Below are 72,089 nucleotides of genomic sequence, written 5' to 3'. Positions count from 1 at the left end.
CCAAATCAACATGTAACCAATAACAAGTAGCAAACAATGCCCTACAATGCTATTCTCAACCAATATCAATTCATAACATTCTATTACAAAAAATCAAGTATCATGTAATCTTCGAAAATTCATTTTACACCCATCCTAATCATACCAAATGAATTATTAAAATTCATGGAAATCAATGTTAAATCATAAACATGTATACCACTATCCAATTTATGAAGAAATAAAACAAAAGTTTCCATACCGTGCTAAGCCCGATCTTTCGGGCTAAGCGCGATTGCTTCTCTTGTGAGAAACTCTGCTACGAACAAGAATTTTCCTCACACGAAATTCTCCAACCATAACTCATCCAAACAATAATTAATCATGGAATTAGTGTTTTCTACCATGTATCTAACTTATAGCTTCATATAGCAACATAAAAACATGGTTTCAAACATCAATTTCATCATTTCACCAAATCCTAACATGTGAAATCTATGAGATGAAGAACAGAATCTAATTTCATGTTACTCCCCATCATATATCATTATACAAACCCATAAATAAATAAATCTTACCCTTACCTTAGTGATTTCTCCTCCTAGGGTTAGCCTTCTTCTTCTCATCTCTTCTCTTCTATCATCTTCTTTCTCTCCTCTTTTCTTTCCCTCTTTTTCCTATTTTCTTACTATCTTTCTCTTTTCTCTTATTTTGTGAAAACCCTTACCAATCTTATTTCACTAATGGGCTTAACAAATGACACCTCCATATTTCTCATACTAACTCAACATAGGCTCAATTAGTTATTTTCTCATTTTCACACTTCTAACCCAAAACCACATATATTACAAATATATCACAAAACACAAATTTAATCAATTATCATACCATATAATAATAAATAAAATAAACAAATAATAATAAAATAATTAATAAATAATAAAAACTAAAAAAACGGGATGTTACAATCATCATCCACAACTACAGCCAGGTAGTGCTCATACAGATCCACGAAGAAGGAAAACCTAGCATGACATCCATTGATGTCATCTAACTCTTGGTGAGCTTTTCCCGATTCAACTCTCAAATAAGTAACCATCATGTCTAGTGCCCCAGGTCTGCTGGTCCCGGAGTAATTTAATAATTTTCCCTATGTAGGAAAATGAAGAAGGCACGAGACATCATTAAGTGTGATGGACATCTCACCCATCGGAAGATGAAATGACGATTACCCTACGCGCCATATGTCTACAAAAGTAGACAATAATTCATAGTTAATATAAACATGGCTAATCCTACATAAATCATGAAACCTAGATAGTTGCATGGCATCTTGGAACCATGTCTCATTAGGTTACGCCAACTTTTCAACCTTCCAACCATGGCTAATACACTTAAACTTAAACGTATCACGGTATTACAAAAATAAAATACACCGTCTAATATCCAGATTTTTTTAATATCTGTGAGATATTGGATCGAACTCTAGTATTGTCGAAGGGTAGCTTCTTGGTTCGACAGAGTTAAGCATGAGGTCGAAGGATTGTTCACATGCTGGTGTCGAAGTGTGCATGCTGTAGTCGAAGATGGGTCTAGCATGCAGATGTCGAAGATGCTAGGGTTGTTAGCATGTTAAATTAGGTTTTAGTGTTTAAACCCTAATTTGTTAAGTTAGCTTGTTTATTAAGTTGGCTTGTGTAATGGGCCTTGCTGAAAAAGCCCATTAGTTAGTATGTTAGGTTTTATTATAAATAGCATACTAGTCTCTCATTATTGCTAAGCTGCAAATCCTAATTTAGGGTGAGAGAGGTTATTTGTTATTCTTGTAAACTTGTAATCTTGTTTTAAGAGAAAGTAAAAGAATAGCAGTTATAACCAATTATTGTGTTCTTATTCTCTTTCCTAATTCCCTATTATACTTTGTTATTGGTATCATTTTTCACAACAAATTGGTGCGGTGAGCGTGGAGAAGATGCCTTCAACAAAGTATGAGATTGAAAAGTTCACCGGAGTGAATGATTTCGGTCTGTGGCGCTTGAAGATGAAAGCTCTACTGGTTCAGCAGGGTTGTTTGGAAGCATTGAAGGGAGAGGCAACCATGAATGCAGAATTGACGGCAGCGGAGAAGACGAATATGATCGAGAAAGCACACAGCGCAATTTTGTTGAGCCTTGGTGATAAGGTTCTCCGGCAGGTATCAAAGGAGACGACGGCATCAGGGTTATGGGTGAAACTTGAAAGTTTGTATATGACCAAATCGCTGGTAAATCGACTCTACCTGAAGCAAGCTTTGTATTCATTCAAGATGATTGAAGACAAAGTATTGGCTGAGCAGTTGGATATGTTCAACAAGCTGATTCTTGATCTTGAAAATATTGATGTGAAGATCGATGATGAAGATCAAGCGCTGTTACTATTGTGTTCTTTGCCTCGATCACATGCTCACTTCAAAGAAACTCTCTTGTATGGAAGGGAGTCCCTGACGTTTGAAGAAGTTCAATCAGCCTTGTACTCTAAGGACTTGAATGAACGAAAGGAGCATAAACCTTCGACTGTTGGCGAAGGTTTGGCCGTTAAAGGAAAACTCTTACGAAAGGATGGTAAGTTCGACAAGAAGAAAGGCAAAAGCCAGTCGAAGACTTACAGTGGCGAAGCATCTGGCATTCGATGCTACCATTGTAAGAAGGAGGGTCACACAAGAAAGGTGTGCCCTGAACGCTTGAAATATCATGGAGGTAAGGATAATGGCAACGCTGCCATTGTTCAAGATGATTTCGAATCATCTGATGTTCTTGTGGTTTCAAGCAGTGACTCTAAGAAGGAGTGGATTATGGATTCAGGTTGTACTTGGCACATGACTCCAAACAAAGACTTGTTCGAGGAATTATGTGATCAAGATGGTGGATCAGTATTGCTGGGAAACAACAAGGCTTGCAAGATTGCAGGTGTTGGATCTGTGAGATTCAAGCTCCATGATGAGTCAATAAGGTTGTTGACTGAAGTCAGGTATGTTCCTGATTTGAAGAGAAATCTGCTTTCTCTTGGTGAATTCGACAAGAAAGGATATGTTTTCCAAGGAGAGAAAAGTATCCTAAGAGTCATGAAGGGTTCGAAGGAAGTCTTGAGAGGCGTGAAGAAACAAGGCTTGTATACCCTTGAGGCTGAAGTTGTAAGTGGTTCGACAAATGTTGCATCCACGAAACCTTTGTCGAAAACAGAAATCTGGCACATGAGATTGGGCCATGTCAGTGAAAGGGGTCTGGTCGAATTAGGGAAACAAAATCTGCTTGGTGGAGACAAAGTCGAAAAGCTGAAGTTTTGTGAACCCTGTGTACTTGGAAAATCTTGCAGAGTGAAGTTCAACAAAGGCAAACAAAGAACACATGGATCCCTTGATTACATCCATGCTGATCTTTGGGGGCCTGCAAGGTGTCCATCACATTCAGGAGCAAGGTATTTTCTATCCATAGTAGATGATTATTCCAGAAAATTATGGGTATTCATCCAGAAGACTAAGGATGAAACTTTTGAGAATTTCAAAAGTTGGAAGACTCTGGTTGAAAATCAGACTGGCAGAAAGGTCAAGAGGTTGAGAACCGACAATGGCCTTGAATTTTGCAATGAGGCATTCGACAGTTTTTGTGCTGCCTCTGGTATTGCAAGGCATAGAACTACTGCAGGTACTCCACAGCAAAATGGTTTGGCTGAAAGGTTTAATCGAACTATTTTGGAGAGAGTCAGATGCATGTTGACTAGTGTGGGGTTAACAAAGGTGTTTTGGGCTGAGGCTGTTTCGACAGCAACATATCTGATAAACAGATGTCCTTCGACAGCGTTAGATATGAAGACACCTGAAGAAGTTTGGTCGGGACATCCACCAGATCTCGACAAACTGAGAGTATTTGGCTGCGTAGCCTATGCTCACATTAGGCAAGACAAGGTCGAACCTAGAGCTCTGAAATGCATGTTCATGGGATACCCTGAAGGAGTCAAAGCTTATAGGCTATGGTGCCTAGAGCCAGGTCACAGGAGGTGTATCACCAGTCGAGATGTAGTTTTCAATGAAGCTGAAATGGCTTTTAAGAAAACTAATGATGTTGGTCGAAGTACAGAAACATCTGACGAAGAGCTGGAACAGGTAGAGATTCCTGTTGAGGTGGAGCATGTTGATGCTGAATTGCATATCCCAGATGAAGTCGAAGAAGAAGCAGAAGATGCTGAAGTTGAGGAAACTGACGATGACTACCTATTGTCGAGAGATAGGTCGAGAAGAGTCATCAAGCCACCTCAGAGACTTGGATATGCAGATCTTATAGCTTATGCCTTAATCTCTGCAAGTGAGGTTCTAGACGAAGAACCTAGAGACTATAAGGAAGTTATGAGGAGTCGAAATAAGACTGAATGGCTGAAGGCCATGGATGATGAGATGAAATCTCTTCATGATAATCATACTTGGGAACTGATCAAGAAACCTGTTGGGGCAAGGTTAGTCAGCTGTAAATGGATTTTCAAAGTTAAGGAAGGAATTGAAGGAGTGACGTCAAAAAGATACAAGGCAAGGTTAGTTGCAAGGGGTTTCACTCAAAAAGAAGGTGTCGACTTCAATGATGTGTTTTCTCCTGTTGTGAAGCATAGGTCCATTCGAATGTTGCTTGCCATGGTGGCACAGTTTGATCTTGAACTGGAACAGATGGATGTGAAGACTGCGTTCTTGTATGGTGATCTAGATGAAACGATCCTGATGAGGCAACCTGAAGGGTATGTCGAAAAGGGGAAGGAAGATTATGTGTGCAAGTTAAAGAGATCTTTGTATGGGCTGAAACAATCTCCTCGACAGTGGAATAGGAGATTCGACAAGTTCATGGCACGCATAAGTTTCATTAGAAGTCAGTTCGACCACTGCGTTTACTTCAGAGTTCGACCTGGTAATTCATTTGTTATTTTGTTGCTTTATGTGGATGATATTCTCATAGCAAGCAACAATGTTGAAGATGTGATGAGGGTGAAGGCTGAACTCAATAAGGAGTTCGATATGAAGGATCTGGGAGCTGCTTCCAGGATTCTTGGAATTGACATTCGAAGAGATAGAAAGAAGTCGAAGTTATGTCTATCTCAAGAGGCATATCTACGGAAGATTCTTGAAAAGTTTGGTATGTCGAATTCGAAGCCAGTTGTGACTCCAACAAACCCTCAATTCAAGCTGATTATTGATCAGTGTCCCAGTACTGATGTCGAAAGAGCCTATATGAATAGCATCCCATATGCTAATATAGTTGGTTCTTTGATGTATGCTATAGTCTGTACTAGACCCGACATAGCATACGCAGTAAGTCTTGTAAGCAGGTGCATGGCGAATCCTGGAGAGGCTCACTGGCAAGCATTGAAGTGGATTCTAAGGTACATAAATGGATCTCTAAACAGAGTCTTAATTTATGGTGGAGCCTTGGGTGAAGATAGTAAAGCAGCAATAGAAGGATATGTCGACTCTGATTATGCAGGTTGTATGGATTCTAGAAAGTCTATTTCTGGATATGTTTTCACTATGTTTGGCACAACAATTAGTTGGAAAGCAACTCTTCAGAAGGTTGTTGCTCTATCAACCACTGAAGCGGAATATATTGCTCTCACTGAAGCTGTGAAAGAAGCATTGTGGCTTGAAGGTTTTGCGAAGGAGCTGAAACTTCAAGGTCGAGGTATCACTGTTAAATGTGATAGTCAAAGTGCAATACACCTGTCAAAGAATTCAGCCTATCATGAGCGAACTAAGCACATTGATGTGAGGCTGCATTTCGTCAGAGGAGTAATCGAGCGTGGAGAAGTCCAAGTGCTGAAGGTTTCGACTGAAGACAATGCTGCTGATATGATCACCAAGACATTGCCGAGTTGCAAGTTTTTCCACTGTATGCAGTTGATAAAGCTGCGTGAAGAAAGCTAGTCTGTTCCTTGACGTTGTAGAGTTAGGTCCAAGGTGGAGATTTGTGAGATATTGGATCGAACTCTAGTATTGTCGAAGGGTAGCTTCTTGGTTCGACAGTTCGACAGAGTTAAGCATGAGGTCGAAGGATTGTTCACATGCTGGTGTCGAAGTGTGCATGCTGTAGTCGAAGATGGGTCTAGCATGCAGATGTCGAAGATGCTAGGGTTGTTAGCATGTTAAATTAGGTTTTAGTGTTTAAACCCTAATTTGTTAAGTTAGCTTGTTTATTAAGTTGGCTTGTGTAATGGGCCTTGCTGAAAAAGCCCATTAGTTAGTATGTTAGGTTTTATTATAAATAGCATACTAGTCTCTCATTATTGCTAAGCTGCAAATCCTAATTTAGGGTGAGAGAGGTTATTTGTTATTCTTGTAAACTTGTAATCTTGTTTTAAGAGAAAGTAAAAGAATAGCAGTTATAACCAATTATTGTGTTCTTATTCTCTTCCCTAATTCCCTATTATACTTTGTTATTGGTATCGTTTTTCACAACAATATCTAAATTGCGTGGTCCTGATTCTAATCTAGGTGTGATATGTTATGCGCGTCCAGATTCCAATATCCAGAGTTTTTTAATATCTAACTTTAAGGGTTATATTCGACCTCCAAGGATAGTTTGTATTTTAAGTGCGTTCAGATTTTAAAATTTATAAATGAAAGTTATTTTTGGCATTTTGGTGCATGAGTAACACATGAGATTAGGGATGTCACTGGGGCGGGGCGGGGGACACTTCCCCATCTTTTTCCCCGCCATCAAATTCATTCCCCGTCCCCGTCCCTGATCCCCGTCACGGGAGAATTTCTATCCCATCCCCGTTTCCCGCGGGGATCCTCGTAGATCCTACATTTATTCATTAATATTTTATTTTTTTAAATGTTTATATTTTCTATAAAAATAAAAAGCACAACGAATTCACATATTTATTTTGTTATTAAAAAATACTAGTATTTGACATTTATTATTTTTTATTAAAAATACTAATGGGACACAAAATAATAATATATTTTTTTATAAATTTCTATAAAATGCTATAAAATTCAACATGAATTATAATACTTTTTAAAGTAACAATATGCCAACAACATAAATATGCTTAAAAAACTATACTTCATCAAAACTAATAAGGGATAATTGTAAAATTTAGCATCATGAGTATGCTTGAAAAGCTAAAAAAAACTTCATAATAAGTCAACTAAAAGCAAAAGTCAGCATATCTCTATTTGCTCAATTGATAACACACATAAAGTAGAAATATCAAAATACTTAAAACAAAGTTACATATAAATAAACTAAAATATTAAGCAAAATATCCAAACAATAATGATCAATCATGTCTCTCTTTCCAACTTCTCCTTGCAAGGTCTTCTTCCTCATTCCACAATTAGATATGGCTTTCTTTTTCCTACGAAAAGTAAACAATTAATAATTATATCTACTTAAAAAATACTTTAAAAACTAAAAGATAATCAACACTAATATGTAAATTACCTTATTATTATTATCATCATCATCATCCATATCTTCATCCACACATTTGAATTGAGTCAACGTTTTTGAGTAATCTAAGAAACAAATAGCTAAATTAAAATTTAAAAAAGCATTTCAATTAATCTTGTAAGAGATAAAAATATATTACCTTTTATATCTTTTCGGATCCAATCTTGAGTGCACATCAAAGCCTCTAAAGTGTCTTCCTTCAACCTACTACGTTGTTGACTTAAAACACGACCAATAGTACTAAAGGCGGACTCTGAAGCAACAGTAGAGATAGGAATTGCTAAAAAATCCCTTGCAATCTTTTGCAAAGTTGGAAATTTCAAACCATTTTGTTTCCACCATCCTAAGATGTCAAAATTTTCTTTTTTTTTGTTTATCAAGCAAGACACCATCTTTCAAGTAGGAAGTAAATTATGACTTGACATTTGTAGTTGAAGTATTTTCCATCACATATTCCGAATAAGCCTCCTCCCAATCTTGACTTGTGACATCAATGTCATCTACCAATGCGGCTTTTATTCTTTGCAAGTGTTTTCATTTGCTTTGACTTCTCACTTTCATACAACTTCATTATATCATTCTTCATGGTGTTGCGAGAAACTATCTTGAACAAAGGTTGAAGAGAATGACTATAATTTCTAAAACCAGTATTGTCGCACGCTCGCGAAAAATGAACAGAGTCGCCACCAATATATTTATCCCATAAGGGAAAGGAATATCAGAAAACCTAACAAAGGAAGGAACAGGGTCTTGCGACCAGAGAATCAAGGTACGGGAGTCGGTTACGCAAGGGGAAGGTACTAGCACCCCTCACGCCCATCGTACTCGATGGTATCCACCTATGTTTGTTTCTATCTAAAGGGTGTGTATCTATGTCTATGTCTAAATGCGAAATGAATGCAAAATGTAGGGAAAAGAAGAATTGTACTCGCACGGGCCCTACCCCGCTGCCTACGTATCCTTTTCAGGAATCAGAGTTACCGTAGCTCGGCTAACGATTTTTTGTTTGTTTTTGTGTTTTTTAATTGGGCGGAGTCAACGTTCACGTTCTTGCATAAGGGACGACCTACGATGCGTACGAACGGAAATGACATTGCCCTTAGGTGCCAACGAGGCAAAAGAAAAAGAAATGATTGGTTTGTGTCTTTTAGGATAGATGAGTGATGAACAGTTCCCAATACCGGGCCACTCACCACTTTCTCTACTTTGCTTTAGTCTGAACCATTGTTAGATGTTTTGAAGTGTTTTTGGTTGTGTATTTTTTAAGGGAATTTACTTCACGATTCGAATCGCATAAAACGTATAATGATCGAGAAGCAGATTAGGGAATGAATCCCACTCACTTCCATCCCATTATGTAATGTTTGAGAAACAGATTAGAGAATGAATCTCACTCATTTCTCTCCCATTAATTAATGTTTGAGAAACAGATTAGGGAATGAATCCCACTCGTTTCTCTCCCATTAAAGTAGTGACTGAGAAACAGATTAGGGAATGAATCCCACTCGTTTCTACGCCACTAAGCGATTGAGAAATAGATTAGGGAATGAATCCCACTCATTTCTCTATCACTTTCTTAACGTGATTCACATCTTCCTTTTATTAATGTTTTAAAGTTGAAAAAGAAAAAGAATGCAAAAGGGAACTACTCCTAAATTCTAGTCTAAGTTGTCTAATTCCTATTTAAGAGCTAAACTAAAATTTAAAGGAAAGCATACTAAGGTTATAACAACATAGGCCTAAAATATGGCCAAAAGCTAAGCAACAAAAGTCACACAACAATTATACAAAACGAACATGGAAATAGTGCAAAAACGATTCAAGCATTAGTACAAAAATGAAACTAAGAAAAACTACTATTTTTTATGAGTTTTTAGTGTTAAGGGAATTCTAATTCAAGTCTAAATTGCACCTAAAGAACCTACATTCTAATAAGCCTAAACTAGTATTTTTATTGTTTTTATGAAGGGGAAGTCAAAAGATTAATGTCACAATTAGCCTAAGATCTACTTATTTTTATGAGCTTTTTGTATCAACAATCACCTAAAAATCTAACAAATTTTAATGTCAACTATTTATTCTTTTATCAAAAACTAACAAAGAGAATTGATTTTTATATGTCATTTTTACTCCCTAAAATCTAACAAAAATTATGATTCTAACTATTGTTTTTTTTTGTTATCTAAAAAGTATAGTAAAAAGAAACTAAGTAACATTTAAAATCTATCAAATAAGTGAAACAGGGAGGTGTAAAAATCATAAATGATGGCGTGAAAAGCAGTCTGGGCGCATAGGCCCAACGGTTATGGCTCAGCAGCATGTTTTTTGTTCAGTTTCTTCATGGATATCAAAAATGGGGGTTGTGACGGGCTTCCGTGGGGTGAGAACACTGAACTTCGGTGGAGAAGCCCAATCATGATCTAAATTCTATTGTTCAGATTTTATTATAGGTTTTGTAATAAAAAAAGTGAGTTAAAACAAATAATGAAAAATAGAAGAGAAAGGGGATTAGGTTAAGATTTTTGTGACCTGACTTGTTCTTCTTCTCTCGCGAATTCAAAACGGCGCGGCGGCCTAAGCTCTTGCGACCTCCGTCGAACGCCTTGCCACGGCCGGAGAATGATCACTCTCCATCTCTTTTGGTCTCAAATCTCTCTCTAATGCGTCTCGCTCTTCTTCTTCATTTTCTTTGAGCTTGGCGTTTTTTCAGACTGTTGCATTTGCGTGATATTGTTGAATGAAGCGCGAGGATGATGATTGTTGCGTTGAAGTTGAATCCGACGAAGCTGCTCTTGGAGATTGCTTGGAATCGATGAACGAAGTTGTTGTTGAACAGAAATTGGAGATTGGATGATTGAATACTGATGAAGCTGAAGACTGAAGGAGCGTGGATGGAGGCGAAGTCGTTGTTTGAAGCAGGTTGAAGATGAAGGTACCGTGCAGTGAAGATCATGGAGATCCAAGATTGGCAGAGTGTTGATGTTGAAACTGATTAATGAAGATGAAGAATGCCGGGAGAAGCTGAATCGAGAGAAATTGAAGGTTGTGGAGGAGCTCAAGAATTCTGTTATGGTGAGTTTTCTTGTTGCCTTTTTGTGTTATACGATTCCTCTTCTCTCCTTCTTCTATCTCTTTTCATGGATTGAGTTGTGGTGTGGAGAAGACGAAGGTGAGGAAAAACGGAGAGAATGATGATATGTGAGTGAAGAATTTGCAGTGAGAATGAGAGTGGAGAAAGTGAATCGATGATGGAGGATTGAGAGGAAGATGAAGAAGATGAATCTGGTTGAGAGAGAACGAAGATGATGATAGGTTAGAGGTGAGAAAATGGTGGTGATGAAATGGTGAGGAATGGGCGTGTGTGTTGGTGAGGAGTGAAAAAATGGTTGAAGAAGTTGAATTGTGGAGGGAAAGAGAATATATAGATTGAGGTTCTGAGAATCAGTTAGAGAGTGAGGATTGAGGGCCGTTAGATTGTGTGAGGTAGTTATGAAACTGAGGGTGAGGATTTAGTCGGTTAGAAGTTTGTTAAAAGTTGTTATTTTCTGTTTAGAATCAGTTAGATCGTTAGTTATGAGAGTGAAATTTGAAAGAGGGTTTGGAGGGATTTTGTTGGAGAGAGTTAGGATTAGTTATTTCTATTATGGCTGTTAGTAAACAGTTAGCTGAGCTGGGTTTATGTTATGTTAGTTAGAGATTGACATTGGTGAAAGTTGGTTGTGATTGGGGTTTAGTTATAGGTTTTGAATGAGCTGGAAGTTAGTTTATGGTTAATAAAACTGTTAAGGGTTAGTTAAAGACAATTGTGGGGAAGGTTAGTATAGTTAGAGAAGTGAAATTGGTTAGAACAAAAGGTTATTGGACCGTTACGGGTTTGCTATATGTCAGTTTGGTAGTTTGAAATGGGTGCAGGGCTGATGTGGGGTTGTAGAGATTAGAACCTGTTGGAAAGTTCTTGCTGAGATGTTAATGAACCAAGTATGGATGTTAACTTTGTGCTTGCCCTGTAGGTGTTAAAACTGAATTTTATGCGAATTTGAGCTGAACCGGCCTCGTGTTGATGGCAATTGTATAGTAAGATGAATGTTTGGTTTTGAATGTGGATGTATGTGACTGTATTGTTGATAATGCTTGGCTGTGTATGCAGGATATGGCTCTGTGGCACTGAACTGAAGGTTAGCAAAAGGAGGTTAATTGAGAGCTTTGAATAGTGTCAAGGTGCTGCGGATTTTTGGCTGCTCTGAATATGTTATGTAAGTGAATTGCTACATTAGAAATGTTAGGAATTGGCTGGCTTTTGGTTTGGTTTAGTGTGGGACTGTCTTGTGTTAGGTAAAAATTAGATGCATGGTCATGAACTGATGTGAACTATGTATTTTTTGTGTTGGCTTACAGGTATGGCTTGGAAGAAGTTTGGTTCTAAGATGGGAGCTTGGACACAATTGACTATAGCAATGGTTCAGAACAAGTCAGTGGCGGAGGGTTGGATTTATTTCTGTTTTTGGTAGTTCTGTTAGGGACGTGTCGGTATTGTGAATTTGGAAATTAGTACTGGTTTTGTTCATGTAGTATTGGTTATGTGTGGCTGTATGAGTTGATGTGGGTGATTGAACTGAATGCAGTACATACTGATGTGGATGTGTGTGGTTTAAATGGTATAATGTTGAATGAAAGTTTCTGAAATTTGTACTGATATGAATGCTGATTTATTGTTGTATGTAAGCATGGTGATGTCCCTATTGAATTTTGAATAACATGTAGGTTAGCTTTGAATGACATGGGTCTGATTGTGTTCATATGTTTGCAGGGATAAAATAAAGCTTGCTGACACGGTGATTGGAATGTTAAGAAGTCCGTAATACCAAGCAATGCAATCCAACAATTAATTTCCTGCCAGAAGAATGTTGTCTTTGGGATTGCGAAAGTCAGCCTTGGATGGAACATCAAGGAAGGATCAAGTTGAGCCAGAATTACCAAGCTTGATTCGGGAAGTATTTTAATGATTTTTGTTGAATGCAAGTTTGACGTATGCTGGATGACTTTTAGTAGTGAAACTGAATTGTAGCCTGAATTGAGTCCTGAATTGTTGTTATGGTTATAATGTTGTAGGTGGTTTGGATTTTGTAGTATGCAGGGGACTTTCCTCCTTTCTTCTTTGTGGCTGAATGTGTGCAGGTTTGATTTTTTTATTCATACAGGTTTGTACCAACTTAGGCCACGGCAAGGATAGATGAAAAATGAGGCCCCCTTAGCACTGTGGTGAAGATGAGGTCACGGGAAGAATGGAACCAGAATGAAACGTGGGAGCGGTTTGCAGAACTGAAGAGAGACAGGTTCAGGGGTCTGGTCAATGTTCTAGTCAATGGTCAACTATTGACCAAAAGTCAGCTGTTGGTGAAAAGTCAACAAATAGGAAATGTATTTTTATTCCTTTTGTGTAATTTTCTGGATGTCAATGTATTGTAATGCGACCTTCGAAAGTGTAATGGTGGATTTGGATGTTGTAATGGATTGTAATCAGGTAGAACTTTGAAATGGAAACAGATCCTTTCCTTCGAAAACTGTAATTTGACTTTGTAACCTTTTAACCTTTTACCATCTCCCACATTCTTCAATTTATAGTGACTTCTCCTTAGATTGGAACTTGAAACATATACTTGAATTTGAATTCATTGGCGATATTTGGACATGACATGAATACGGTGAATCGTTCTAATCTTGTAACTTTAAGTACCATGAAATCTCGTACAAATGCTCGAGAACTTTATTTCACCTTGATTACTCTTGAAATTAAATCCGCCTCCAGTATAATGAACAAATTCCAATAAACTCACATCTTCAACGAAACTCTTTTAATTCAATTCGATCCATCAATTCAAACCAAACTTGCATATTATTAGCGCAAATAATGCCCTAAGTACAATGCAATCTTCAAGTCCATCCTCTTGCACCATGGTTCAACAATGATCTTAGAATCAAACCACAATTCTTCTGGTCAACCATAGGGAAATAAACCCTTAAACCCTGATTTCACACTTCGCTGCTGGAAACATCAGAAGAATTAGACTTTAATTTCAATACACGCCTCAAACTCAATATGACGCCCTGGGCTTTCGAAATCCTTAATCCCAGTGCCAGGTTATTTGATTAATGAATGCATGAATGTTAGATGCCCTAGTGGAAATGTGCATATGGATGCAAAAGCCTAAGCCAGTTAGTATTGAAAGGGTAGGACAAATTTGGGGTATGACAAGTATGATTAACCATCATGATGGGATATTCATGCAATATATCATCTTCGCGAGTTCATTCCTAGAAACATCTTGATTAAATGTATAATTTCCAACCACAAATGATTCATGTCTGTTTCCGGATTTTTTTCTGTCACTTTAAGCATGGCTTGTTTTGGACCTCTCTCTGTGCGTTTTGGACATATGCTAATATGATCAAATAAATGTTTAGTACCATTTTTTGTATCACCACCAATTTTCTTATCACAAGATTTGCATATAGCCTTCCAAAGGCCTCCTAATTTTTTGCCTTTTAAAATAGGGCCAAGCATCTGATTTTAATCCCCTTTTATTAGGACTTGTAGTGGGTTCAACAGGAGCTTCAGGATCTTGATTTTCTATATTTATTTCATTTGGAGTAGATTGAACTTCCTGTGTGAGTGAAACTCCAATACTTTCTATAGGAACTTCATTCCCTTCCAAAGCAACATTAGGACTATTAGACGATTGAAATTCACCAACCATTCTTTTACCAAAAACCTGGCACATACAAACACAAATTTTAAAAGACTACATGGAAGTAGAACAGAAATAATAAATATATGAAAAAATAATAAATAAATGAAATAGTAAATACATGAAATTCATACAAAAAATAATTAATAAGAAAAATCTTATATTTTTAAATATATAATGCATTACACATATTTCTAAATGTATGAAGTATATTTCTAAATATATTATGCCTTTTTTACTGTAACTTTTCAATTAGAAATAATAATATATATTAATTAATTATATACATTGATAATACATAATAATCCACTTTATGATTATTTACGTATATACAAACTTAATGGCTTTGGTCTTATAATTAGAAATATAAGATATTTGATTTTTTTTATGGGTGATAGCATGATATATTTATTCATTAAAAAAGTAATATTTTATTTTTTAATTTAAAAAATTAAATTATAGTGTGATATATTAATAAAAGATAGGAAAAGTATATTTTAATATTTTTTAAGAAAAAACTGATGACATTATTTTAATTACAATTTACAAATGCATAGTATAGTCAAAAAATGAACACAAAAATATTCAAAAGGAGATAAAAATGAGTAATTTTTTTATAATTTTATATATTTTTTTAATATGCAAATGATTTGATAACTCTAAAATTTTTAAACAATTTAATTTAACGTTAGTCAAAATAATCTACTTTTCCTATAAGCAATTACATGAACAACTTTATGAGAATCAAGGAGAAACAATCTACTTTTTTCTATAAACAATAATATGAACAAATTTATGAGAATCAAGGAGAAATAATCTATTTTTTTCTATAAATAATTACATGAATAAATTTATGAAAATCAAACCTTATTGATGAAATTGTAAGAGCTGTGAATAATGGAAGCACCCCAAACAGAGGAGATGATGGACGGTGGTGAGCCCTGACACTGGCAGAGAAGATGGAATTGGAAGAGGAAGATGAATGGAGATTTGACTGCAGAAGAAAAAAAGGAGTCTAACGTTGAGACTCTAAATGTCTGGCAGAAGAAAATGAAACGCTTGAACTTTTTTAGGGTCTAATATTTACATTTCTCTCTCTTAATAAATACATGAATATTTATTTATTTTTAAAAATAAACATAAAGGAAATGACTAAAAAACCTAATCTAAAATATATATTAAATTAACTATATTAAAATAATAGGCGGGGCGGGGGATGTATTCCCTGTCCCGTCCCCGAAATGCTCTCGGGGGAATTTTTCTCCCCATCTCCGCCCCCGCGGGGGGAAATTCCCCATCTTTGGGGCCCCGAACGGGGCTTTCCCCGCGGGGATCCCCATTAACATGTCCAAACTGACATCCCTACATGAGGTATGTGTAATGCCCTTCTTTGAAATTGTTTTCTCTCTTACCTTGCTCTTAGTAACTTATGGGCTTTGATATCACTTTCGTAGTGATAAAAATACCAACTTGTTCACCTTTAAAGGGTGGATTTAAGCCTTTAAGCTACTTGATAGAAATACCAAATCCTCTTATGGGACCAGGATCCGATGCAGTCAGTTAAGCCTAAATTCGCACAGTCAGGTTAATCTAGGCCATTGGAAACATATCCAATGGTTGTAAATTAAAATAAAGTTTCATGATAGTGTTAGCTGAAGATTTCGTTTTGTAGTATTTATCCTTCGAAGAAGTAGAAAATCGAAGGAAAGATGGTTACTGATGGCCATCCCTTAAAAATAAAAGAATGGCTACTGATGGTCATGCTTCGAGAGTAAAGATTTCTAAGTTCGCTATGAAGATAATGAATACTGAAAGCTAGTGAAAATGTTTGTTTAATACACTGCCACGCGTCGAAGACAGACTCAGGCGGGAAGATTTGAAATTCGAAGACGGTTTCGTAACTGTCCAAGTAACAGATGGCATCGCTAGAAGTTCTTATGAGAAACGTGGCAGCAGATTAGTATAAGACCGTTAAGGTCGAAACTAGTATAAATAGGAGTCTTAATGTTAGGATTCTGTGTGTTCATTTTGTACAAATCACTCACATATTTACTCAAGTATCAAGCGTTAAGAGAAAGAGTTCGCTGAGAAAATGTACGTATGACACCACCATTTTAATACATGTGTATTATCTTTTGTTTTTAAATATCTTCCAGAATTACTGCATTTCGTTTACTTCTTGCCATTTACATTTCTGTATCTTTACTTTAATGTCATTTACTTTCAAATTACTTTCATGTTATTTACTTTCAAAGTCTTTTACATTTCTGCAGTTTAAGATTCTTTACGTTTCAATAGTCCTTTTAATTTTCTATGTTATGTTACTTATCTTTTCGCTGAAGTCACATTTATATATAACAAAGTGATTGTCAAGACTATTTGTTCTTTAATCGAACAACGCTTATTGAAGAAGACAAATAATGAATATGGTTCGAATGAACGTTGATGACAATCTTCTTGACTATGTGTCCTAGGATCAATCTAGTCGATCCTGCGAGTAACCAAATCATATTTATTATAGTTTGGAAGACTAGCGGTTGTTTACCGGAAATCACCGTAAACAAATTGGCACGCCCAGTGGGACAATGTCAAGCAGATTGTTTTAATCAATTGCTTTATTTTTGTCTAGACAATATCAAGATCTTGTATGAACCTTAGGAACGGTAAATTAAAGAACAGTGCACAACCGATTCCCAAACGAAGGTACAACAGGAAAATGGTCGTTACGGCCAGTGCAAGGGGTGATCAAGATCCCCCACAAGGTTCAGGATCAGGAGCGGCAAATTCGACTTCTACTCAAGGAACACGAGATGCAACGGGTCCAAATGGAACGAGACCTGCAGATAATTCCCAGGCTTTGCCTGAAAATAATACAGGGCTTTCAGGGACTATTCCAGTTTCAGTGTCGACAACCGCACCCTCATCCACAAGCGCAGAGGACGTATTGTTTGCCTCGACAAATGCTGCAAATAATTTGCCTGGTCAAGGCACGAATTCTGCTTTCGAATGGAGACCAAATAGTTCATATGGAATGCCATACCCATATGGAACAGGCGTACGAGGGGCAGGATCTATATATGCCCCAACTAACAATGCGACATTTTCACCGAATGTTAGTTCAGTGGGTCGAAGTGCACATAACACTGGTTTTTCTACCCAGGTGCCTCACTTTACCACAAATAACCAAGCAGCATTTCGACAAGAAATGGATGCAAGCAACCATGATATGGTAGGGGTTTTGGCCAGAGAATTGACTTCAGTTTTAAGCCCACTAATGGCAAATGTTACTACTACAAATAGAGAAAACATGGAGACTTTCCAAAAGATATCATCTCAAATGAATCGAATGGCAGAATTCATGGGAATAACACCACCTAAAAGGAAAGACAAACAGCCTTCGAATCAAGAAGAGAGGCCCATTTTAGAACGTGTACAAGACATAGTTCCGTCATCTAGGACAGCCACTAGGGATGTAGGCCCCTCACGAAGAACAGAGATGTTCGAAGGAACTCCAATAATTAACTTAGAAGCTTCAAATCAAAGAACCGTCCCCGTTCGACAAGAAACGGAGGAGGAGCGACCCAGATTAAGGATTGTGGGTAGGAACGAACACCCAGATGAGGTTGTTCAAAGAGTCAGAAGAGAAAATCTGGCTACAGAAAATAACTTAACTGCCATGATAGAAAGGGTTATGGCCAATAATGGCCTTAGTACTGGACTTAGACGTCCAAACTATACATCCCCTATATCAGATTATATCATGCAGACAGAATTGCCTAGGGGCACTAAGGTACCCAAATTTACAAAATTTTCAGGCGAAACTAATGAGTCAACGGTGGAACATATTGCTAGATATTTGACAGAAGCAGGAGACTTAGCGGGAAACGAGGATTTAAGGATCAAATATTTCCCTAGTTCGCTGACAAAAAATGCCTTCATTTGGTTTACTACTTTGCCACCAAATTCGATAGATGCATGGGCATACTTGGAAAGGCTTTTCCATGAGCAATTCTACATGGGTCAAACTAAGATAAGTTTGAAAGAATTGGCCAGTGTTAAAAGAAAATTCACAGAAACAATTGATGATTATTAAATAGGTTCCGTTTGTTGAAATCAAGGTGTTTTACAACAGTCCCAGAGCATGAACTTGTTGAAATGGCTGCAGGTGGCCTAGATTATTCAATAAGAAAGAAACTAGATACCCAATACCTTAGGGACATGGCCCAATTAGCAGACAGGGTTCGACAAGTCGAACGACTGAAGGCAGAAAAAGTTAGGGCGAATAAAAGTTATAAGAAAGAGAGAGTAGCGTACGTCGAAGCCGAGGACGCTGATGATGAGTCTTTCAATGACTCGTATAGCCCTGAAGAAGTCGAAATAGACTTAGCTGAATTGAAAGAAGCGCCACCTTACGCCTGCAAATTGCTAAATCCTGCCAATGGAAAAAACCCAGTAGAAAACGATAAGAATGATAGGTTCCCTAAGAAAACTTATACATTCAACATTACCAAGTGTGATGAAATATTTGATTTATTGGTAAAAGATGGCCAAATGATACTACCTCCAAATTCAAAAATTCCTCCGTTGGAACAACGGAAGAAAAGAGGTTTTTGTAAATATCATGGGTTTTTAGGCCATAAAACTTCTCAATGTTTTCTTTTCAGGGATCTAATTCAAAATGCTCTCAATGATGGAAGGTTGAAGTTTGCTGACAAGACCAAGAGTCATATGAGGGTCGATACCAATCCCCTAAACATTGCTGACGCTAGCCTCTGCGAGGTAGAAGATATCAACATGGTGGAGGCCTCTGAAGTTGAAGTTGTGGAGACTAAAGCAATGTTCAATGGAAAGTAGGCTACTGAAAGCCTAAAAGGTGAAATAGTCTTCAACACTGTTGTTGAAGAATCTTCCAAGACAGAAATAACTGAAGCATCGAAGGAAGAAAACAGTGAGGCCACTGAAGACCTCAGGATGAAACTCCAGAAAATCCAGATCTCTGAAGTTCCTCCAGCAGCGGTTAACATGGTCAGCGCTAGACGACCAGTGTCTGAATTTGGCGAACTAGAGACATGGCTGACGAGGCAAAATGGGGGCATCGAAGTTCCTCCAAGAACCGAAAGCCTCAAAGAATATCTCTGGAATTGCCACGAGAGAAATGGTGGTAAGCAATGGATGTGTCCAAGGTGTTCGATCATGCTGAATCGAAGGGTCGAAGCCAACTTCGAAAGGGTTCGACGCGAAAGGTGGGAACACCCAGGAAGAGAGCCAAATCCCCTACTACAACTGTACCCAAAGATGGAGGAAAGCTTGGTAGGATTTTTGGTCAGATGCCACAAAGAAAACACTGAAGTTGCTCTCTGCCCAAGATGTGGGGCAGTCTATGACGAAATGCTAGCACGATCATTCGAACGTGTGTATTGCTACATGAGTCAAGAAACTCAGGGGTTGCGTCCTAACCTGTACGGTTTCGACATATGGACTCCAACAAAGAGGCCTGATAGCCCACACCCCAGAACTCGAAGGGTAACTTTCAGAATCCCTGCAGATGCGCCAAGGGATAGGTGGGTGCAAGCTGATGAAAGAACCAACAAATGGCGAAGTTGGGACCAAGGTGGTAGAACTGCAATGGCATATAGGAAACAATTTCAAAGACCAAATCGAGAGGCGTATCGATTAGAGAATTATAAAGGAAAAAATCCTATGTCTCGGTCCCAGTGGAGAAGGCATCAGAGAATAAAAAAGGCTCAGAAGGAATACAGGCCAAGAGAAGCTGGAGAATCTAGTAGCAACCAAGTCCCATACCAGGGGGCAAAGTCAAACAAACCTCCGGTGGAACGCAGATTATTCGAAGCTGAAAAACTCTTGGATGAAGAAGAAAAGATGCGTTCAAATTCTTGGAAAGAAGAGGATAGAATGAAAAATGATTTTGATTATGATGGAGTGTCATCTATAAACTTGAATTGCAATGTTGTTTCCGTACTCCCTCACGAGTTTAATCAGGAAACTGAAGTAGAAGACTGTGAAGAGGCTGATATCGAAGAAATGACAAAACACAAACCTGTGTGTTACTATGTGCTGAATAATGGTGCAGTAGAAGAACAGAATGCTTTCTTCGAAAGGCCTGATGAGGGTATGCGAAATCATTTGAAGCCACTCTATATCAGGGCTAAGATTGAGAACGTTGGCATTAATAAAGTCCTAGTTGATGGGGGAGCAGCAGTGAACCTAATGCCTCAATACATGCTAAAAAGAATTGGTATGTTCGATACGGATATAAGGCCACATAACATGGTTTTATCTAACTACGAAGGCAAAATAGGACAAACACTGGGAGTTGTTCAAGTCAATTTGACAGTAGGCTCAGTTACCAGGCCAACCATGTTCATGGTTATACCAGCAAAGGCAAACTACAATCTTTTGCTTGGTAGGGAATGGATTCATGGGGTAGCAGTTGTGCCCTCAACAATGCATCAGAGGGTGACAATTTGGAGAGAAGATGGTATAGTGGAGAATATCGAAGGTGATCAGAGTTACTACATGGCTGAGGTCAACCAGGTGAACAAAACCAACTTCGACAGGAACCTGGCAAACATAGGCCCTTGTCATGCTGCAGAAGAAATGTATACCCCAAATAAAAATGCATTGTACTATTTAACTTTACACCCAAATGGATTCCAATGGGATAGAGAGATCATGGATGGTCCACCAGATACAGCACCATTGGAGAATTATCCGACAGTACGGCCAACAGGCTGGGACGATGACATTAATCATGTCTGAGTCTTCGTTCTTCGAAAAGATTTCGGCCTATGTGGCCGAGAACAAAAGGAAGGCGGCTTTCGAAGCCAAACTATCAGATACAAAGATAGATGCAGTTTTAACCAAAGAAGGAATAACAGAATTGGAGATACGTGCGAGTTTCGAACTCCCTGAACACACGGCTCCAGACGAAGAGATCATAAGAGAAGAACCAAACCAAAGGTTGGATGCAATATACGACGAGGAACCTTTGGGGTTCGAAAAAGACCCAATGGCGCCGAATATAAAGATGTTGGCCCAAGATCCACTTGAAGAAGTAAATCTTGGAGACAATGATCAAAAAAGGATAACATATATCAGCGCGAAACTAGAACCAGAATTGAAAGCAACGGTCATCAAAATGCTGAAAGAAAACAGAGATTGTTTTGCTTGGGACTATGATGAGATGCCTGGTCTAGGAAGGGATTTAGTTGAACTAAAATTACCAATAAAAGAAGGGAAGAAGCCCATAAAGCAAACTCCCAGAAGATTCGCGCCAGAGACTCACTCGAAGATTAAAGCAGAGGTCGAAAGACTCTTACGGTGCAAATTTATCCAAACTACAAGGTATGTTGAGTGGATTGCTAATATAGTACCTGTAATTAAAAAGAATGGCTCATTAAGAGTATGCATAGACTTTCGTGACCTTAATGCAGCTACTCCTAAAGACGAGTATCCCATGCCTATAGCAGAAATGCTAGTAGACTCAGCCGCAGGTTTTGAGTATTTGAGCATGTTGGATGGATATTCGGGATACAATCAAATTTTTATAGCAGAAGATGATGTATCCAAGACAGCATTTCGTTGCCCAGGGGCAATAGGCACTTACGAATGGGTTGTGATGCCTTTTGGTTTGAAAAACGCTGGGGCAACTTATCAAAGAGCAATGAATTCTATATTTCATGACTTTATAGAAACATTCATGCAAGTGTATATAGATGACATTGTGGTAAAATCTACCTCGGGTATGAGTCATCTCGATCATCTGAGCCAATCATTCGAAAGAATGAGGAAATATGGCTTGAAGATGAACCCCCTTAAATGTGCTTTCTTTGTACAGGCAGGTGATTTCTTGGGGTTCGTAGTCCACAAAAAAGGCATAGAAATTAACCAGAACAAGACGAAAGCCATTAGGGAAACCAAGTCCCCATCCACGAAGAAAGAACTACAATCATTATTGGGCAAGATAAATTTCTTAAGGAGATTTATCTCTAACTTGAGTGGACGCACGCAAGCTTTCTCACCTCTACTTCGGCTTAAGCAAGGAAAATTCGAATGGCGTGCTGAACATCAAGAAGCTTTCGATCAGATAAAGCAATACTTGACTTGTCCACCAATTCTGTCTCCCCCAAATGGGAAGAAGCACATGCGCCTATACATTTCAGCATCAGATAAAACAATAGGCAGCATGCTTGCCCAGGAGGATGAGAATGGCATCGAGAGAGCCATTTATTACTTAAGTAGAGTACTCAATGATGCAGAGACTAGATATACTGATATAGAAAAACTCTGCCTTTGTTTGTATTTCTCCTGTATCAAACTTAAGTATTATATAAAGCCAGTTGATGTTTACGTTTCATCTCATTGTGATGTTATTAAACATATGTTATCTAAGCCAATACTACATAGTCGAATTGGCAAATGGGCTTTGGCCCTTACTGAATATTCATTAATATTTCAGCCTCTCAAGGCAATGAAAGGTCAGATTGTGTCAGACTTCATTGTCGACCATGCGGTGGTTGAGAATCATCAGCATTATGTGGACTTAAAACCTTGGAAGTTATACTTCGATGGTTCAACGCATAGAGAGGGTACTGGGGTTGGAATATTGATAATTTCTCCTGATGGAATTCCAACAAAGCTCAAGTTTAAAATCGAAGGTCCATTATGCTCCAACAATGAAGTTGAATACGAAGCATTAATTGCTGGACTTGAGGCTTTGTTAGAATTGGGGGCAACCAGAGTCGAAATTAAAGGAGACTCTGAATTGGTCATCAAACAATTGACAAAGGAGTACAAGTGTATCAAAGAGAGTTTGATCATGTATTTTGTCATCGCAAATAGGCTACTCAAGAAATTTGAATATGTGGAATTAAAACACGTATCAAGGGTGAATAACCAGGAAGCAAACGACTTGACACAATTAGCTTCAGGATATAAAGTATCAAAAGAAAAGTTGGAGGAATTGATTGAAGTAAGAGGAAGAGCAATGTTTACTAAACTTTCGCCAAGTGATCTAGAGAACTCACAATTGGGTTATGCCAACAAAGAACAATTCGAAGTACTAAATATAGACTCGTTGGCAGACACAGATTGGAGGAGTCCAATTATTAGCTACCTAAAAAACCCTTCGACGGATACAGACAGGAGAATCAAGTATAGAGCATTGTCATATTTTTTGATGGGAAATGAATTATTCAAGAAAACTCCTGAAGGGGTATTGTTGAAATGCTTGGGTGAAGCAGAAGCATATTTGGCTCTGTCGAACGTACATAGTGGGGCATGTGGTGCACATCAAGCAGGGCACAAAATGAAATGGCTCTTGTTTCGTTATGGGATGTATTGGCCTTCGATGTTAAAGGATTGCATAGAGTTTGCGAAAGGGTGCCAAGAGTGCCAAGAACATGTAGGTATCCAACACGCTCCAGCAAACGAATTAAGTACGATAGTAAAACCATGGCCTTTCAGGGGATGGGCATTAGATTTAATTGGAGAAATTCACCCCAAGTCATCTAAAGGTCAAAGGTACATTTTGGTAGGAATAGACTATTTCACAAAATGGGTCGAAGCAATACCACTGGCAAATGTGGATCAAGAGGCTGTGATTGAGTTTATTCAGAAACACATTATATATAGGTTTGGTATCCCAGAAAGTATAACAACTGATCAGGGATCAGTCTTTACTGGACGAAAAATGCAAGACTTTGCCAGAGAAATAGGTTTCAAGTTATTTACTTCTACACCTTATTACGCCCAAGCAAATGGACAGGTTGAAGCAGCAAACAAAATAATAATTGGCCTTATTAAGAAACATGTGGGAAAGAAACCTAAGAATTGGCATAAGACTTTAGATCAAGCGCTCTGGGCTTGTCGGACATCTCCAAAAGAAGCCACAAATACAACTCCTTTCCAGTTGACGTTTGGACATGATGCAGTACTCCCAATTGAGATATGTTTGCAATCGGTAAGAATACAAAGACAAGCAGACATTCCTCCCAACGTATACTGGGAGTTAATGATGAATGAGTTAGTAGATTTGGACGAAGACAGACTTCGGGCACTGGAAATGATAAAAAGGCAAAAGGAAAGAGTGTCCAGAGCATATAATAAAAAGGTGAAAGGTAAAACTTTTGTTAATAATGACTTAGTTTGGAAAGTTATTTTACCTATAGATCGAAAGAATCAGGCACTTGGTAAATGGTCCCCACATTGGGAAGGACCCTTCCGAATCTTGAAAGTATTCTCGAACAATGCTTACGAAATTGAAGAATTAGCAGAAGATCGTAGGATCTTAAGAGTAAACGGGAAATATTTGAAGAGATATAAACCAAGTATGTACGAAGTAAGGATTGCAAAAACGTAGATACTCAGGGTACTACGAAAAGCCAAAATGGTCAGGCATGTGTCAAAACATATACGCTACGTTGATCAAAATGGCTTTGCGATCAGAATAAATTTTAAATGGAAGGAAAAGAGTCTAAGGAGACACCAAAAGTGTTTTTCATTTAAAAGCATGGAAGTACATGCATTACAAGGGATCCAAAGAACAGGATCCAAGATTACAAAAAAAAAAAAAAAAAAAAAAAGAAAAAAAGGGGCATATAAATAAAGAAAAAAAACCCTAAGGAAAAAACTAGCTAGTTGATCCTTTGGTCCAAGCCTTCCAAGGACAGCACAGGCGAAGGTTCAGCTTCGAACATATCCCTGGCTCCAGAGCCACGCATCCGCCTCACTACACCTTTCTTCAGGAAAATGTAACTGAGGAGTCTCCCGTAGGGAAGACAAGTCACACTCCCTCGACGGTCAACACCGATAGAGACAGCTTTAACAAGTCCTTTAAAGATCATTAAAGGAATGTTAATTTTCCTCCCTCGAAGACCACAGAGGATGAACTCCAAGTCTTCAACCATGATGTTGTTTTCATCGATCCGCCGAGGTTGGAAGTTCCCCACGAGCATCTGGTGCCAGATCCTGATGACTTTGGCACTGAAGCGATCATTGTCCATAAGAGTTCTCAACATGAGATGAGTAGTCATGCTGAAACTGTTGTCATCAAAAGTTTCACCAGAGTTATTGCATCTTATTAGGTTGGAAATAGTGGTGGGAGTGATGCTGAGACGAGCGTGTCGAATTTCAGAATCAATGGTGGTCCTACCTTTAGGATCTATGCGTAAAGACGCATTCATCTAGAATTCTGCCACCATGTTGGGGTAAATAGCACCCTCCAAGACTTCTTCAAAATAGAAGTCCAGTTCTTGGTTGACAAAGAGGTTTTCGATGTTGATAAAATGACGAACAAGTTCATCCTCAGAGAGTCTGAACTCGCCTCTGATGAGGGCTTTGATGTCGTTAAAGAAGAGAGTTTCAGCCATTGCAAGATAAGAAAGGTGTTCTGAGAGAGAAGTTGTGTGTTTTCTTTTTCTGTGTTTGGTTTGGAGAGAAAGCGCATGAATGAAGAAATGAAGACAATATTTGACCCTTTATATAGACTGGGAATACTGAAGGGTGGTTTTTAATTGTTAATGAGTGATTGGACTGCGGTTGGTTTTCCAAAGAAAGAAGTTATGGCTTCCGCCGTTTCCCGCCCTTGGAAGTTGAGAAGTAATCATGAAACTGATGCACGCACGTCTTAAACCGACGTTTTGGAGAAAGTGACGTCATTGTTTAATAATGATTATGGCTAGAGAAGGGGAAACGTCAAGTCTAAAGGCAAGGATGCTGCGAAAGATGTTCAGGTTCTACACGTTGCATTAAATAAAAAGCACTGTAGAGAATATAAAGATATATTTTGGCAGAAATGTTTAGATTCGCTAAAAGTAATGCTGGCAAACATTATAGATATAAATGGGAGTCAAGCATACAAATATTATGAGTCTACAGTAGTTTCGATTACAAAACAAAGGTGCAACAAGTAACAGGACTGAAAACATCTAGTTAAAATCCTTAGGGAGATCCGTTTTGATCTTCAAGTATTGAGTCTCCCACGAAGACATACGAAGCTCAATTAGTGCCCGTTGTTTCTTCAATCTTTCGATTTCTGGCACTAATTTCTGTGCAGTCTCGAAATGTCTAATTCCCGATTGCACCACTTCGAGCAAATCTTGTTGGTTAGATTTTTGTATGGCTGCCTGACAACGTTCAGCTTCTTTTATCTTGTCCTCGAGTGCCTTTATCTCTTGTTTCCAGGAGTTGATGTTCTTCTCATAATCATCAAAGGCCTTCTGATTTTCTGAATGTTTAAGCTTGAGGGCCTCACCTTGTTTCGTTGCGTCCACAGCAGAGTTCCATGAAGAGTCATGAGAGGCCATTGTCTCAGATAGCTCTTTTTCGACATTTTGCTTTCGAAGAATGTTGGCCTGGAGTTGCTCGAGTAGAGAGCCTAACAGAACAATTACCTCTGAAACTTCTGTGGAAACTTGAAGCAAATCTACCTTCTTTAGAAGTTGATTTAAGTTGTGACTCTTAATAGGTTCCCGGTTGAGGACGTCTACAAGATTGACCCCAAAGAATCTCTCTTTTATTTGTCGGAGGAGGCTAGGAATATCTTCTTTATCACTAGATTCTACAGTTGCAGCTGGAGAGACATTAAGTTCCGAAGGCGAAGAAGTATTCGCATCCATGATGGCCTTTAAGAAACTAAGAGGATCAGTTTGCTTAAGTTGTTCCAGCTCCAAAGGAGTAGGCTTCACGGGGGCAAGCGTCGGAGTTGTCTCAGGAATGGTTTTCGTATCAAGAGTCGAAGTCCCTTGAGGATCTTGTTTTTCTGGTTGAGAAATTTCTTCCATAGCATCTTGCTCCGACGCAGTATCTTCACTGTCATGTGTTTGGGGGTTCACATTGTCGCTGCCTGAGAATGGGTGATCTTCTTCCAAATTTTTGTCTTGATGAGTAGGTGGGGATTCGTCAGTGGAGTGACTTTCTTCGACTGGTTCATTAGGCAATATGGTAGCAATTGGCCTAACGTCTTCAAAGACTGGCGAGAGAACATGAGTTTGATTTTGAGAGGTACCTATGTTAAACAGAGCAAAGTTAGTCATAAAGATAAGCCTTTGAGGGGTTTAGTTGACGAAAGTTAAAGTTTGACAATTACCGTAAAGTTTGTCAACATTAATGGTAAAGCCATGGTCCTTGAAACCTGAAGTGGCAGTGCCAGCGTCTTCCTGCAATAACAAGGTAAATGTCAGTTTAATTATTTGGTTAAGATCACAAGATAATATGTGGGGTGGAACCCAAATACCTTGGTTGGGATATTGTCTGGACTTGAATTATGACTTTCCACAATGAAAGCATTACTAGCAGTTTTCAAAGGAGACTCTTCAGAGGACGCCTTATCACCAGGAGAAACAGTTTTAGAGGGGCGTATCCTTTTCCCTTTTCTTGAAGGGGTAACAGCTTTTTGTCTCTTCTTGTGTCCTTGTCTAGTTTGGGGAGGGGATTTATCTTCGCCATCTGAGGCAGCTGTCGAGGAAGCTTTCCGCTTCGAACCTGTTGGGGGTTTCGAGCTCTGGCAAATAGACGATAAGTAAGATGGATACTACTCACAGATTGTACAAAATCAAGAATATGAGATGAGTATGTACCGTGGGCTTCTTGCCAGTAACGATGGAATCACTTTCACTTGGTTTGTTGCTCTTAGATGTCCCAGAATCTTTTTGGGCAGAAGCTTCCTTGATCTTCCTCCTTCGTGCAACAGCTGTAGTTGAAACTGAAATCAGTATATCAGCAAAGAAAAGAAAAGTCAGTCGAAAAGATTGTCTTAATCCAAACCTTCAAGTATTGGGGTCAGGACACGAACATGTTTAAGATCTATATGAAGATGTCCTTTGAAAGTATCCAAGGTATGCTTAGTCGGAACCACTCGTTCAGCGCGTTTTTTGGTACTCTCTCGAAGAATTTTGAGAGCATTCCCACACACGAACCAGTCTGGGAAAGGAGGACTTAGAGCCACACCAAAATCAGCACTTGGTAGTGGAGGGAATTTTGGAGGATTAAGTTTGAAAGCCACTTCATAACGTAGTTCTGGTCGAACATACGAGGGCAACTTCAACTTATCCAGTTTGGCGGAAAACTTTTCGCGCAAAATGACTGCAGCCTCACGAACGGTCCGACTAAGATCATCAGGCCTGTAGATAGTTTCAAAGAATTTTTGAAAAGCTTGGATTTCTTTAATATGAGTTGAAGTACCTTTTTGAAAATTCTCCTGCACATCAGTAAAAGCTGCAGTTAGTTCTTGAGCAAGGCTATCAGCATCAAAGATTTGGGAGCTATAATAATCCGTCCACCATTGATGAAAGTCTGGTGTAAAATAAAAAGCAGGTTCGAAAGAGACAGGAGGAAGATTGGTGGTGTCAACGTATTTGTTGATTTTTGTTTTACATTCTTCTTCAGTCAAGTACAAGGGGGCCATAGAAGGATCGAACTGGTTACGCCAGGCAAACATCATTGAATACGCCAAGAAGTGTTCACGAAGCTTTCCAAATTCTTCTTTTGGAGTTAGGTAAGCTAACCTGGTCCCTTCTATAGTTCGATTCTTGATTTTGCTATCCTCCTCATTGACGTTTCCTCGAAAGGGAAGATGAGTTTCGAACGTAGCATTAAGCCACAGTTGTAATAGCCAGAAAGGGCCAGCATAAAGTAAACTACCGGATTTGAAATTCTTGGTGAGGGTTGCAGCTTCGCTGAGGTTTTCATAAAGAGACCCTAAAAGCAGTTGGCTGAGGTTGAGCTTTTTTCCAGCATGCAACTGATTAGCCATGCAAAGGTATCTCTTTGCAACTTGAATAGATCTTGAGCAGAAGACACATCGTGAAAGCCATAGCGCTAGAAAAGCAATATGTTCTTCATCGGATACTGCCGTTTCGGTGGTAATATGATGCTTCTGGATGAATGCAGTATAAGTGACTTGTGAGTCATTAAAACCAATAGTATCATTATCCATTTCGTTAGGATCGAAGGTTTCGCCAGTTGGTCGAAGTCCTGTAATCGCAGCCACATCAAAAAGAGTAGGGGTAACCATTCCACAGGGGAGATGGAAAGTGTTGTGAGAAGCATCCCAAAAGTGAACCGCTGCTACTAACATGGGTTGGTTGTATTCTAAACCTGTCTTTGACAGTTGAATCAAATCGTATATTCCTAACGATTTCCAGAAGGATTCTTTCTGTTTCTCTACTTTTTCTAACCAGGCATAGTACAAATCAGGATCTTTGGCCAAAGGAATTGACCTAAACACTTTTACAGAGTTGGTCATATAGTTTAACCTAATTTTCGCTAAAGCTAAAGGAGTTACAGTTGGAGTTTCTTCCATGTTAGCGGATTTTCCTGAGGGAGAACAGCCATCTTCATCTATCCTAATTTTGCTAACTAATGGTCTAGTCTTGTAATAAGCAGGGAAGAATTTATTCAGAGATGGGATATTTTCACCTGGTAATGGACCCATAAAAGCGAGAGATTTTCCAGAAAGTTCAAAGGGAATGATTACCTGGGAAGCGTAAATAGCGCGTATTTCTTCGGTGTTAGGGTTTTGAACGTGCTCTTGTTCCCCAGACCGTGTTGTTGATTGGAGCTTCAGAGCAGGTTGAAGAACATTTGAATATGAAGCCATAGAGAAATTTCTGATTAAGAGAACGAGATTTTGAAGAGATTGAAGATGTTTGGTTTTTTGAAGAAGATGAAGAAATAGGAATGAAAGGTTGTGTAGAAGTGCAAGACCAAGTATTTAAAGGTTTAACGGAAACCCTTTTTAAATCTTTTGGGTAAAATCCAAAGAATACGTGGCGGCTGGTGATTTAATCCAACGGCGGTCGAATAAAGTTAGCTTCACTCCTAGTATGTAGGAGTAATGATCAAGAAGTAAGGTTAAAACGTGGGAATGTAAGTTATGAGAAGACATCTTTGAAAATGACAAGACGTTTCGGAAACAGGGTCATCAATGATTATGACGTTAGTCTGCAGTCTTGAAACTCTCAAAGATCAATAAAGAACGAAATCTTATAATGACAAGAAACGCCTATTTCTGTTGACTCTCGAAACAGGCATTTATTGGGGGCAATTTGTTAGCTGAAGATTTCGTTTTGTAGTATTTATCCTTCGAAGAAGTAGAAAATCGAAGGAAAGATGGTTACTGATGGCCATCCCTTAAAAATAAAAGAATGGCTACTGATGGTCATGCTTCGAGAGTAAAGATTTCTAAGTTCGCTATGAAGATAATGAATACTGAAAGCTAGTGAAAATGTTTGTTTAATACACTGCCACGCGTCGAAGACAGACTCAGGCGGGAAGATTTGAAATTCGAAGACGGTTTCGTAACTGTCCAAGTAACAGATGGCATCGCTAGAAGTTCTTATGAGAAACGTGGCAGCAGATTAGTATAAGACCGTTAAGGTCGAAACTAGTATAAATAGGAGTCTTAATGTTAGGATTCTGTGTGTTCATTTTGTACAAATCACTCACATATTTACTCAAGTATCAAGCGTTAAGAGAAAGAGTTCGCTAAGAAAATGTACGTATGACACCACCATTTTAATACATGTGTATTATCTTTTGTTTTTAAATATCTTCCAGAATTACTGCATTTCGTTTACTTCTTGCCATTTACATTTCTGTATCTTTACTTTAATGTCATTTACTTTCGAATTACTTTCATGTTATTTACTTTCAAAGTCTTTTACATTTCTGCAGTTTAAGATTCTTTACGTTTCAATAGTCCTTTTAATTTTCTATGTTATGTTACTTATCTTTTCGCTGAAGTCACATTTATATATAACAAAGTGATTGTCAAGACTATTTGTTCTTTAATCGAACAACGCTTATTGAAGAAGACAAATAATAAATATGGTTCGAATGAACGTTGATGACAATCTTCTTGACTATGTGTCCTAGGATCAATCTAGTCGATCCTGCGAGTAACCAAATCATATTTATTATAGTTTAGAAGACTAGCGGTTGTTTACCGGAAATCACCGTAAACAGATAGAAACTTATCATTTTTTATGGGCTGAGTCCATTCCAAGAGTTATTTCTAACGGTAGGAAATTTGTTTCCCTTCATACGATGTTTTGTTTTTTGTGAAAAATATGTTCTTCATCTATCTTAGCATAGTTTTGAGGAAGATAAAAGATTATCATAGAAGAATGATCAAAGAAAAAAGAGATTTGAATCAAGCATTTAAAGTTGTATAAGCTTTAGAATTCAAAAGATTGAATGATCTTTAAATGCTCAAGAAACTTCATCTCATCTTCTCTAAAGATTTTCCAATCATTGATATTGCATGCTCATTCAAAAAATTACTTTTGTTAAAAAAATCAAGATATGTATTGAATTATAACTTATATTATTTTTTATTTTCTTTTTAGCTTACCATAAATAATACAGTGGTTACTTTGTAACAAACCCTTGCTATATTTAAGTCATTCATAAGCTATTTATAGGTACCCCTTTATTGTTGTAACCAAGTAATTAGTTTAATGCGTGACTAGTTCTTCAATAATATTATTTTTTTAATAATTCTTAGCCAGAAAGTTAATAATATGCAATAGTGTAATTGATTTGAATATTAGTGTAATCGATTGACATTTGATTATGTTTCAATACTTTTATTGTTGGACACAGTGTAAACGATTTGCATAATTGTGTAATAGTGTGATTTTTTTTTTTTTTGAAAAATGTGAATCAATATGAAACCCTTTTATTCCATATATTTATGAAACCTTTTCCAAATCATTGTAATTTATCATGAACATTTTTAAATCATTCTCACTGATTCTAGTGCATATTGCAATGTATTTAAAGGAAGAAAAATTCATATTTAAGATTACCTCTTTCACTCAAATAAAAATTACAATTCAAAATCTGTTTTTTTTCTATCCAAAATCTTGAAACTTTTTCGAAATAAATTATTATATCATTGCAAAAAGTTTTTGAATATTTAAGATTATTATATTATACATTGAACGAGAAGATCAAATTTCTATATTGGAATTGATTCAAGAACAACTTCATATTCATATTTGTTCATGACTTGTATCTAATCACCAAACGTGGGGTGACTTGTTTTGTAATACAGAATAGTGTGCTTTCTAGTTTACGTGAGAATCATCATAACAATTGATGGTTTGTTTAAAGGTCATTTGAATCGGGATGATTCAAAGTCCATCATACTTAGAGCTGTCAAAATGGGCTCGGCCCATTGGACCGACCCATAAGCCCTACAATTTAGCGCGGGCCGAGCCGCAAAAGACCTTAAAAAAACACGACCCTGTCTTTTTGGGCCAGCCCACTGGGCCTATGTTTTTTATGGGCTGGGACGGGCTGGGCCAAGCGGGCTTCGGGCTGACCCATTAAAAAAAGATTTTGGTAAATTTTGAAGAAAAAAGATTGAAATAAGATATGATTTCATATATGTGTTATCAAGTTATAAAGAAAATTTAAAGAGGATTAAGATATATTTTCAAAATGATGTGATCAAGGAAATGATTGTGAGATGTAGAGAAAATTTGATAAGTATTGGTGATAATATTAAGTTACTTTATACTTTTACATGGATGATTTTGTGGTATTAATATATATTTATGGATAAATATTGTAAACATCACTTATATACGTTTATGATGACTCTCTACTTATGTTGTATTGCATTTATCCATTACATCCTTTTTATAAAATTGAAATTATAATATTGGAAGAATCACATATATTTTATTTTCGCAGATGTATCTACGAAATGATATGGCACTAAATCATTTCTTAGATGCATCTACAGAACAATCTCTAAATTGAATTTATGCGTATTTTATTCCAATTTGTACTAGCTTATTATACTTTCGTATATATACCTACGAAATATGACACAACTTAAATTTTTTTTTTTTTGAACGTACATCTTAAAAACAGAAATCATAATTAAAATTTCACACAACGTGTAAGAAAATCAAGAAGGTAGTGTTCACCTTTTTTTTTTTCACCAAATGGAAGATAAAAAAACTACACACAAAACAAGAATAAAAGCACAAACACCCAAAAGAAAAACGCTACTTTGACCCCAAAAAAAGCGGCAACAGCGAGCATGAAGTATGTAACTATATTTGCGTTTATCTGTGCGATTTCCGTCGCCGCAGCATCCACCGCCTATCCATCCGTCCCCGGCCTCGAATCCGGCGACTGCTCCCTCACCGGCGACGAAACGAATCTCGTTCCTCCTCGGCGAGAAGTGTACGATGACGGACGAATATTCGATATCACACACAGGTTAGTCCCTGAGATGCCGGCTTGGGACTCTAAGGAAGGGTTAGGGCACTTTCTTTGGCTGGAGGGTAGCATGAAGAATGGCTCACGCGCTAATGGCTCGGCTATGAAGTTTGGTGTTCACACCGGAACTCATGTTGACGCGCCGGGCCATTTCTATGATAATTACTACGACGCCGGATTCGATGTTGATACTCTTGATATAGCACTCCTCAATGGTATAATCCTTGTAACATTTATCATTTCTCTATGCATTTTCTTTTACAAGAAATCTAAAATAATAATTATTCTTACTCAAAACAATAGCGTTAACCATAATCATTAGTACTGATAGAAGTATTCAATATTCCTAATACAAGTATTCATTATTAGTATATTTATTATCATTAGTTTTAGTACTAATAATAGAAGGGCTTTGTATTCATATTACTAATAGAAGTGTTCATTATTAGTATTTATAATCATTAGCAGTAGTACTAATAAAAGTATTAATTATTACCCCCTCTGTTTAATTGTTGTTTTGGGTAAGAAAACTACTCCGTCGCACATATTAGTCCTCTCAGCACAATTATCGTCGCATTTTTCCATTTCTTACCAATTAATAAAAGATATAAATGAATGAAAGTGAATGATGAGGATCCATTCTGTTTTCTATTATTATTGATATTTATAGTATTAGTTAGAGGGTACAATTTAGCAACAAAATTTAACTATGAATTCTAAACTAGAGGGGACAATTTTTTGAACATTTTTTTTTTCAAATGTGTCGATTATTGTGGGATAGATGATTATTTTTGTTTTCCTATACATTTCTCATTTTTGGAGTGCCTTAATTGTTGGTTATAAATCAGACAGTTAGATTCTGACAATAGACAATTGATACACCAATTGTTATGTTTATAGGTCTTGTCCTTTTGGTTGATGTTCCAAGGGATAGCAACATTACTGGTATGTGATGCTTTTATTTAAATCATTTAGTTCTTGAGTTGCTGCACATTTCAGTTTCTCAATGTCTCAGCCTTGTAAATGCAATGTTCTGTTTGGCAAGACTGGTTTTTGAGCTTATAGCTGATGGCTTACAAATAATAAACTAATATGACTAAAATAAACTTATGTGACATCAATTTTTTCTCATGTATTTTTACTAGTATATAGCGTTTTTTTATAAACTACTTTTAAGTAGAACTTGAGCTTACAAATTTTTTATCTTATCTTAATTGAAAAAAAATTAAATATTAATTAAAAATGTCTTTTTGTGCTATTTCAAAACAGAATTTTAATTAAAGATATCTTTTAATTGTGTTCTTCTGATGAGTGAGTTCAACCGCTAATTTTGTCCAACGGTACAAGTTCAATCCCTAGCTTCTTTGTTATCAACTGATAACTAGCTCAATCCCAATACTTTTTTACAAACAAACCTGAATCTTCCGGAAGAATCAATGCGACTGAAAATTTTATATTTCGTAGCAGTTTGTAGTGCTGAATCTGAATCATGAAATTTGGTAGATGCTCTGCTTTCCCATTTACAAACTGTTTTCCGAGCCGTTTCATTTTGAATGTCTGATATGAAAATGCAAACTTATTCCTGTTACTGGTGTTTATATATAATTTAAATATTAAAAGATTTATCCTTTTCCAGCTGAAGTTATGAAGTCCTTGTATATCCCTAAAGGTGTAAAACGCGTGCTCTTCAGAACATTAAATACCGACAGGTAATAACTGATAAGTTACATTTGTCCAGACTGCTGTAGGAGCATCTTATTTTTTGTTTCTCCAGAATAGAGTTGAATTTTATAATGGTTTTTCTTACTTGTTCTGAAAGTGTTTCTCTAAAGCAGCTTCATAGTTCCTGCATATACACAAAATGCTTTTTGTTTAACTTTCATATGCATCTATCTTTTGGAAACTTTTTGTCCCCCAGTTTCAATTTTTGGGTTGAACCTTCTGAGTCATTATATATAATGTGGATGTGGACTTAGCTTGCATATAAGCAATAGTAGCTTCTTCACTTTATCTGTATGGTTAAAGATGGATATGCCATTGGACGATGGGGAGGGGGTGGACAGTAGGCAGAGGTTATATTTAAGAACACAATTTGCTAATTAGTAATTACCAATGGTATATTACTCTCAAGGGGTGCTTGGGAATGAGAACTTAGCTTATACCTATTAGTTTCAAATTTCAATACAAATTTTATAAGACAAATAATTATATTTATTTGTGAACACATTTACCAAACTTTAAGGTATGTCTTGAAGGTGGAGATTGGAGGATATGAGAGGGAGGCAAAGGTTTTAAATGACAATATTTCCCCTTCATTTTACTCGAACATAAACATACAGCGTGTTTGATTTGATTTTGCTAATTTTAATTATTAACCTCAATGACTCATATGGCAGTATATAATTTTAAAATGCAATTTTAACATTTAGCTTAGTACTATGCATTTGTTTATTAGAAGTTACATGTGACTTGTAGGAATTTTTTTGTTGAAATGTTAGGAAGCTTATGTTTAAGAAGGAATTTGACACAAGCTATGTTGGATTCATGGAGGATGGTGCAAAATGGCTGGCGGAGAACACCGACATCAAACTTGTAGGTGAGATAGAAATCATTATGCATGATTTGGGTTGCTTCCTAATTTTTTTCTCCTCTGTTTTTTACTCAAATAACTGTTATTCATCCATAGTTTGCAGTCTTAATTTATTTGAGTCATATCTGTCTTTTATCTAATGACACGAGGTCATTAACTTAAATTGATTTCATTGCACACTTCAAATTCTGGCCATTTCTTCTGTCTTGAATCGGTCTATCTTAGAAATTTGTTCAGCTCAATATTTTTTGGATGAAATGGAAGGGTTAAAGCCACCTCTCTGAAATTAAATTAGGTCCATGAAAGACTAAACCGGAGTACACATCTTCCAAGTGGAACTTCCAAACAAAGGAAGGCATTAATTATCATCTAATGATAGCCCATGTTTTGCTTAAAGATCTGCAGCTCTACGTGCTGATCTTGAGATATAGTTGAAGTGAACAACATCTACATTGGCCATTTGAAGAGTTTTCGCTGCCAAAACAGAGCACGAATGAAACACAGGACATTTTGTTGTTAATAGTTATAAGCGAGCCCGATTCCATCATCATTGCATGTACTTTTTATTTTGAGCTATCAAAATAGGGCCCCTAGCTCAGATAGAAGAACCACATTACAATTCCTTAATTTTCCAGCAAAGGTCCAAAATAAGGAGCCATCATTGATGTACGCTAGACCCCCAGCAGCAGCTTTGGCTTAGCGTACTTGGTTATATTCTTTGTGGGCCTTTGGGGTTTTCCAACAAAAAGAAGAATAGATTCTTCTCTAGAATTCCTAATATCATTTACTAGATATTGGGCTGTCTTTGAAAACTAAATCATTCCTGGCACAACAAATCTACCAGCAAAATATGTGTTCCAATTACACTAGAGAAACTAGAACTTGAAAAGTTAACTAGATTATAGTCGGGCAATTTCTTAATGTCGGTTACAGTGGAGTTTGAATCATTATTAATTTGCCTGAAAAGCCTCCAAATTTGGAAAACTTTGCCACAGTCCCTAAAAGCACGCTAAACTGTTTCCGAAGCCAATTTGCCTGAAAAGCCTCCAAATCAGCAAAACATGGCTGTGACTGCAGTCCCTAGTAGCATGTGAATTGGTTTCGAAGCCAATTTGCTGCATGGGCAAAGATCCCTATCCTTCTTCCCACGATGCTTTCTAGTTCCTAGTCACATTCGGCAGGAGGATACCTCTACAAATCTCCCACAGGAACAATCTGATTCGCAGGAGGATACCTCTACAAATCTCCCACAGGAACAATCTGATTCTCTCCGGGCCCTTCCAAAATGGCAACTGGGAGAAGAGAGGTATATGTTTTTGCAATGAAAAAGAGCCATCAGATGAGCCTCTCCAGGCAAATGTCAAGCAGAGGTTGGCAGTTTCGAATAGTGTCAATCAAATATGGAAGTAAACAAGTATTAAATTTGGAAAGATTTCATTCACGTTGGTCAAAGAAGAGAAAAAGGGGAGAAATAAAAGAAGGAAAAATAGTAAATAGAAATGTGGTTATTAAATCATTAAAGAGTAATTAAAGTAAAACTTTATTTCTAGTTGATTATAAAAGTCGTGTTTTCTTAGTTTCTCACAACAAGGGCAAAAATCACAATCAGTGAAAAGTGCAACTAATAAGTTTCATCCAATAAACATAGAAAAGAAAATTCCAGTGAAGGAATTTTGTGAGAAATATTTAAAGGGAACTATTTCTTTGGGTGTAACTGGGTTCTGAGTTTTGTGAGAGTAATTGTTATTAATGATCTAGAGAGGAGAAGTCATATTTGAGTGGGAGTATTAGAGTATTCAGTAGAATAGGATTGTGTAAACAAGCCAGTCAGCTTTAGACTGACACCTGGCAGTTGTATCTAGAGTTACCTACTATTGCAGGTCACAACTTGACTCTATATAAAGCAAGCTGTGCACATTTCTGTAACTAACTTTCCAGAAATACAACAAACAGTTGTAACTGAAATGCAAAGTTCATCTATCTTCTCTCTTTCTAATATGGTATCAGTTTAGCTTCTCGATCCATGAAATCGCCGCCAGGATCACCGTCTTCCGCTCACGTTACCTCATCCACCGCGCTGACAACGGCGGTGCTAGACGAATCTCGTCGTCTTCAGTTCGCGCTGAAGATCGCCTACAAACTAGATGAAAAGAACTTCCATCTATGGCGTCAACAAGTTGAGCCATACATCAACGCGCATAATCTCACGGATCTCGTCGTATGTCCTCGAATCCCTTCCAAATTTCTCTCCGATGAGGATCGTCGCTCCGGTTCCGTCAATCCGGTGTATGCGTCGTGGCTTCAGAAGGATCAGTTGTTGTTGTCATGGCTTCAATCAACATTATCGAGTGAAATCATGTCCAGAGTTCTTGGTTGCGTTCACTCACATCAACTTTGGGATCGCTTGTTCAATTACTTCCAGAAACAGACGCGCGCGCGTGCAAGGCAACTTCGCGTTGAACTACGTGCTGCGGCACTTGATTCACAACCGATCTCCAATTATCTGTTGAAGATTCGCACGATCGTTGATGCTCTGGCTTCGATTGGAGATCCTGTTCCGGTCACGCATCACATTGATGTGATCCTTGAAGGTCTACCAAGTGAGTATGCCTCTGTTGTTTCTGTTGTTGAAAGTAAATTTGGAGATATGGACTTGGATGAAGTTGAGTTTCTGCTTATTGCACATGAGTTGAGGTTGAATAAGTTCAAGAAACAACCTCCTCCTGATCTAGCTTCACTGAATCTTACTCATGCTCCTTCTCAAACTTCATCACCTTCACCTGATGTGTCCAAGTCTGGTACCTCTGACACTCCCTCTGCAGTTACTCTTGCACCTTCACCTTCACCTGATTACTCTTCCTTTAGAGGAGGGAGATCCAATAGAGGTGGTAGAGGTGGCAGAGGTAGAGGTGGCAGAATCTCTGGAGTTCAATGTCAAGTTTGCTCTAAGGTTGGGCACTCTGCTTTGAACTGTTGGCACAGGTTCAACCAACAGTTTCAGCCTCAAGTTGCCTATGCTAGCAGTCCTTATGCTCCTGCTCCTTGGTCCACTCCTCAGGTTGCTTTTGCTCAAATCCCTGCTAATGTGTGGACAAGACCAACTGCCACTGCTCAGGCTAGGCCAACTGCCATTACCTTGACTCCTAGCACTTTTATTGCTAATGTTGCTCCAGTTCAAGCTGCTGCCACTTGGTATCCTGACTCAGGTGCATCCTTCCATGTCACCAATGATGCTGCCAATCTTCAGCAACAAACTCCTTGTGAGGGACATGACCAAATCTTTATAGGAAATGGTCAAGGTCTGCCAATTACTTCTACTGGTTCTAGTAATTTTTTCTCTACTTGTCAACCTCACACATCTCTTTCTCTTAAAAATCTCTTACATGTGCCTTCCATCACTAAAAACTTGATTAGTGTTAGTCAATTCTGCAAAGATAACCATGTTTACTTTCTCTTCACTGCTGACACTTGTCTTGTCAAATCTCAGGTGTCTAATGCTGTCCTTCTTGTTGGAAAAGTTGGCTCAGATGGTTTATATGAGTTTCCTCCTCTTGCTGTCTCCAAGTCTGCCAAGTCTTTAGTTAGTTCTAATAATATTGTACCTAGCATTAATGCTACTGCTATGTCTCCTTCTTTGTCCAATGTATGGCACCTAAGACTAGGCCATCCCAATGTCAATACTCTTAAACTTGTAATGCAGAATTGTAATCTTCCCTTTCATAATAAAATGCATGATTCTTTTTGTACTGCTTGTTGTGTTGGCAAAGCTCACAAGTTATATTCTCCTCTTTCACACACTGTCTACAAGTCACCTCTTGAACTTTTGTATTGTGATCTTTGGGGTCCTTCCCCACAGCTTTCCACTCAAGGTTTTGAATACTATATATCCTTTGTAGATGCTTTTTCCAAATTCACTTGGCTCTACTTGCTTAAGTCCAAAGCTGAAGCCCTAAATGTGTTTAAACAGTTTAAAGCACTTGTTGAATTGCAACTTGGCTTTCCCATCAAGGTTGTGCAGTCAGATTGGGGTGGAGAATTTAGACCTTTCTCTAAATACCATGCTGATCTGGGCATTCAGCACAGAATTATCTGTCCTCATACACACCATCAGAATGGAGTGGTGGAGAGGAAGCATAAACATGTTGTTGACATGGGTCTAACCCTCCTAAGTCATGCTTCCTTGCCTATATCTTACTAGGATTTTGCATTCTGTACAGCTGTGTATCTCATTAACAGGCTTCCATCTTCATCTGTTAATTTTCAGGTGCCATTCACTATCTTGTTCAAGACTGTCCCTGATTACAAGTTCCTAAAAGTGTTTGGCTGTGCCTGTTTTCCTCTACTAAGGCCATACAATGCTCACAAGCTGGAGTTCATATCTCATGAGTGTATTTTCTTGGGCTATTCTGCTTCTCACAAGGGTTATAAATGCTTGTCTCCTACTGGCAGATTGTACATCTCTAAAGATGTACTATTCAATGAGTCCAGATTCCCATTCCTTGAGCTATTCTCTACACCTAACACTTCTAATCCATCCTCTACACATAAATCCTCCTCTATTTCTCCTTTACAACCCCTGTTATCTTCTTCTCCTACCTCTTCTTTACCTATGCCTATTCCTCTTACAGCAGTGCCCTTTTCACCTTCTGCTCCACCAAATTCCTCCAACACCATGGATACATCCATACCTTCACCTCAGCACAATTCCTCCACTCCTACTACTAGCCTGACATCACCTCAAAGTCCTGCTTCATCCCCTACTGCAGCTACAGAAACTCTGCCTTCTTTATCTTCTTCTCAAACATCCTCTACTTCTACTACCTCTTCTGTGTCTACAGAAGCTAGCCCTTCATCTTCTATCCCTTCCAATGCTGTCCCTGTTATGCAGAAGCCCATTAGTCAACATCAAATGATTACTCGAGCCAAGTCAGGTTTTGTCCAACCAAGGCTTCAGCCTACACTGTTGCTGACACAGTCTGAGCCCAAAACTGTTAAGCAGGCTCTTGCTGATGACAAGTGGAAGAGTGCAATGCAAGCTGAATATGATGCCCTGTGCAAGAATCAGACCTGGTCCCTGGTACCTCTTCCCCCTAATAGACAACCTATTGGTTGTAAGTGGGTTTTTAGGGTTAAAGAGAACCCTGATGGATCTGTCAACAGGTATAAGGCACGCCTTGTGGCCAAGGGGTTTCACCAAAAGCAAGGCTTTGACTACAATGAGACCTTCTCCCCTGTGGTCAAACCAATTACCATCAGACTTATCTTAACTGTGGCTTTATCAAGGCATTGGTCCATCCAGCAGTTGGATGTCAATAATGCCTTTCTGAATGGCCTTCTCACTGAGGAAGTTTACATGGAACAGCCCTCTGGCTTTGTTCAGTCTAATCCTTCACTGGTTTGCAAGCTGCACAAGGCTCTCTATGGCCTCAAACAGGCTCCTAGACAATGGTTTGAAAGGCTGCAACAAACTCTGCTTCAACTGCACTTCAAACCTAGCAAGTGTGATCCATCTCTTTTTGATTTCACTTCTAACAAAGATACCATCTATCTCTTGGTATATGTTGATGATATTATCATCACTGGCAGCAACTCCAAATTGTTACAGGAGGTTATCACCAAGCTTAACAGTTCCTTCTCTCTCAAACATCTTGGTGCCTTGGATTATTTTCTAGGTATAGAGGTCAAATCTGCCTCTAATGGTTCTATGCTACTCACACAGGCTAAATATGTTAGGGATCTGTTGCATAAAATCAAAATGACTGACTGCAGTCCTGTTAATTCTCCTATGCAATCTTCCTGCAAACTCACCAAGACTGGCTCCCCTGCTCTTCAGGATCCATTCATGTACAGGTCTGTTGATGGGGCTCTTCAGTATGCCACCATTACCAGATCTGACATAGCCTACTCAGTCAACAAAGTCTGCCAATTTATGTCTCATCCTCTTGAGACTCATTGGGTTGCAGTAAAAAGGATTCTCAGATATCTCAAGAGGACTATCAATTTTGGCTTGCATCTGTCTCCTCTCTCTTCCACTCAGCTGCCTACCATCAAAGTGTTTTGTGATGCTGACTGGGCTTCAGATCCAGATGATAGGAGGAGCACCTCAGGTGCTGCTATTTACTTTGGTGCCAACCTGATTTCATGGTGGTCTAAGAAACAGCCAGTTGTTGCCAGATCCAACACTGAGGCAGAGTACAGAAGTCTTGCACAGGCTACTGCTGATTTACTCTGGCTGCAAACCTTATTCACAAAACTTGGCATTTCTACTCAACAACCTGTTGTGTTGTGTGATAATCAATCAACTATTTTGTTAGCTCACAATCCTATTATGCACACTCGTACCAAGCACATGGAGATTGACCTTTTCTTTGTGTAAACAAGCCAGTCAGCTTTAGAGTATTCAGTAGAATAGGATTGTGTAAACAAGCCAGTCAACTTTAGACTGACACCTCGCAGTTGTATCTAGAGTTACCTACTATTGCAGGTCACAGCTTGACTCTATATAAAGCAAGCTGTGCACCTTTCTGTAACTAACTTTCTAGAAATACAATAAACAGTTGTAACTGAAATGCAAAGTTCATCTATCTTCTCTCTTTCTAATAGGGAGTGATGGCTTTAGGCGAAGGAAAAGTGAAAATAGAACAGTTCCATGGTGCTGACTTTAGCTTTTGGAAGATGCACATTGCAAATTATCTGTATCAGAAAAAGCTACATCAATGTCTCAAGGAAAAGAAGCCAGATTCGATGAAGGAAGATGAGTGAAACATTCTCGATAGGCAAGTACTTGGTGTTATTTGATTCTCTTTCTAGCATGTATGAAAAGCCTTCTGCATCAAATGAAGTCTATTTGATGAGGAAAATGTTGTACAATTGATGTGTCTTTTGTCATGCGAAGATCAAACAACCTCCTCATCAAATGAACTTTATTTGATGTTGAAGGCTTTTCATGCATGCTAGAAAAAACCTTCATAAGACCAGCGGTTGTCTTCTCGTTTGCAATGTGAAAAACAACATTTTGAGATAGCGACAATTGGATAACACCAAGTGCTTGCCTATCGAGAAGGTTCTACCCATCTTCCTTCATCGAATCTGGCTTCTTTCTATAAAAGGTTGATGTAAGCACGGACACCTCTAAGAGTAGACGTGTCGCGGTGTCCGACACTTATGACACTCGTACGACACGTGTCGAAAAAGTCAGACAAGTGTTGGAAAAATCAGACAAATGTCACCTAAAAAATATATTTTTTCATTGTTTCGACACTCTTTAAATCGGTGTCAGACACTCATATTACACTCAAACAACACTTGTAGAACAATTCAGACAAATTATTCTAAAAATAATAGTTTTTAACATACCTTACACATCTTTTGGACATGTATTGAAACAATATAATCAATTAAAAATTAAAGATATTAATTTTCATTAGAATATTTTTAACACTTTTAATAATAGATAGATAAATTAAACTTAAATACTATCGTATATGTATTGGTGTCGGTGTCTTATATTTTTTATATTATTGGTGTCGGAGTGTATGTGTCGTATTGTGTTGCAGTGTCCGTGCTTCATAGTGTAGCTTTTTCTGATACTAAATAATCTTCAATTTGCATATCTTTCAAAAGCTAAAGTCCACACCATCGAGTTTTTCTATTTTCACTTTTCTTCATCTGCAGCCATCACTCCCACCTAAATTTGACTTCCCGAGGATCGTCTCCGAAAATTTCTGCGAATCGCTGTGCTTTGAAACAACTTTGTGAAAAATTGGTAACGCCGACCAAATCTTGAAAATTTAGAAAAACAACCAACTGGCTGTGATACTAGTTGTTATTGGGAAGTTATGTAAAATTTCCCTATATTATCAGATTTATGGAAGAGCAAAATAACACGGAAGCGCACTAAGAATAATAATAATGAAATAAACAAAGTGTTTACGTAAACTACTCTCACAAAATCCACAACACGGTTACACCTTAAAATATTTCTATCTAAATATATCTCACAAAATCCACTCACTAGAATTCTCTTTTCTTTCTTTGTTGGATGAAACTAGCTGGTTGTTGTTACACTTATTGTGATTTTTGCACTTGTTATTAGAAACTAAGGAAACATGGCTTTTATAGCCAACTAGAAATAAAAGATAAATAGTTTTACTTTAATCACTCCTTATCTGTGGCATCTGAGTTAGAGTCTAGTTCGAGTGAAGGACCAACTTCCTTGTATCGAAAGTCAGGCATGTCCCGTTGAAAAAGTGTCAATAACGGTACAAGTGTATCTGGATGAAAGATCTTCCGTTTGAAGGGGAATAATGTGGATAGACTCACACTTGAGGGGGAATGTGTGAGTTGGAAGTGTTGAGAAAAAAGTGTGGGAAAGTCCTACATTGATTAAAAAAAGTAGAGATTTGAACACTTACAAGTGAGATAGCTCATACACCTAGCACCTTATCGTTTTGGGTGAATATGTGGTGCGTCTCTCACAAAGTGTGTTGCTCATAAAGAAAGACCCCAATGTAAAAAATGCTCCCTCATGATGAACCCCCAAAATTGATGACCCAACAATTCACTGTAGTCGTAGTAAAACTTCTCATCGATGCCACCAAGTCAACAAATGACATGCTCCTAATCAAAGTTGTCAAGATCAAAATTTTGCATAAAATCAGAAAGGGATAGTAAGATCGTAACTAAGATCAGAAGATTCTACCTAATTGTTTTACCTAATTGTTTTTGTAAGATTGAGAGGGGTTACATAATCAGCCATGTTCTGCCACTGGCCAGAACCTATTTAAAATTCATGTTTTAATATCTTTTACAATAAAACAACCTTAGTGGAAACCTTTTGCTGTTTCAATTTATGATGGTACTATTTCTGCTTTTTTGCCCCTATTGAATGCCATTTATACACTAATGTAATTTCCGGTGTAATTGGTAGGAGTTGATTACTTATCCGTTGCAGCATATGTTCACTCGGTTCAGTCTCATCTTGTTTTTCTGGAAAGCAGGGTAAGAAAATTGTCTTCTGGTTGTAATTTATGCATATTTTACTCCGTAGTTGCTTTATGTTAATTATTCCTAGTTTCTGAATTGAAAGAACTAAAAAATTAAAATAGGAGTACAAATGAGGTCTCGTGTGATTAAGTATATTAATGATGCTGAAAGTATGGACTATTCTCTCTTGAATTTTCAAACTTTTAATATTGATAATGGTCGGTTCATATAACATTTGGTGTTTTCAACAAGAGTGATGGTAGTATCAATTTATATGTTCTCTATAGTTTGATGTTTTGTTTGGGAAAATAACATTTTATTGGACCGCTTCGTACTTCCAGTCGTCAAACTGATGTACTATTTAAGTCTTACCAGTGACCACACAGACCTAGATTCTTGAAAATTTATGAAGTTTATGAAACTTAGGTATAATTATCGGCACTGCTAATTTTCTGTATTCATCATTCGTAATAGAATTCTATACTCTGTCTCAAGGTTTTATTAGCAATTCCAAAGCTCTGCCCAAACTATTTTATATTCGAAATAATTATTTCACTTGATACATCATTACTCATCGCTCCCTTAATTCACTCATCTGTGTTCAGTTGATATTAGTCGTATATTTGCATTCTATTCTTGAAGGCTGTTTTCATCGTATGAGTAGATACTTTCAGTTTTAGTAGAAAGAGAGAGGTTGCTAGAATGCATCCATTGAGTTCCTTGTATGAAAATTCATCAATGAGCAATGCACTAACAAAAGTAAATGCACCAGGAAATCATTCTTGTGGAAGGCCTTAAGCTAGACGGTGTCCCAGCAGGAATATATTCCCTCAACTGCTTGCCTCTCAGGTTGGTTGGTTCTGAGGCATCACCAATACGGTGCATTCTGATCCGATGAAGTCCGTGAGTTGCATGGTATGATCAATTTATGGTATCAACCTCCAACTCTTTGCATTATCCTGATCCTTATCAAGTCAAATGTTAGATATAGTGGTATGGCCGCAGGTAGCAACATATCCCGAAGGTAGTCAGCGGTATCAACTAGGAGCATTTTGATGCAAACCAAACCGATAGTATAGTAATATCTCAAATGGTCATATTTTATGAACTTAGGTTGGAAATGCTACTGGGCGCTGATCTAGTTTCTGTAGTAATCTATTACTGTTGTGCCAAGAATTGAGGACTTGCTGGTGCACTTATAATAAACTTGTGTTTTCAATTTTTACCTCACATGTAGTCCTTATGCACCATTTGAACTTGTAGACCTATGGCCATTAATTCTTAATAATTATATTAAGTCTTTGTATCTTATCAATATCTCTAAGTGAGATTCGATGAAACAGGGTATCTGTTGGATCATTAGAGATAGCATTACTACTAGATTCTGGTAAGATGATTAGATTTCTGGTATTAGACTTCTTAAATTAATTGTCGGGTTTTGGTTATTTCTATTAACCAATGTCATTTTGCAGCAAGTTCTTACGCCACATCTTTCAAGAAACACAAAATATATCATAGTGAATTATTTATTGATCTTCTCCACCGTTTTTGACAGCAATCAATGTTACTATATTCACAGTTAATTAGTTAGTATTTTCCGTAGGGGAGAATCTAATTTGAAACGATTCTTATCATTCTACTCTTAACTCTTTCCATCATATTTGTATTTCTTGACATTGAAATTTATATATTCTGATCTCATTGACAATTTTCTGATGAATCATCTTTTCAAACCACTCTACCTTTCTCATTTTCTTTAATGTTAATCCTCTTCAACTCCTCAACAAGTTTTTTCAGTTGAAACATCTCTCCACCAGCTCAACACAAGCATTCAATTAATCCCACTTACCCACTCCTTTATTACCTTTTTTTTTCTTGTTTTAATAATCATTTACTTTTATTTATGTGTTTTATGGATAATTTATAAGAATTTATGAGTTTTATTGTTTGTAGTTAAATTAAACATTGGTTATAAAAAAATATTTATAATTTTAGTATACTATTTTTGAATTTATGAGTTTTTAATTTTAGTATAATTAAATTAATTAATGTTTTGCTATTATAAATTTTTTAGTTTTAATTTTTATTAATGTTTTGCTTTTGTGGTCTTTTGATTGCTCCGGAAATTATTATTTTTACTATAATTTTAATTAATGTTTTGCTATTGTTCATTTCAATTTTTGTCAAATATAGTTTTGATGCTATTGTTCAACTTGTAATCTCTATTTCCTTCTTTGATGTTACAGGATTTGAAACTGAAGAAATTGTTGGATTTTGACATTGAAGGAATTTATTATTTGTACTATTTGTTATGTTATTGTAATGTTGTATTATATTTTATTTAATTTGTGATTTATGAGTTTATTTCATCTTAAATAATTTTGTATTTGAAAACTTAGTATCCAATTTTAGATCGATTTTAAATGATTAAACTGATCTAAATAATTTATTTTTTAAATAATACTGTTAAAAATTAAAAAACAAAAACTGATTGTGTTTTGGACATTATATATTTATGGTCCAATAACAAAATAATATATTTTGGGCTTTATTGTCAATTTATCGAACAATTAAATAAAAAATCTTATTGGTTTTTCAATTTGGCTTAAATTTTCCATTGACCCAACTATTCGAAAAAAATCGAGTTTATTAACCGTACCCAATTTGGACTGAACCTGAAAAAACCAAAAATAAATCGGTCGGAATTTGGGCCTGGATTTATCACCCGAGGTTAAGAACGGTTTTGGGTTATGGCCCTGACCCGACCCGAACCGATGTCCAGCCCTAGTAACAATACTGCTCTTCATCTTTCATGGCATATGTTTCCATTACATTTGTTAAAAACATCAAATATAGATAAACATTCCTATATAACCATGTTTGCATTTGTAGTTTCCTACAAAAAGTTTTGCAAATTCAGTTGGTGCCTTGAATATCACAAGTTTCCGTTGTGAACTGAAATGCAAACAAACCCCGTGTTACCGTGTATGTTTGGTTTGGTGGCAAGATTGTAAAATTACGATGGCACTGTATGTGACGTGATTTGAACGTGAAACCAAACTTATACTGTACTTGTCATTTTGAGAAAAAGAGATATATGTCAATTATTTTCCTACAGTTTTATAAACCACCTTTATTAATTATTTAGAGCATCTCCAATGGTGTAACCCATTTTTTGGTTTTTTATGGGTCCCACTAGCCACATCATCTAAAATAATTTTTATAATTTTTATTTTAATTGTATAATTCTAAAAAGTTATTATTGGGCCCACAACTTTACCTCATAAACTAATTTGATTGGGTACCACAATTTTTTCATAGTTGCATTGCAATGCAATGGTATTATGATGTGGCATGTCTAGGTGGAGAACTCAAAAGAAAATACCACTATTGAAGATGCTCTTAGAATTGGAAAAGGTAAAGGTATTGCACTGGCAGGTTAAGATGCCCAGTACTACAAATGGCAACAAAGGCTGCAACACAATGTCTTTGAATTCACGTGAATTCAAGCACTGCAAGGTGCCTGATTGCTTGAACAATTGTTGCTGTAATTGGTGCATGCATGCTATTTATTTTTGCTATGCGTTTGAATGCCTAAAGTTACTCTCTCATGCATGCATTGATTGATGCTTGCACCTTATTGTTTTAAGATTCCAATATCTATGCTTCCCATGTAAAGTTGAAATTAATTATAAATCAGTTCATGATCAGTGATGAATTGATGTCAGAAGCTTTGACTAAACAACACAGACTATCAAGGAAATAAGCACACACAACACAAATATGAAACACCTACCTCTTGATATAGCTTCTTTACGCTATATTGTTGTACTACTTAGCAAAGTGCAGTTTTTGATAGAATTTTGGTGACCAATGGAATAGGCCCGAGCCTAAGTTGACTCTGGTCAAGTATGACTTTTTTTTTGAAATAAAAAATGCCTAGACTTTTTTATTTTTTTTAATTTTATAAAAATTTCTGTTTAGTTAAAAAGGCATAATCACATATCATAAAAAAAAACTATTTAAAGCTATCACATTAGTTTATTTAAATAAATATGAATAGTTTTACTATACACACATTATAGAGAGCTTGCCATAATAGTTTACCAACTAAGGAAAGACTTCACAGGTTTGGCATGCTCGACACTGATGAGTGTATTTTCTGCAAGGAGAGTGATGCTCTATATCACATTCTGTTTGGCTGACCAGGTACGAGAATGGTGTGGGAGGGAGTTCTGATTTGGTTACAACTCGCTCACATCCCTCAATAGTGGGAAGAGGAATTAATTTGGTTAATCAATATGTGTAAGAAAAAAGGTTGGAGACAGAGAATTAGTTTGGTTAATCAATATGTTTAAGAAAAAAAGTTGGAGACAGAGAATTATTCAATGTGCCTTTACCAAAACTGTTCACGAGTGTTGGAGATATAGGAACACCATTTGCTTTGGAGAAAGTATGAGCCCGCAATAATGCACTTTCAACATTATAGATGTTGTAGTGTATCGATGTTGGGACAATAGAAAAAATAGGCATCACTTCGGTAGACTAATGTTACCTTGATAAAGGTTTTAGTATTGGTCTGTTAGTAACTCTTGCTTAGTTGGATTAGTTTATGACCACTTGCGCTGTAATGTCTTTTGAATCTCAATAAAAGTTATTGTTTTGATTGAAAAAAATAAATATGAATAGTTTGAATTAAAATGTAACTAAATCTTAGTCATACTATGTAAATTCATATAAGTCACTGCAAATAAACTTTTATTATTATTGAATTTTTAATATGTTAGTCTATTAAATATTAGTTGAATTGCTTATGTATGTATATACAAATAAAATAAGTTTTTTAAGTAGACTATGAAACTAATTAGATATTCAAGGTCACAACACAATGAGGTCTAAAAACAAGTTAATGACAAACTACATAGAAACTTAGGCGGCTTTAGTTTTTTGGTAATTTCGATTTAGGTTTGATAAAATTTAACTAGGTGTCAGACTTAAAATAAACCAGTGACAAGCTAAAAATCAGATTTAGAATTTCATTATTTTAGTGGACCATATTTGACAAAACTTATCTCGGCCTATCTTATTTCTACCCTAAATATGACACTAGTGATTATGTCAATCCAAACATGCATATATAAATGAATTTGAAAGATTTAAGTAACATGTTTGTCATTTCTAAGATTTTAGTTTGTTTAATTATTTACTTTTTCATTTTTTTATAGGTGTTCAGAGGATCATTACATGTGAGCCTCGTGCATGCATTTATAACTTGTTATTGATGTTGTGGTTGAATGATAACCCACCTTTGATTCTTGATCATGGAAATGTATGTTTAGTTCTTTTGTTCGTTTATGTTGTTTCTTCATTTGCAAGCTTGTTTGCTCTTGTATCTTCATACCTATGCTAGTTTTGACTTGTTTTCTTTATGTTTTCACTTATTCTTCTACATTTCATTTTCAGTTTAGGTTATAGTATATAATAACGCAATTCTGATTGCGATGTTTTGTTATCTCTAACTTGTGTGCTAGTGTGCAAGGCATTTGGAAAGGCAATTACTGATCGACGCTTATCTCATTTGTGTTTCGCTTTATTTGCGGGACACAATCTCATTCTCTCGTGTCGTGCTCTCATTTTGGAGACACGTCTTTTACTTTATACCTGTTTGCCTAGATTGCTTGTTCCTCTCGCAGGTGTATTGTGATTGTGGTCGAAGCACACATCGACGCATGATTCATTTTCACGACGTCGATCCTTGTTTGCCTATGCGGCTAATCGGTGTGCTGACTATTTGTTATTGCTTTTGCTAGCTCGCTCGCGGGATCTCTGGTTTTCTTTCTCATTTTGCTGCAGTTTATGGATCATAATCTGTTTGGTATTGATCTCGTTTCATTTTACCTTTCTCGTATTTTATCGTTTTCCGCATCATCCTATAACATAAGTAGTAGGACTTAGACATTCATCTGGTCAAGCACTCGAAAGAGACTCTATTTTTGTTGGTGTATTTATATTTTTGCTTTGCGGAAGGGAGTCACGGTGCGATAAGACCTTTAAAGGCACACTGTTAAGTCCTCAAGAAGGCATGCAGAAAGGGTTAGCAATCAACCCCCACCCAGTCTCATTGAGTCTGTTCTGTTAAGCGCACACCACGCGTTGCTCGGTCTTGAACTAGCACAAGATCTTGTTATCGAGTTTGTCAGGTAGAGAATTCATACAATCGAATCCCCGCATTTCTTATAGCTCACGTTGGCCGACGTTGATGCTTGGTGTACGCATGCACCATCCCCCAGATGTTTCCCACACTATGACAACTTGGTTGTTGAGAGGAAATCGCTCCTCTTGTCTATGGCCTGATCCCCTTATTGCGTTTGGTCTAATGTTTGGTTGACTCGGGTGATCTGCTCCCCGTGGCTATGGCGGGACCATTTTTCTACTATTTGGCCTGCGCCAGTAGTTTGTTTGCTTTACGAGATGAGCTCGTTTGTGTGATATTCTTGTTTGCATTCGCTTTTCCCCATAGGTTATTAATTTAGTGTTGTACCCTTTGTATGACAACATAGGTAGCAAGCTTTCCTCCATTATCTTAGGCTTTCCTCATTCATTCTTTAAAACACAAACCATACTCTTTGATTTTCTTTTCTTAAGAGCTTGTTATTTCCGCTCTATTTCCTAGCATAAGTCTCCAAAGGTCAAGCAGCGGAGTGCGAATGTAACTCGTTCATCTAAAAAACACAAAACAAACAGAAACTAGTTAGCGAGCTACGCTACCTCTGACTCCTCAAAAAGGATACATAGGCAGTGGGGTAGGGCCCGTGCGATCATAACTCTTTCTTTTCCCTCCATTTGGCATGCATTTTAGTTCTGATTAGGCGTATATTTGTTACACACCCATAGTTTTAGACACAAACGTGGATGCCATCGAGTACGATGGGCGCGAGGGGTGCTAATACCTTCCCCCCGCGCAACCGACTCCCTTACCCTTTTCTCTGGTCGTGAGACCATTGTTTTGTTTTATGGTTTACTGGTTGTCCCTTCCTTTTCCAGATAAATATGTTAGTGGTGACTCTATTAATTTTCGCGGTAGCGACCCTCTGGATGCCACCTCTCTGCAAATGCCATCAACATTCCATTATGAATCGTCTGGAAGTCGACCGTGCAGAGGTCCCTCAGACGAGAAGCTACGACTGCATCACGGAAGCACGACTCGTCAAGATGCATGAAAGAAGCAATCTTCCTGGCGTGGTTGTAGAACTTCTAGGGATTCCTCTCGTAAAATTAAAAAAAAAACACTGTTATCTTCAAGCAAAGTCATAAAATGAATAAAAAATTATAAGTAATAAACAAATAAAATTTACCTCCATCTCCCAAATATGCCTAGCTTAATGATCTGCATACCGTGTTTATATGGACGCATCTATAGGATCCTCCGGGTCCCAGGCAGGCCCCAACACTGGATCATCCTCGCGTAGCTCAGTAGATGGCACCGAAGATCCTGCAAAATCCGTCGTTGTCACGGGCACAAATATAGAGGAACTGCCTAGTCGATGTCTGCGGGAGGCTGGCAACTGTGAGGACCCCTCCGCATCATCCTGAGGCTTCTGTGATGCAGTAAGAGATGGAGTATGCCTCTCAACTAGAACGGATGGAGAAGGTCCGTCAATTGGAACTGATGGAGACTGCCCGACTGGAACAGGTGTAGTAGGTACATCGGGTGTAAAGGGTACATTAGATGAAACGACATCTCCATCCGCCACCTGTGATACTATACACATCCGTTCACGCCGCATGGATGCATGTTGTGCAGTCCTCCCATGTATAATGTGATCTAGATGGTCGGCCATGATTTTTGCATTGTGATTTAATAAAATCGAGTAACTTACTAGGTAGTTATAACAAGAAAAAGAAATAAAGAAAAAAAATCAGCACATAACCTACTGTAGATGCATCTACGGAAGTGTCTTACATTTGAAAAAATGGATTTCTTCCGTAGGTGCATCTACGTAATGACCCAACTTTCCACTCTTCTAAATATGCATCTACGGGAGGTTCTGAAACCTCTAAAACGCAACAATGACGTCTGATCACTATTGCAGAAGGTTCAAAACCCCTTTTTAATGAATTGCTCCCCATTATCGCTAAAACTTATTTCTTGCGCTACTCAATCATTCCTACACATAAAAATCGAATTCAATCTCTATTTTTAAAAACTCTAAAATAACTCGAAACATGGAAAACTTACCATTTAAATGTAGTTTGGAACTTGTTGGAATGTGTTGCTAGTTGATCTTGACGATCTTGGTCGAAATCGAGAGGAAGAAATGAACTTGTTTGGAAGTTTGATTTTTGAAGTTGAAAGAAAGTGAGAGTTTTGAAATGAGAAAGTAAAAAATAGGGAGAAGAAGAGTCTGACGCGAATATAATATCAAATGCTTCAATAGATGCATATACGGAAACTTCCATATGTATATTTACGAAATAAAACAACATTAAACAAAAAATAAGTGCTTTCGAAAATACATCTATGGAAGCAGAATGACAAATTTGTCAAATCAGTGGTGGTGAGAGGTCAACGGGGGTGGAGTAAGAAATTTTTATTTTTTGCACCAAATGAAAGATAAAAAAATTACGCAAAAAAAAAAAAGAAGAAAATTTTACTTTGTACCTTTACAATTGTCCATATACCCCTACAGTCAAAAAATTTGGACGAAATTACCCTCATATAAATAAGTAAATTTTTCTCATTTTTAACTTTTCACTATTTGTAAACTCAAATGCTCTGCATTTTCTACAAAACACATACCGGAACGCTTTTGTCAATTCATCTGGTTCGCAAATCAAACAAACCGGAACACTTTTGGTAAGTCATTCGGTTTACAAAATTTACCCCAGAACACTTTCAGATTCTGTTCCGGTTCATTAGCTTTCACTCAGGAACTCTTTCCAAAACTGTTCCGGTTCATTTACCTTCAATCCGGAACACTTTTGTTAACTGTTCCGGTTCAGAAGCTTGCAAACCGAAAATCTTTTGTTAACTGTTCCGGTTCATCATTGAAAAACACCTGAAAACTTATTTGAACTGTTCCGGTTTTGATTTTATTTTTAAATTTTAGATCAGCGACATGCGTACATTAGGACCAGACAGAAGGCCTTCTAGCCGACGCCGCGATGCATATGGTCCCTCTAAGCCACCATAGGAGCCACCACAGCCAGCTGGATATCCTAGAGGGCCTTCAGATCGATCATTACTTGTTCGATACCAGGACCATGTTGCTTGCCGTTTATGGTACAGGGAGGTAAGAAAAATAAATTTATTTATTTTATTTGCTTTTATTAATTTAAAATTAATTTATTATTATATTTTATAATGTGATTTTTTTTTATTTTCAGGAAAGAGGTCGTAAAAAGGAGCTCAAAGTGGCAGAACATGGGACGAAGCTTCAGGATAGAGTTCCTGATATGCTCCCACCATGGATGGAGGCTTTGGTATCTACATCAGGTCTGACTTGTCTCCAGATAACTAGCCTGACCAGGATAGACGTTAATCTTGTCCCAGCATTTGTAGAGAGGTGGCATATAGAGACATTGTCATTTCACATGCCATTTGGTGAAATGACGATTAAATTAGATGATGTTGCCAGTCTGCTGCATTTGCCTATAGGGGGTTTGTTCTAGTATCCCGAGGAGCATGTCACCGAGGAGGGGTGTTGAGCTTGGCATCTAGTACTTGGGAGTGGATAGGGGTGAGATGGCTCAACTTGTGCATGACTGCAGGGGAGCTTATTATTCACTGCAGTGGTTATATGATAGATTTGTGGAGCATCGTGCTGCTAGTAGGTGGGCTTTTGCGACCAGAGCATATCTTATGATGTTGGTAGGGAGTATTATTTTAGAGGACAAGACTTTTACTCTTGTCAAGGCCCGATATTTGCTGTTATTTAGAGACTTAGAGAGACTTAGTGCTTACAGTTGGGCATCTGCTGCACTGGTCACTCTTTATCGACATCTTAGAGATGCATCTATGTTTAGTTGCAAGTAGCTAGGTGGATATCCTACTCTTTTACAGGTATTTATGTATATATGATATAACTTTTATCCTTTAATTAATTGTATGTTAATTCATATATTTTAAATTATATTCTTTAATATATGTATATTAATTTATATGATATAATTTATTTGGTAACAGTGTTGGATTCATGAGTACTTTCCCACACTTGGAAGGAAAGGAGAGAACTGACGTCCATCTATAAATCAAGGGCTTCCTCGGGCGATGAGATGATCGTACAAGCAAGGAGTCATGAAGGTGGATGAGTTGAGACCGGTTTTGGATCAGCTGACACCTACGGACGTCATATGGCGCCCATTCGAGGATCACAGACGTCACATTCCTTTTGACGAGCTATCTCTGTATAGAGGTTTTCTTCTTTGGGGTGACATACATGTGCCATACTTACCTGATAGGTGTCTCCGTCAGTTTGGTCTTCGTCAGTCCGGTTCTTTGATTGTGATTGCTTCTTTGAGTGTGATTGCTTCCTGGAAGTATGTGATGCTTGCGATTGTATTTGTGAAGATTGAGACGTCTGATCAGCATACTCAAGACCCGAAGGATCCCTATAAACATCATACCCAGCTGATTGGTTTCCTTTCCTCTTCACTCCTCCTTTAGTTTTTATTTTCTCAGGTGGTGGACACAATGAAGTTGTCGTGGGATATGCAACTTCACAAACCCTACTTTTGAATGCCCTTTTTCCAACAACATCTAGTGATTAAAACCTTCTCCACAATTCATCAATTGCATTACTCATATCCACCTATGAACCAACTTCCTCATCTAAAGACAACTCACCTTCCATAGATAGTATCCTCCATTGAAGATGAACACTTTCTATTCGTAATGGGATTCCAACAACAACTAATTTTCCCATCTCACAAGCACAAGGTAACCCATAACTTGTTCTCATAGTACCACCACATTTCCCTACTATTTAACACATAGTCGAGCCTCAATAACTCTTCAGTAATGCGTCTCAAAGCAGATCTCGATACTGACCCATGCTAATTATCATAAAAACTTAAGCTCAACCTCATAAAAACTTTTTGAAACGAAGCTCGAATGTAACCTATTTGTATTTTTAGGTTAGCATTCATAGCTTCCCAAACTTTGACCATGTCACCAAGACTGTTCCCTATCATATGCTTTAGCTTCCAATGTGCAGACTCAACCCTAAAATAAACAAACTAAGTATAAAAAAAATAACACTAAAAATTAATACATATTAAAAAGACTAAGAATTATGACATACCGATTAGTCGTGGTGTTACCAAAATGAAGCAATCGATCAATCAATGCGCCTACAAATCTTTGCCTATGTGGGATCAACCAAGTGTTCTTCACGTAATCGAGGAAGTCACTACAAGCAAAGCATGCTTGCTCAAGATATTGCAACCGTACACCATACTCAACCTTATTACTAACCCATACAACATCTTTCCACAATGTGCCTATCGTCTCTTGCATGTCTTTCATCACATATTCCTTGCATTTCATCCCAACATTTTTGTTAATGTGAAAACGACATAGCAAGTTATGCGTCGTAGGAAAAACAACTTCAACTGCTTTCATCAAAGCAAGATCTCTATCCGTCAAAATCACTTGTGGACCCACATCTTTCTTCACAAACAATTGCATCAGCTTATCCAAGACCCAACAATAACTATATGTCTGCTCACACTCCATATAAGCAAACACAACCGCAAATGTCAACTCAATAGATGTCATGCCAACTATTTTAAACAGAGGTTGTCTATATTTGTTGGTCTTATATGTGGCGTCCATAATCAAGATAGTTGGAAAAAGATTCAGCAACTTTATCGAATCTGGATGAGCTTAAAAAATATCTCTCACAACTTTCGAATCATCCATTTTCCTACTCCAATAAACATAGTTCGTCTCCTCTGTAAGCTTAAGCAAATGTTGTATCTCACTTCACCTCTTATCTCCGCTTCTATCACACTCTTATGCTTGTATATTTGCGTGATTCGGGTGACGTTTTCAGGATCCCGCTCTTGCAAGGAAATCAATAAGTGTCTAGGCGAAACATGCCTCTTTGTCAAATCAGCAACATGCTACTTCTCGTCTGTTGTCAACCTACCAACAAATGAATGACCTTCTAATCTATCTGGTAAACCATGATTATGAACTCCATATTTTACATCAACCTTCCATCCAGACCCATCTTTTGTTGGAGTCGACCTAATTTTGAATGGACATCCACATCTCTTAGTAGCACTTTGAGTCTCACTTTTATCCTTATATTTCCCCCTTTTTATCGCACCCAAATATCACTTTGTTGCTTCTTCCTCTTTTGCCTATTTCGGTGTTCGAACGAGCGATGATACAGTCACTTTATTGTTGATTCTGGTCTCTTTAACCCATCGGATAACTTCTTCTCATGTGACAAATCTTTGTGAAGTTGTCAAAGCATCAGTGATATCTACAATTGTCTCGTTTTTTTGACAAATCTGGAGTGGAATTTCCATACCTGAAAAAACATAAAAAAATGAAAAAAAAATGAAAAATGCATTCTAGAAGACATATGAAAAGAGTTCCGGAAATGCACTCCGGAAGATATTTCACAACTCTTCCGGTTTGTGAAAATGTGTACCGGAACACTTTTTCAAAGTTTTCCGGTTTGGTTTTCGTTTTTCCGGAACAGTTTCCAAACGACTTCCAGATATATATTTTTGTGAACAGGAAGAGTTGAAGAATCTGTTCAGGTTTGATACTTTATACACCAGAAGACTTACATAAGTGTTCCGAAATTACAACGTGTAGGGGTGCAGTTTTTCAGATTTTGAGAGTAAAATTGCCATTTTAAAATTGCCATATTAACTTTTGAGAGTAAAATTGCCATTTTAAAAAAATAATAGGGGTACAAAGGCAAGTAGAGGGGTAAAAAGTAAAATTTTCAAAAAAGAATAAAAGCGCGGCACAGTTAGAAACACCCAAAAGAAAAAGGCAATTTTGACCAGAAAAGCAACAGCGAGCATGAAGTCTGTATTTATATTTGCGTTTATCTGTGCGATTTCCGTCGCCGGCGCCTCCACCGCCTATCCATCCGGCGAATGTTCCCTCACCGGTGACGAAACGAATATCGTTCCTCTACGGCGAGAAGTGTACGATGACGGACGGATATTCGATATCACCCACAGGTTAGTCCCTGAGATGCCGGTTTGGGACTCTAAGGAAGGGTTAGGGAACTTCCTGTGGCTTGCTAGTAGCATGAAGAATGGCTCAGTCGCTAATAACTCGGCTATGAAGATTGGGGTTCACATCGGAACTCATATTGACACGCCGGGCCATTTCTATGATAATTACTACGACGCTGGATTTGATGCTGATGCTCTTGATATAGCACTCCTCAATGGTATCATCCTTATTCTATTATTCAATTCACTGTAATCTATGTACCATTTATCATTTCTCGTAATGTAGAATAATTATTATTCTTACCCAAAACAATAATGTTAACCACCATCATTAGTTATAGTACTATAGAAGTATTCATTATTAGTATCATTATCATTAGTAGTAGTACTAATAGAAGTGTTATTATTAGTATTTACAATCATGAGTATTAGTACTATTAGAATTTAGAAGTGTTCATTGTTAATCGCGGCTGATGCGGCCGATATAGCGGCGCGAAGCAGAAAAATTCACCAGGACGCTTCAGGTTGTACTGGTTCGGTGCAACAGGAAGAAGCGGCCGCGATCGCGGGTTGCATGCAGCCAAAGCGACCGATTTTTCTGATGTCGCAGATTTGGGAAAAGAAGAAGAAGACTTTCGTTCCTTGTTTTGATTTTTTTAATGCTCTGTTTCTTTATTTTGGCGTTTTCTGTCAGGTGATTAAGTAGAAGTGTTCAGAACTTTACTTTTGTAATCTCTTTCTTTCCTTGTTTTGATTTTTTTAATGTTCTGTTTCTTTATTTTGGCGTTTTCTGTCAAGTCAGAACTTTACTTTTGTAATCTCTTTCGTTCCTTGTTTTGATTTTTTTAATGTTCTGCTTCTTTATTTTGGCGTTTTCTGTCACGTGATTAAGTAGAAGTGTTCAAAACTTTACTTTTGTAAAAGCATGTGAGTAAATCTCACAAACCATCATCATTTTTATTATTTTATTATTACTTTATTAGCTGTTTCATTAGGCATTAGCTATTTCAGTAGGCATTAGCTGTTTCATTAGGCATCAGCTATTTCAGTAGGCATTAGCTGTTTCGTAGACAACTGATACACCAATTGTTCTATTTATAGGTCTTGTCCTTTTGGTTGATGTTCCACGGGATAACAACATTACTGGTATGTGATGCTCTTAAACTTAGTAGTTCTTGAATTGCTGCACAGTTCAGTTTCTCAATTTCTTTGCCATGGGTCCTGACAATTTAGAGGCTCAGTTCAATGTGAATCTGAATCATGAAATTTGGTAGATGCTCTGCTTTCCCATTTACAAACTGTTTTCCGAGCCGTTTCATTTTGAATGTCTGATATGAAAATGCAAACTTATTCCTGTTACTGGTGTTTATATATAATTTAAATATTAAAAGATTTATCTTTTTTCAGCTGAAGTTATGAAGTCCTTGTCTATCCCTAAAGGTGTAAAACGTGTGCTCTTCAGAACATTAAATACTGACAGGTAATAACTTATAAGTTACATTTGCCCAGACTGCTGTAGGAGCATCTTATTTTTTGTTTTTCCAGATGGTTTTTCTTGCTTGTTCTGAAAGTGCTTCTCTAAAGCAGCTTCATAGTTCCTGCATATACACGAAATGCTTTTTGTTTAACATTCATATGCTTTCTATCTTTTGGAAGTTTCAATTTTTGGGTTGAACCTTCTGAGTCATTATAATATGGATGTGGACTTAGCTTGCATATAAGCAATAGTTGCTTCTTCACTTTATCAGTAACAGTTAGCCTTCTGAGAGGGAGGCAAAGGTTTTAAATGAAAATATTTCCCCTTCATTTTATTCAAACATAAACATACAGCGTAGCGTGTTTGATTTGATTTTGTTAATATTAATTGTTAACCTCAATGACTCATATGGCAGTATATAATTTTAAAATGCAATTTTAACATTTAGCTTAGTGCTATGCATTTGTTTATTAGAAGTTACATGTGACTTGTAGGAAGCTTATGTTTAAGAAGGAATTTGACACAAGCTATGTTGGATTCATGGAGGATGGTGCAAAATGGCTGGTGGAGAACACCGACATCAAACTTGTAGGTGAGATAGAAATCATTATGCATGATGATTCGAGTTGTTTCCTAAGTTTTTTCTCCTCTCTGTTTTTTACTCAAATAACTGTTATCCATCCATAGTTTGCATTCTTAATTTATTTCACTCATATCTCTCTTTTATCTAATAATAACATGGGGTCATTAACTTAAGTTGATTTCATTGCACACTTCAAATTCTGGCCATTTCTTCTCTCTTGAATCGGTCTATCTTAGAAATTTGTTCACCTCAATATTTTTTGGATGAAATGGAAGGGGTAAAGCCGCCTCTCTGAAATTCAATTTATTCATGTTTTAATATCTTTTACAATGAAACAACTTCAGTGGAAACCTTTTGCTGTTTCAATTTATGATGGTACTATTTCTGCTTTTTTGCCCCTATCGGATGCCATTTATGCACTAATGTAATTTCCGGTGTAATTGGTAGGAGTTGATTACTTATCCGTTGCAGCATATGTTCACACGGTTGAGTCTCATCGTGTTTTTCTGGAAAGCAGGGTAAGAAAATTGTCTTCTGGTGGTAATTTATGCATATTTTACTCCTTAGTTGCCTTATGGTAATTATTCCTAGTTTCTGAATTGAAAGAACTAAAAAATTAAAATAGGAGTACAAATGAGGTCTCGTGTGATTAAGTATATTAATGATGCTGAAAGTATGTGACTATTCTCTCTTGAATTTAATTTTCAAACTTTTAATATGGGAAATGATGCTGAAATTAAAAAAGGAGTACAAATGAGGTCTCGTGTGATTAAGTATATTTGAAGGCTGTTTTCATCGTATGAGTAGATACTTTCAGTTTTAGTAGAAAGAGAGAGGTTGCTAGAATGCATCCATTGAGTTCCTTGTGTGAAAATTCATCAATGAGCAATGCACTAACAAAAGTAAATGCATCAGGAAATCATTGTTGTGGAAAGCCTGAAGCTAGACGGTGTCCCAGCAGGAATATATTCACTCAACTGCTTGCCTCTCAGGTTGGTTGGTTCTGAGGCATCACCAACACGGTGCATTCTGACCCGATGAAGTACGTCAGTTGCATGGTATGATCAATTTATGGTATCAATCTCCAACTCTTTGCATTATCCTGATCCTTATCAAGTCAAATGTTGATATAGTGGTATGGCCGCAGGTAGCAACATATCCCAAAGGTAGTCAGCGGTATCAACTAGGAGCATTTTGATGCAAACCAAGAATTGAGGACTTGCTGGTGCACTTATAATAAACTTGTGTTTTCAACTTTTACCTCACATGTAGTCCTTATGCACCATTTGAACTTGTAGACCTATGGCCATTAATTCTTAATAATTACATTATATATTAAGTTTTTGTATCTTATCAATATCTATCAATATCTCTAAGTGAATTCGTTGAAACAGGTAGGGGTGGCAAAACAGGCCGCCCGCGTCTGTCTTGTCTTAAACCCGCCAAAAAACAAGCAGGACGGACAAGCCCGCCATGTGAAATGAGCATAAAAATCATGTCCGTCCTGCCAAAATAGCGGGTTGGCGGGTGGCAGACTTGCTCTATTTTTTATTTATATTTTTTTCATTTTCTAAAAAGATTTATAGGCTTTTTTAACTATCAATTAAAATTTTCACTTATTTTTTAGAACAATTTTTTATAAAAACATTTTTTTAACAAATTTTACTTAAAAAAATATTACATATATTTTCAAATAAATTTATGAAACAAAACATATTTACAAGGGTTAAATATACAATGCCCTTTGTCTTTAGGGCAATGTTCGGTTTTGCTCCCTGAAGTTTATTTTTTTATCCGCCCTTTATAAAACCAAAACATCAATTTTACCACACTTTATTACCACAGATGCTGACTGTGTAGTTGACTAAGGCCTGTAGCATTTTTTTGATATGACTATATAATAAATTGACTGTGTAATAAAATAATAATTAAAGCGATTGAAACTGAGAGAGTGATGAGCTGTGTAGCAGTATCACATTGATATAGCTTGATAGTTGATAAATTTCAAAGACCATATTAGAAGGAAGATTCTGTTCTTTGCGTTGTTGTTTATTGAGAATCCAATAAGAATGAAAATGATATTTGGGTGATGATTCTGATTTGGACTCATAATCACAAACTTTTTTGTAATCACGAAGCAAGTTATCCCATTTATCATTACATTGATTCTGGCTTCTCAACAGCCATGGCTCCAACAATAGTTCTCAACCCATTTGCAGCATAGATACCAAAGCTCAGGTTTGTGGATTACAATGGAATAGACATCACAAAGAGATATTAAGTGGCCATGGCTTTAGTACAAGTGCAGAACACAACCAACTGTGTTTGTGGCAGTATCCTTCTATGACTAAAGTTGGAGGCTTGGACCCTCATACTTGGAGAGTCCTTCATCTATCTCAGGTATGCTACAAGTTTTCATAACTTAAAAGTAAAGTGAACCATTCATTTAGAAACAGTATCTTATAAGTTACACAATTGCTCTTATGTCTTGCAGAGTCCAGATGGATTAACAGTGGTTTCAGTTGGGGGAGACGAGACTCTTCGCTTTTGGGATGTTTTTGGACCACCAGCTATTGATACAAGAGAGGCTTTGGTTTTAGATAACTTTTTGTCGATGAAGATATCACCAATAAGATGATAGAAACATAACAATTTAGTTCACTTAGGGTAGTATCCTTGTGTGTAAAAAATAGTTTTATTCACACTGATCTAACTAGGGCAATGTAAGAAAAAAGAGCTTTTGCAATGCAATTTATCTGACAGAAGAATATTGAAATAGATGTTAATGTCTTACATATATCAAATATAAATTGTCCTTAAAGATATGAGTAACATTAACATAAGTTTTCCATTCAATATCAATACCAACTTAATTGTTAAACAATACAACATTAATTTTTTCTGATAACATCAAGGTCTTATTATTAGTTTACATAAGATTATCCTATTATTCAATCCAGGTGATAAGATTTCATATCATTTAAGCATGTAAGATGCATAAATTTAGAATAATGACAGCAAAATTTGCAGCTAGAAACCACTGAACTTGTATACAAATAAACCTAACTGGTACGAAATATAAGCCATTTTGAACTCTACTCTCGACCCAAAAAAAAACTCATTCTGTATTCTAGTAAAAAAGGAAAGGCCTTAACAGGTCACCTTGTTGCACTCCAGTTACCTTTGCGGTATTCTCTGGTGGAGGAAGGTGGTGGTGGTGGTTGTTGTTGTTGTTGTGCGTTGGCGGTGGTGGTGGTGATGTTGTGAATGAGGTGTAGGTTGTGTTGTTGGTCGGGATGGATTGATGGATGTTGTAATGGGGTGGTGGAAGTTGAAGGATCAGACATGTTTTTGATTTGGCATGAGTTAATTTTGTGTGATTGTTGAAGATGTTATGAGGGGTGAAAATGAGTGAGATTTGTTTTGTTTAGTTGGAATGGAAAATTGAGAGAGTTTTTCTATGTTTGGTGTATGGTAAAAAGTACTCTCTTTGGTCCCATTTATAAGAAAAGATTCTCTTTTTAGATACATTGAATAAATAATGTATCTGGACAACATATTATTCAGATACATTATTTATTCAATGTATCTAAAAAGAATCTTTTCTTATAATTGGGACCGGAGGTAGTAGTAGTATGTGAATGATTTACAGCAATGGCGACACGTGAGTAGTGTGGTGAAGGAAATACTGGTTGCACGTGGCTAGAGTGTAATTTGGATGAGTAGTACTCTTGTTTAAAAAGATGAATCATTTTATTTACACAGTCAGCATCAAAAAATGCCACATGTGTCTTAGTCAACTATACAGTAAGCATTTGTGGTAATAGAGTGTGGTAAAATTGATGTTTTGGTTTTATAAGGGGCGGATCAAAAAAAAAAAAAAGCTTCAGGGGACAAAACTGAAACTCGCCCTAATGACAGGGGGCATCGTATATATAATCCTATTTACAAATAAATATATAAAACAAAACTATAAAGAATTGTAATTACTAGAATTAACTAAAGAAGCGGACTTAAAGCAAGACAGGATGAACGAATAGGTTAGACGAGTTTTGGCGGGCGGCGGGCTCTGGCGGACGACTTATTTTGGCGGGACAGATTTTGGTGGGCTGCTGGCTCAAAATTCCAATCCACCCTGTCAATTTTTGGTGGGTGTGCGGGCCGGTCCAGCGGGCCAGGACTTGTTTTGCCACCCCTAAAAACAGTGTATCTGTTGGATCATTAGAGATAACATTACTCATAGATTCTGGTAAGATGATTAGATTCCTAGTATTAAACTTCTTAAATTATTAATGGTCGGGTTTTAGCTATTTCTATTAACCAATGTCATTTTGCAGCAAGTTCTTACGCCACATCTTTCAAGAAAATGAGTTTATATCATAGTGAATTATTAATTGATCTTCTTCACCGTTTTTGACAGTAATCAATGTTAATATATTTACAGTTAATTGTATTTGGATGATATAAAGACTAGATACATAATTTATTCAATGAATGTGAAAAGTTAAAATTTGCTTATACATAGAAATGAATGGAGTAGTTAGTATTTTTCATAGGGGAGAATCTAATTTGAAACCATTATTATCATTCTACTCATAACTCTTTCCATCATATTTGTATTTCTTGACATTAAAATTTATATATTCTGATCTCATTGACAATTTTCCGACGAATCATCTTTTCAAACCACTATACCTTTCTCATTTTCTTTCATGTTAACCCTCTTCAACTCCTCAACAAGTTTCTTCAGTTGAAACATCTATCCACCAGCTCGACATACGCTTCCAATTAATCCCACTTACCCTCTTTGCTTCCTCGTTCACTTCCCATTAAAATTATTTGAATATAGATTCTATACTTGATGGAGTTATGAAAAAAGATAGATACAATATTGGTAATACAAAAATGAGCAAGTGCACTTGATCATCGATTAAATTATTTCTTCTCTTCTAAATTGACAGTCTACTTACCTTACTTTTCATGATTCACCAGTCCCCTTTACTCCAGAAATAGCTTTAATTTGGAGTCACTTAGATGTAGTTTCATTCTGTTGTAAAAATAACGTTTTGATTTAATGAAAGTTGTTGTTTTGGTCTGGGCCCACGAGCAGGCCCATCGTCGGCCAGGGCCCAATCCAGAATGAAAGCCCAATGAAATAGTCACACACAAATTCGTTGGAGTTTCAACCCACGTGTCCCACGTAGAGCCCATGACCAACTATCCATGTGTCCCACATAGAGCACGTGGTCGACTGTCAAACGGAAGATTCAGTATTCCTCTTCCGAACCCTACAGGCAACACATCTACGATGCGAGTCACACGCTGACTCTGGCCTACCACGTAGGATCCTGGCAGCCTGCTGTTTTGGGCCTCCACTAATCCAGCCCAAAACGGCATACCATGGCCCAACGCTGGAGGCTATAAATACCCTCTTTCACAAGGGGGTCAAGTAATTCATTCATACTCACCTCACTCACTTGCTTTCACTCAGAATATCACTTTAGCATCGGAGTGTATTGCATGTACCCCCTCCTCTTCTTCGGACCCACTAGAAAGGAGTTCACAGGCCAAGACGATTGTCTGATCCCGATAAGATCAGTTGTAATTACAATCTTGAAATCAACCGTGATAGTGTTATTCCTTCTTTGTGTTTGAATTAAGAGAGCCGCATAAGGTTTTTTTTTGACCCGGATGAAACTTGTGTATTTTTGTATTGAGTTGGCCTCATATATATTTATTACATGTAGCTTCACATCTTTTGTTTGATATAAGATCTTTAGGTGATTTGGGGTACAAGTTTTTTCTAGTGAGCCTAGGATTTTGTTTGAGTTTTTTTGTCTTTAGGTCTTGCAACTAACTTTAGAGGTAGGTTTATTATGATCTGGCATATTGTGGTGTGGTCTATCTAGTCGGCTTGTAATAATAAGTTATTCTGGCATATTGTGGTGTGGTCTATCTAGTCGGCTTGTAATAATAAGTTATTCTTTGGTTCATAAATAAATGGATTAGAGTATTTTATTTGCTTGGAAATGGTTCCTTAATAAATTCTCTATAAAAATGGTTTCTTAATAGATTTTCTGTGAACTTGTGTTCTTTCTTCAATTGACTTCAGAACTCTATCCTATGTTTGAACCGTCGATCAAGAATTTTGATTTGTCTCTCTGGTGCTTAGTGGTTTTTTATTGTTATGCACTAGCTTAATTTGGAGTAGGTGAGTTTGATCTTTGTGTTCAAGTCAGATTCTTTTTGGGTGGTGCTGTGTTGTGAAGGTTTTTCTTGAGCCTTCACTTTTCTTCTCCTTGGTTACTTTTCTTTCTCCAATTAAAATATTTTAAAGTGCCAAATCATAAAAGTATTTTAAAATTTACATTTTGACTTGGCGCTTTACATGGTCGTCATTGGTTGACAGTGTAAAAATAATTTACACTGTCAGTGCACCATCCATTTTCTCTAATAATAATACTAAATTGAGAGAAAAATAAATTTAATAAGTTTTGATTCAGACTAATATTACAAAATATTATTTACATTTTATATTTAAAACACTCCCCCACTATTGTATATATCAATATCAATCCTTTCAAATTAGCAAATAAATTGGTTGAATTTTTCTGTTAGTAAATCTTTTGTTAACCCATCTATTTAAAAAATAAATAAAAATATAGATTGTAATTATCAATCTACTATCTAGTTTACCTTTGATGAATTACTTGTCAATCTTGAATGAACCATTTTCTAAGCCACAATACTATTATGATTAATACTACGCCCCTAAAACAAGACTAGATTGATACAAGAAAATGCTATCATTAAAAAAAAAGAGGCTTACAGTCCACACCAACTTTTATAGTATAATTTTATAAAACACATTGCATAGTGATATAGGTCTATAATGAGAAATAAACTCAAGTTTATCTATTTTAGGAATCATAACATTATGTTTAATATTGACCATAGAAGTAAGAGAATGATTAATCTAAACATGATTTGCATAGTAAAAAAGAGAGTTAGCCACATTTTCCCAACATTGTTGGAAGAAAAGGTAGGGGTAATCTCAGTGGGACATTGTGGACCCAATTTATCTTGAAGTAAAAAAAAGGACTGTTGCTATTTTATTTCGCAATTAATTAAATAAATAAAAATCAGTGAACACAGTGCTCACACCACCAAAACCAACAAAGAAACCCAAAATGAACTACCAAGCGGTTGCGTTAGCCATAGTGGCGGCAATTTTCACATCAACCGTAATCGGCGATGATGACCTCATCCCTCCTCGCCGCGAACTTTACGACAACGGCAGAATCTTCGATATCACTCACAGGTATCACCCGGACATGCCGGAGTTCGAATCTAAAAACGGCATCGGTCAATTCCTGTGGCTTCCAAAGAGCATGAAGAACGGTTCCATCGCTAACCAATCGGAGATGAAACTTCCCGCTCATACCGGTACTCATGTTGACGCTCCTGGCCATGTTTATGATCACTACTTCGATGCTAGATTTGATGTTGATTCACTCGACTTGCACGTTCTCAATGGTTTCATCTTCTTTTCGGTTCTTGATTTTTTTTTTACTTGTTTTGTTTTATTGGTTAGGGTTTATTAAGCTTGTTTTGATTATGTGATGAATTTTTTCGCAGGTCCTGCTCTTTTAGTTGATGTTCCAAGGCATAGTAATATAACTGGTATGCATAATCTAACCTGTGATGATTTTTTCTTTTTGGTTTGATAAATAACTTAATTCAATGTGCTTATCATATAAAAATGCGGATGTAAAAGTTATTTTGTTAGTTATTTCTATAAGCTCTTCCTAAGTTTTTGTTTGGATTGACGGAATGAAATGAATTAGAATTAAAATTTATTGTTTGGATTAGTTAAAATTGGATGGAGCAGTATCGATTTCATTCAGTTCCATCACTTTTGCCACCAATGAAGCCGTGATACTCTAACTGTATCGTATCCAATTCGCTTTGATACACCGTTGATACGTATTGAAGAGTATCCGATTTTTTTAAAAAAAAAATAAAAAATTCCGATACGTCCCAATACAGCGCCGATACGTTGGGAACACTTCTCCGATACAAGGCTATTTAATCTCATGACTATTCATATTTCTAGAACATTTCTAGAACATAAATCAATCTTCCTCATCTTTAATTCTTCTTTTCTCAACTTTAATTAGCTCATCACATTCATTTTTCTATTACTAAATCAAACTTTTCCTTTAATTATTTTTCTCTCAACTTTAACTATCTTTTCTTTTTCTCATAATTTCTTTACCAATTACTATGAAATTTTGCAAACTCAATTGGTTTTTGTTAGAGAATGATTTAACTAATGTTTAATTTTTATATACGTATCTTAAACGTATAGTATCTTAAATTTCTCAATGACTGATGTATCTCTATATCGGATACGTATCGTATCCGATATCTGTATCGTGTCCGTGCTTCATTGGTTGCCACCATATTTTTTCCCTCCAATTTGGGCGGAAGGAAGAACTTCCTTTGTTCCGTCGTAAAATACCCAAACGATAGAATTGACTCTCCATTCCATTTCATCTCGCTCTCTTTCCATATTTTAAGATATCCAAATATAGGTTAAAAGTCTCACAAGTGGTTATACCAATTTGCCTATTTTAATCTAATTTTCTGTTAAAAAACTGCTAACTTCAGTGTTTCTTTTTACTTATAAATAAATGGGTTGTTATTCTATTTTGGAAAAGCTTAGGACTATATTTTCTACTTCTATTTGTTCATTGTTCTTAACAATTGTTTATCAAATGAGATATATTTTTCTTTTCCAGCTGAAGTTATGAAGTCATTAAAAATTCCCAGGGGTGTAAAGCGTGTCCTCTTCCGAACGTTAAATACTGACAGGTACTATGTAATAGTTCAAGTTAAATGTTTTGTACTATTGTAGGGAGTATCAGAATATTTTGTTAACACAAGACCTATTCAAACTGCACTACTGGTAGTTACAACAAATTTAATAAATTTGAAGTAAGCATCCATGAAATGCAATTAGCTTAATTTCCAAGTTAGTAAATATGTTTGTCTCAATTACTTTTGACTCTTCTGTTCATTTCAGTTCCTGTATGTCAAACTGAGTGTAGCCATATTGTCCATGAAACACTTAGTTATGATTTATGATTTTCTATTACTGCTGTTCAAATACATTGATAATCCACTTATATGTTCGATGAGATCTTAAAAATTTTTCATAATATTTTGACTTAACTCATTTGAAGTCATATCTGAAACTAAAGCTTGTTGAACTTTTAGGCAGCTTATGTTTCAGAAGGAATTTGATTCAAACTACGTGGGATTCACTGTGGATGGAGCAAAGTGGCTTGTGGAGAACACTGATATCAAACTTGTTGGTAGGTTTAAATTTATTTTATGGGTTTCAGCTACTTTTGTCATATGTGGCTAGGTCTAGAGCTGTGTGGTTAAAATGAAGTAGGACCTCAACGGTTTTATGTGACACAAAAGTACCGTTCAAGCTGAAAGGAAAATTTTACGTAAGGCCTACAATGTTGTACAGGACAAAATGTTGGGAGGTTAAGAACCATACAAGGATAAACTAAGTGTGGTAGAGATGGGTATGTTGTGTTTTATAAGTGGTAAGACTAGATGAGACAAGATTAGAAATGACAATATTAGTGTGTTGGGATAGTACCTGTAGTATAAAAGAAGGTAAAAAATAGGCTTAGGTGATTTGAGCATTAGAAAGAAGACCCGTGAATTCTGTTGTAAGGAGAGTAGATCGAATGGAGGGTAGTCAAACAATTAGAGATAGAAGAAGATCTAGAAAAACTATTAAGAAAGATCTTGAGCTTAATGAATTGAGTAGAAACATGATCTTTGATAGAGTATTATGGTGTAATTTGATCCATGACCATGTAGCGACTGCACTTAGTTGAATAAAACTTGGTTGTTGTTGTTGTTAAGATGTTTTTCTTGACTCTTACTATATAGATGTTTTATACATATCATGCCATATTTATTAGATGAAGATAATATTAGTCTTTACAGTCAATATCAGTTATGGCGGTGCATAAGTGCTAAGTTAAGTCCTGATGCGTTGCACTTGTGAGCAGGGGCTGTAGTGACTGTTATAGGGAAGCCCTTTTAAAAACCCACATATGGCCGCAACTTTTAGATGTTCCCTTTGGTTTTATTGTTGACTTTTTTGGTTATTTACTTTTTATATTGGTAATAATGAACTTCGATTCTTAATTATGTTTATATCTTTAATTTTGTGTATTCTGCTATTTTTGAGTCTTTATATATGGTATAAAGCTTTGGGAGTTGCCTGCCACGCTCGGAGATCCACCATTGACTACGTAGATATTATATTAAATTTTGCTCTTCAATGAATGAGTTGTGTAGCCATAATTTTGTTTTGTTGATGAAGATAGTTAGATAGGGCAGCATTTTTCAATTACTTGTGCAAACAACTAGTATCTGAACTGATTTGACTTCATCTTTATGGTACCTGTCTCTATTACATTATTTATTTGCAACTTGGAACATTGAATTGCTATTAGTTTGTACAATAAAACTGCAGAAGAGTTTATGTAAATCTTAAAAGGTGACTGAATGTTTCACCATTTCATTTTTTATTGGTATTCAATATAATAATGGCAAGTGAAGTAGTTTCATAAGATCACTCTGCACCTTGATCTCCCTCTCTACCTTTATGACCATCACTTTAATGTACTACTTTTTACATCTTCAATGTATGTTTAGCTATAGATATCACACCCCAAGTTGTTTCTCTTTCAAATTTTTACATTATTTTAGCTTAATTTTTTTGCCTGACATATATTATTGTGATGCCATGCAGGTATTGATTACTTATCTGTTGCTTCTTATGATTACTTGATTCCATCTCACCTTGTGTTTTTAAAAGACAGGGTAAGATAATAGTAGTCTTTTATTTCTGAACATTGATGTGTTGTCTTACTTTTAGTTAGCTGATTATACTCTACCCATATTGATTAAAAACAAATTGTATCGCGAGGCCTTTAGGGTTTACATATGTTACTTTCCCATAAACGTGAGAGTTTTCTTTGAAACTCTTGCATAGTAATTGTCGTTGTCTTTATCATTCATTCTGGTGGGTCCAATTGTCCATACACAACTGCGAGCTTTGGTTTTCATCCGTTGTGTGTTTGTTTTCAATAAACACATTTGGTGTTTTCACCTATAGAGTTAGTGTGTCTTTGGTTTCACAAAGGATAGCTAAAAGTGATTTTAGACACAAAATTGATTATGACTTATTTGGCTTGATGATGTTGATTGAAATTTATTGTCTCTAGAATTGATTCTAATTATGATTCACAGCTTTTGACTCCAAATTTGATTGTTACGCTCAAATTTATTGTTTATTTACTGCAGTCTTGACTCCATGTCAATCTGAATGTTTGGTTGATTTGGTGTTTGTTCTACTGATAAAATATTAAACTTGATAGTTTGGAAGATATTTTCTAATTAGTTGGTAGACAGGTAAAATTTCAAACTAGACTGCTAGTGATGTCTTTTGTTCCTTTGTATAAATATTGAATATGCTTAATTTGATGCTTGAATAAGTACCATAATCAACTTGACATGAACTAACTACTACAAATACTTCAGGAAATCATTCTTGTTGAAAGCCTGAAGCTTGATGATGTCCCAGCAGGATTATACTCAGTCCACTGCTTACCTCTTAGGTTGGCTGGTGCCGAGGGATCACCAATACGATGCATTCTAATCAAGTATTAGGGTATGTGTGATTTTGAGG

The 72,089-nt window shown here is 36.8% G+C and overlaps 3 protein-coding genes and 1 pseudogene across 8 annotated transcripts in view; 3 read left to right on the top strand and 1 right to left on the bottom strand.

The window, feature by feature from the left end:
* Positions 1-7,335: 7,335 nt before the first annotated feature.
* On the bottom strand, positions 7,336-14,206 carry LOC131647288 (uncharacterized; annotated as a pseudogene).
* A 19,009-nt stretch (positions 14,207-33,215) lies between these two features.
* LOC131643317 (cyclase-like protein 2) lies at positions 33,216-61,654 on the top strand. 6 transcript variants are annotated; one of them, XR_009296201.1, is made up of 8 exons: positions 33,216-33,672; positions 34,358-34,402; positions 35,094-35,166; positions 35,956-36,053; positions 44,977-45,047; positions 45,805-45,947; positions 46,376-46,419; positions 47,279-47,464. XR_009296201.1 is itself a non-coding variant. In XM_058913507.1 (7 exons), exons 1-6 carry the CDS (start codon positions 33,276-33,278, stop codon positions 45,928-45,930), a joined length of 810 nt encoding a protein of 269 aa, XP_058769490.1. In that variant the 5' UTR covers positions 33,216-33,275; the 3' UTR covers positions 45,931-45,947; positions 61,449-61,654. The 6 variants fall into 6 exon arrangements, 4 of the variants coding, with proteins under 4 accessions (XP_058769490.1, XP_058769492.1, XP_058769491.1 ...); XR_009296200.1 differs by having other exon boundaries at positions 45,805-45,963; XM_058913507.1 differs by lacking the exons at positions 46,376-46,419; positions 47,279-47,464 and adding an exon at positions 61,449-61,654.
* Positions 58,050-61,654, top strand: LOC131643318 (cyclase-like protein 2). Its single transcript, XM_058913510.1, has 7 exons — positions 58,050-58,459; positions 59,343-59,387; positions 59,649-59,721; positions 60,213-60,310; positions 60,749-60,819; positions 61,217-61,359; positions 61,449-61,654. Exons 1-6 carry the CDS (start codon positions 58,081-58,083, stop codon positions 61,340-61,342), a joined length of 792 nt encoding a protein of 263 aa, XP_058769493.1. The 5' UTR covers positions 58,050-58,080; the 3' UTR covers positions 61,343-61,359; positions 61,449-61,654.
* Positions 61,655-67,441: 5,787 nt separating this feature from the next.
* The window catches only part of LOC131643316 (cyclase-like protein 2), a 5,060-nt gene continuing 412 nt past the window's right edge, over positions 67,442-72,089 (top strand). Inside the window, exons 1-6 of the mRNA XM_058913505.1 lie at positions 67,442-67,837; positions 67,940-67,984; positions 69,106-69,178; positions 69,584-69,681; positions 71,151-71,221; positions 71,942-72,071. Coding sequence (XP_058769488.1) covers positions 67,492-67,837; positions 67,940-67,984; positions 69,106-69,178; positions 69,584-69,681; positions 71,151-71,221; positions 71,942-72,070 — 762 coding nt within the window. The 5' untranslated portion in view covers positions 67,442-67,491 and the 3' untranslated portion in view covers position 72,071. The remainder of the gene's footprint in view (positions 67,838-67,939; positions 67,985-69,105; positions 69,179-69,583; positions 69,682-71,150; positions 71,222-71,941; positions 72,072-72,089) is intronic.

The sequence above is a fragment of the Vicia villosa genome, linkage group LG1, assembly GCF_029867415.1.
Source record: "Vicia villosa cultivar HV-30 ecotype Madison, WI linkage group LG1, Vvil1.0, whole genome shotgun sequence".
Classification (NCBI taxonomy): domain Eukaryota; kingdom Viridiplantae; phylum Streptophyta; class Magnoliopsida; order Fabales; family Fabaceae; genus Vicia; species Vicia villosa.
This window is presented reverse-complemented; position numbering and strand designations above follow the sequence as displayed.

Coding starts and splice junctions, on each gene's coding strand:
- LOC131643317 (XM_058913507.1), top strand. CDS start 33,276: ATGAAGTATGTAACTATATTTGCGTTTATCTGTGCGATTTCCGTCGCC. Junction 34,403..35,093: donor AAGGGATAGCAACATTACTG/GTATGTGATGCT, acceptor ATCCTTTTCCAG/CTGAAGTTATGAAGTCCTTG. Junction 35,167..35,955: donor AGAACATTAAATACCGACAG/GTAATAACTGAT, acceptor TTGAAATGTTAG/GAAGCTTATGTTTAAGAAGG.
- LOC131643318 (XM_058913510.1), top strand. CDS start 58,081: ATGAAGTCTGTATTTATATTTGCGTTTATCTGTGCGATTTCCGTCGCC. Junction 59,388..59,648: donor ACGGGATAACAACATTACTG/GTATGTGATGCT, acceptor ATCTTTTTTCAG/CTGAAGTTATGAAGTCCTTG. Junction 60,820..61,216: donor GTGTTTTTCTGGAAAGCAGG/GTAAGAAAATTG, acceptor TAAATGCATCAG/GAAATCATTGTTGTGGAAAG.